At 43.4% G+C, this 72089-nt stretch overlaps 3 protein-coding genes across 3 annotated transcripts; 2 read left to right on the forward strand and 1 right to left on the reverse strand.

The window, feature by feature from the left end:
• The first annotated feature begins 4374 nt into the window (after window positions 1-4374).
• Window positions 4375-19194, forward strand: LOC115638036 (vomeronasal type-2 receptor 26-like). The gene is given in 6 exon segments (XM_030539633.1): window positions 4375-4518; window positions 9633-9956; window positions 16151-16378; window positions 16785-16911; window positions 18285-18839; window positions 18842-19194. Coding segments are annotated over 6 exon segments (1731 nt in total).
• Window positions 19195-25707: 6513 nt separating this feature from the next.
• Window positions 25708-26679, forward strand: LOC115638037 (olfactory receptor 11A1-like). Its single transcript, XM_030539634.1, has one exon. It carries the CDS (start codon window positions 25708-25710, stop codon window positions 26677-26679), a length of 972 nt encoding a protein of 323 aa, XP_030395494.1.
• Window positions 26680-43885: 17206 nt separating this feature from the next.
• LOC115638038 (olfactory receptor 5V1-like) lies at window positions 43886-44821 on the reverse strand. The gene has a single exon (XM_030539635.1). It carries the CDS (start codon window positions 44816-44818, stop codon window positions 43886-43888), a length of 933 nt encoding a protein of 310 aa, XP_030395495.1. The 5' UTR covers window positions 44819-44821.
• Between the last annotated feature and the right edge of the window lie 27268 nt (window positions 44822-72089).

Raw genomic sequence — 72089 nt, forward strand, 5'->3', positions numbered from 1 at the left:
CTGGATTGTTCAGCAGCTTGTAAGACCTGCCTGATTTTTATATCTCCAGAAGAACTGGACATGTGTACACAGAGCTACTTAGTATTGCTGTCTGCTTTAATGCATGCTACTCCTAGCCTGTTTCTAAGGATTGGGAATTTCAAAGAAGCCTAAGGCACTGGGCCCTAGATATCTATTGTTCTTCAATTTATAGGACCTGCACGACCTTCTAAAGTTGAAAATTGACCAGACATCTGTTACAGCTGTCATCTTGGCTCACTCCAGGGACTGAACCAAGGACCTCCATAATGTAAAACATAAGCTCCCATAGTTTGAGTGAAAGAGCCAGGGATTTCTAGCTGAGGCTCATAAACTCTGCAGATTGGGCACAAGTGAGTATTCATAAAACGCCAGGGTTTTAGGTGCCAAAATGCTTCTGAAAATCTCACAAGATGCCTAAATACCTTTAAAAATCTGGCCTAAAGTGGCTAACTTCCATTGAACTGGAAAGAGAGAAGCAGGGAAAGATAGATCAGTGGTTTGAGCATGGGCCTGCTAAACCTAGGATTGTGAGCTCAACCTTGAGGGAGCCATTTAGGAGACGGGGGGTTAAAAAACCAAAAATACAACAATGCTGTCTGGGAATTTGCCCTCCTTTGAGCAGGGGGTCTGACTAAATCCTCTCCTGAGGTCTCGTCCAACCCTGATATTCCATGAAATAACTGAAAGTTAGGCAATTCTGATAATCCCACAGTGCACCCACTGCATCTTTAGTCACTCAGATTCTTTAAAATCTGGTGCTAAGTGGCTAAGGGGTAAATTAGCAAAGTATTTAGACATCTAAGGATGAACAATAGGCACCTAGTGAGATTTTCAGCAGGCATTAATTGCCTCTGGGCCTGTTTGCCAACATATCTAAGTGCCTAATGTCCATTGAAATCAATGAGTTTTTGATGCTTCCGCAAATTGCACTAGTTGGACACCTTTAAAAATCTGGTCCTGAATCTGTTGCTTGGGAACTTTTGAAAATTCCCCGCAACCATTTTAGATCCTAACCTTTGATTAGCATTGCTGAGCAGAGGCAGTTGAAAGAATGTGGTGGGGAAAAAAAGTCATAATTTTTTCATGAAAAAATCTTGTTTAAATATTGAAAACCTGATTGCCTCCCCTTGTCATCTCCTACTTCCCCCTTACAAATATCATAACAGCCTCATTGATATTAAAAATAACTCATGAAGCAAGATATCAATGATAGCACAAATTCCTCAGTCATGTATTGCAAATCATACTATTGAAGTTTATGGGATTCTATATAGTATCTTATAATACACTCCTCACTCCAATGTACAAGCTCCTTCCAGGAGACCATGAGGCCACAAGAAGGCATGGAATGGGCATCCTGGGAGTGTACAGGAGAGCGATACAAATGATAAAGATATAGGAAAACCTGAGAAGAAAGGTTAACAAATGGGCATGTTTAGTCTTGAGGGAAAAAGACTAAGAAGATAAGAGTCTTCTAATATGTTATGGGCTGTTATAAAGAGGATGGGAACAATTGTTCTCCATGGCCACTGAAGGTAGAGCAACTAGTAATGGGCTTATCTGCAGCAAGGGAGATTTAGGGTAGATATTAGGATAAACTTTCTAACTGTCAGGGTAGTTAAGCGCTGGAATAGTCTTCCAGTGGAGGTTACGGAATCCATGCCATTGGAGGTTTTGGACAAATGCCAGCCAGGAATGATGTAGGTTTACTTGGTTCTACCTCAGGAACAGTCAGATCTTTTAGTTCTTTTTTGTTACTTTTCAAAAAGTTCCTCTGCCCTTCCCTATCCCAATTAGAGCAATCTCATCTGGGGACTATTTTTTATTTAATTAATGATGCTGCTTAATCATCTTTTAATGACAGTGGAATGATTGGAGCAGGCCCACTGGGATTCACAGGAAGCCCACTCAGCTGCTGCCGAATCCTGTTGTTGCCTAAATTTTTGCACCTAGCTGTTCCGTACATGCCAATGTTTCTGCCGGTGCACAGTCACACTGACTGCTGTCCCATTCTAGGCACCTGGAGGTCTAGAGCGATTCACAGACTGGTGGAAAACAGATGTCCCTATCTTCATGCTCAGAGGTCACCTCCCAGATCCGGATCCAAACACAAACTCATAAACAGAGCAGTTGGAGAGGGGCTCCTTCATAACTGTTATTCCAGTGGTTACCTGAGACGTGGCCCAGTCAAAGCATTCCCTTCATCTGACAGGGAGAAAGGATTTAAATAGGGACCTTCTACTTGTTATTTGAGTATCCTCACGACCAGCCTATGGCAATGGTTCTCAAACTTTTTTTTCTTTCTGAGGCCCCACCAACATGCTATAAAACTCCACGGCCCACCTGGTTTTCTGCATATAAATGCCAGGGCCAGCATTAGGGGTAGCAAGCAGGGCAATTGCCAGAGGCCCCATGCCACAGGGGCCTCCGCGAAGCTACACTGCTCAAGCTTAGGCTTCAGACCTGGGGGACAGGACTTAGAATCCTGGGCTTCAGCCCAGTATGGAGGGGCTTCGGCTTTCTTCCCTGGGCACCAGCGAGTCTGATGCTGACCATGCTTGGAGGAACTCCTGAAACCTGCTTACGACCCCTAGGGGGCCCCAGACTCCTGGTTGAGAACCACTGGCCTATGGGATAAACTGATCTGGAGATGGTGGTGGTGGGGTGTCCCTCAGTCTCTCCTGTTGAAACTGTTCCACTTTGGATGAGTCATTTAAAAAATCATTAGGGGTTGGGGGAAAAAGCATGAGAGGTTTTCTAGCCCGGTGGTTAGATCCCAAAGCTGGGTAAGTAACTGAGGTCCAGTTTCTCTGCTCCAATGGCTTTGAAAAAAGTCTTTACATCATTCATTTTATTGCAAAAAAGGGGAAAGGGAGGAGAAGAAATCAAAAAGAAAAATCAAAAAGACAATTTCAAGGAGACTTTTTTTTTTGCAAAAATATTTTGTCAAATATATTTTTGAACTCTGAGCAACAAATGCACAATTTTGAAGTTGTTCAAATTTGGCAAACTGTTGTTTTTGGTTTTGTTTTTTATTTTTGAACAGGTCTACTGGAAATCAGGGCTGGCCTTAGGGAAAATGGTGTCCTGGGTGAACTTTTGGTGTCCTTTCTTTGAGTTTGGATGAATGGTGGTTGGGGAGAGGGGGCAACTCCCGTCCCTCTGAGACTAGGGAGTGAGGAGGACAGGAAGCATGGGGGGAATGCAGAGCTTCCTGTGGTTGGAGGAAGTTCCCATCCTGCTCTGGAAATGGCAATGCAAGGGAAGAGAAAGTCCTTTCCCTCCCGAGCCCAGCCAGGACTAGCAGCTGGAGCCCAGCACACAGTAGGAGCCCCAGGCCAAGGAGCCACGAGCCCTGCACCAACTCAGCTCCAGCCCCATTTCTATTGAGGTTGCTTCAGGGAAAAAACAAACAAACAAAAAACGAAAACAAAACTAAATTTGGGACCCAGTTTTCCCTGAGGGTGTCTCTTTGAAAGCCTAATGTCTGGTATTGTAACAGACCAGCTAAATGTGTGTGTGTGTTCTGCTCGTGGGATCAGAGCTGCCTGTCCTTGTGCCACAGGCCCCACAAGCTGATGGAAACCCCATGTTAGCCCCAGTGGCCAGGCCTTGGCTATTGGAAAAGGGGGCTGTGGGCTCTCTCTCTTCCGGGAAGCTCTGATGTACAGCACAGTGATATGTGGGGAGCCCGAGGTGGCCAGAGCACTGATCCAATCTGACCTTTCTGAATAGACACAAAAGGCTCCTGTCAAGAGGAGTCAATTGGCCTTGAATCTCCTTTGAGTATTTCCTCACTATGGGTCAGCCTAGTTGCACCTCTCCCCCTCTGAGAACTGGAGAGCAGTGCCCCTGAGGTCTCCCCAGCATGTTTTCTCCAGCTGAGCTGCTGTGTGTTGAGACACAGACCTTTGGGGAGGTGATTATCCACCCTGTAATTAGCAAATTACTATGATCGATTCCCCTCCTTGCCCAGGCCTGGTGGAGTCCAGAGGCCACATGGAAAATCAATAACACAAACACCAGAGTCTAATGCAAGAGCTGGGAATGCTTTGCACCCATCACTGAAGACCACTACAAATATACCCCTGGGCCACTCAGTGTTCAAGTCTGAACTAGGGTCAGGCAGGGCTCTGTCACTGTTATAGCCTCATGCTGATGCTTTAATGTTTCCCCTTAGATTTAAAGCCAAGGCGAGAATCTGTGGGCCTGCAGATTTAGCTAAGTACAGTGCTTACAGTCTGTGTTTGTTTCTAATAAGGCTGATGCCGCAGCTAACACTTTAACAGAGGAGAGTTCAGAGAACTCAGCATTTTAGCTTTAACTTGGCCTGACATTTTTGTGAGTTTCACAATGATTTTTCCCGTCTTTCTGCTGCTGCTGCCTCGAGCCATCGGCAAGATCCGAATGCCCATGTGCTTAATGAAGAAACACTTTCCGACTCACTCGGACTATTATAGGCAGGGAGACCACATTATTGGTGCAATCTTTTCTCAGGTTATTTCTATGCTTGACCTGGAGTCCTTCGAGCAGCCTCTCCATCCTTAGTACATTAAGTACTTCATGTAAGTATTGCTTTATTTTTTATGAGGCTAAAGGGGTGAGATCTCATGCATTGAGTATTAGGGAGTAAGTGAGGTCATATTACAGATCTAAACTGGTATATTTGGGAGCGGATTGTCTTTTTATAGGGCAGAAACTAGGCAGGATTTTAAAGAGACTGCTAAAGTTAAATATTCTTAACTCTGCAGAACTATGTTACCTGTACCAAATAGTTTTAAAAGAATTGGTTAAGGAATTCTTGAGGGATTGATTTTTGGTTTGATTTTTTATTGAATCTGGTTACGGTGGGGAATGCCCAGAGAAATGGGGAAAATGAGACAAAATAAAACAAACAAAAAACCCAAATGTACAAGTAGTTAATGTACAAGTAGTTAATGTACCAAGGCATTATCCTGCCTTATGAAAGTGGCCAATGCCAGGTGCTTCAGAGGGAATGAACAGAACAGGGCAATTATTGAGTGAATGATCCATCCTCTCTCATCCACTCCCAGGTTCTGGCAAACAGAGGCTAGGGACACCCAAAGTATGGGATTGCATCCTTGACCCTCTTGGCTAATAGCCATTGTTGAACCTATCCTCCATGAACTTGTGTATTTCTTTTTTTAACCCTGTTGCAATCTTGGCCTTCACCACATCCCCTGGCAACGAGTTCCACAGGTGGGCTGTGCATTGAATTTAAAAGAGGTAAACCCAGTTTGTTAGCCTGATGCTGGCCAAAATGATGGAAAGGGTGACACGAGAGGATACCAATGAAAGATTAAATGATGGCCCATAAATGGTACCAGTCGGCATGGCTTTATGGAAACTAGGTTTTGCCAGACAAACTTAATATAAGTTTTTAAGAGCTTATACGTTTAGTTGACGATGGTAACTGTATTGAGATCATATAAGAGAGGCAAAGTGAGGGAGGCAATATATTTTATAGGCTTGTGTCATAAACAGATAGTTAAGGGTTAATAGAACAGGAGTACTTCATGTCTCTTTTGACAAAGGGTTAATAAGTTCAGTAAGCTGGCTGTCACCTGACCAGAGGACCAATCAGGGGACAGGATACTTTCAAATCTTGAGGGAGGGAAGTTTTTGTGTGTGCCGTTAGTGTTTGGTTGTTGTTCACTCTGGGGGCTCAGAGGGACCAGATGTGCAACCAGGTTTCTCTCCAATCTCTCTGATACAGTCTCTTATATGTCCAGAATAGTAAGTACTAGGTAGTTAAGGCGAGTTAGGCTTATGTTTGTTTTCTGTATTTGCAAATGTATATTGGCTGGAAGGAGTTCAAATTTGTATTTTGCTGAAAGGATTTTATTTTGTACTTGTATACTTAGGTTGGGAGGGTTTTCCCAGTGTCTATAGCTGGAGGATCCTGTAACATATTCCATCTTAAATTTACAAAGATAATTTTTACTGTTTTTTCTTTCCTTAATTAAAAGCTTTTCTTGTTTAAGAACCTGATTGTTTTTTTATTCTGGTGAGACCCCAGGGGACTGGGTCTGGATTCACCAGGGAATTTGTGGGGAGAAAGGAGGGAAGGGGGAGAGAAAGGTTAATTTTCTCTCTGTGTTAGGATTACTTTCTGTCTCAGGGAGAGACTGGGAGGGGGAGAGAGAAGGAGGGAGGGAAGTGGACTTTCCTCTCTGTTTTAAGATTCAAGGAGTTTGAATCACAGTGATCTTCCTGGGTAACCCAGGGAGGGGAAGCCTGGGAGAGGCAACGGTGAGGGAAAGGGTTTACTTTCCTTGTGTTAAGATCCAGAGGGTCTGGGTCTTGGGGGTCCCCGGGGAAGGTTTTGGGGGGACCAGAGTGTACCAGGCACTGGAATTCCTGGTTAGTGGTAGCACTACAGGTTCTAAGCTGGTAATTAAGCTTAGAGGAATTCATGCTGGTACCCCATCTTTTGGACGCTAAGGTTCAGAGTGGGGAATTATACCATGAGACCTTGACTTCTGGAGCCTTTCAACTCCACAGAGCTCTTCTTCAGGTCTGGGAAAGGTAATCAATGTCACAGCTAAATACAAGGTGGAACAAACACATGTTGCAAAAAAGCATTCAAAGTGCAGTGGGTAATTAACACCTCTGCAACCATAGAGCAAAGTATCATAGAATACTAGGGTTAGAAGGGACCTTTGGAGGTCATCTAGTCTAACCCCCTTGCTCAAAGCAAGACCAGTTCCTAGATTTTTACCCCAGTTCTCCAAATGGCCCTCTCAAGAATTGAACTCATAATGCTGGGTTGAAGCAGGCTAATGCTCAAACCACTGAGCTATCCCTCCTCCCAAGTTAACAGGTTATATATTGTTGTAATAAGTCTTAAAGCCAGAGTCTATTGGGTTTATGATTTCTACAGAGCTATGAATTTAAGAATTGTGATAATATACTCAGACTTATCTATATGCATTTGATGCAACATTTTGGTTTAAAAATGCATTTTACAAAATCAAGGTAGCCCATATAGAATGGAATTAAACCTGGCTAACTGACAGATCTCAAAAAAGAATTGTAAATAGAGAATCAGAATCAAATGGGTGAGGCCTCTGAAACTCCTCTCTTGCTCCAGCTCCACCCCTGCATGAAGCAAGGAAAGGTTCCTAACATACCTGCTGGCTCCTGATTGGTTAGTGTCTCTTTCCAGTCCTTCTAAGCCCCTGGAGGACTAAATCTTGTATGTGTAACCCTTCTGCCCCTCTGAGTTGGCAGCAACAAGGGCTGGGTTCAGTATCCAGGGGTTCCGTTTCAGTAACACAATGCATAACCGGCTCGAGCCCCGACCCAGTGACCTAGGACACTTCCATACCACACCCCCCTGGGCGCTTCTAGGAGGCAATACTTCCCGTCTCACAAGCACGGAGTCTGAGTGTAACAAAATCTCTTTAATAAAGGAAGGAACCAATGTGGCATCCCATTGGAGAAACACCACAAACGGGATTATAACACAAACCATAAACAAAACCCACCTCTAAGTACATTTGGCAATGTTCTTTTCCCCTTAGGGTCTTAAGTTCAATCATCCCAAAGTCCAACAACCCAAAAGTCTCTGGTCAGTGCCACCCCAGAATTCAAGAGTTCATCTGCAGAGTTTTACCCCTCCAACCGGGGTGGAAATGGGGGGAAGTCCACACAGGGTGTTAAGGGGCACCTTACGTGGGCCAGGGTCAACTGCTCTGCCTCTCCATGAAGTTCTGCTGCAGCCTTCACCACAACCAGCTCTACTTCACCAGCTGTGCCACTTCTCCAGCTGTCCCTACAAACTGCTTCACTCTGCTCACTGTTCCATGGGCTGCTCCAACACACTGCAGACTGCTCTGCCCTGCCCACCACTTAACAATCAGTCTTCAGGGTTCCCCACTAGTTAACATAGCACTCAGTGATTTCAGCTTTTAGTAGGGGAGGCCTGGTGCTGGTGCACTATTGGCCCAACGTGAATTCAGCTCAGCAGTCTCTAGATAGACTCCTAATGGCATCAAAATTAGCTCTACTCTTTAACAGCAGAGAGAAGAGAATGTGCAATTGGTGTTCCAGACCCTCAAAAGAGACCCATACCATCAGGTATACACACCAACCCCCAACCTCTCTTCATTCACGGGGGGTTGGGGTTGGAACCCATGCTCCTTATCTAGCAAGTGTCATTTAAGTTATATTGAGACATTTCTGTTATAAAGCAGTCTCGTAGTTCCTCATTCACATAATCAGCTGGCAACACTTTATTTATCCTGCCCCAATAATGAAGAAATTGAGGATCCCAGAGCTGTTAAAATAACCATACCAGGCTGCCTTGCTGGGTGTGCCCATGCAAATATTTGAGACTTCACCTTCCTGACATTCTTTCCACACTTCCCATAATTCACCACCAGATGTCAGGGTAGAGCTCATCCTGACTCTGCTTACATATGTACCACGGCCTGAGTGAGTTTTCCGTTGGCAGACAAGGTCAGGGTGCCAATGCCCCAGCAGGGTGTTGTGTATTTGGTTGTCATGGTTTTTGTTCCTATAGCAACTGAGTTAGATTATTAGGGGATAGCCCAGCCAGCTTTGGCCTGTTAGGTGAGCTCTGTGTGTGTAAATAACTGGTAGTTTTGTTAGCTGTCTGCTCTCTGGCCTCAAGTAATTTCTTCCTAAACCGGCTGCCCTCAAGGATATAACACAGGGGACAGACCCAAATCACTTGTAAGAAAAGATGCTCCCTTTAGAGGTCAGAGCAATGCTCCCAAGATCAGGCTGGATACGATATTGTATTGGTGAATTGTTGGTGCTGTGGCTGTATTCACCCATGCAACGCTCCCCTTAAGGGAATGGGAGAATTACTGCCAACCCCACACTTTCAAATATCATGAGTTAGGCCTCAAAAAAATCCTGAAATTTGCTGGAAAATCATTAGATTAAATTTTATTTGTCCTCTGGTTTCTGAGCTTTTTGTTTTCACTTGGGACAGGGTTTAATGCGCTTCTCTGCATCTATGAGGGCTACACACTTTGGGCCAAATTTTTAAAGGTGTTTAGGTATCTCATGGGATTTTGAAAAGCATCTAGGCCCCTGTCTCCACTGATGGAATTTGGTTACCTAGGTGCTTTTGAAAATCCCACTAGGCATCTAAATGCCTTTAAAAATCTAGCCTTTAATTCAAGAAAGAAAGAAAGAAAGAAAGAAAGAAAGAAAGAAAGAAAGAAAGAAAGAAAGAAAGAAACCTGTGCATGTCACCTGTGCATGTCACGTGATTTCTGCAGCTGGGACTTTTAAGGAAAATTCTCAGTATTGTACGGCTCACAATAACATCTCAAAAGTTGGCAACATTTGCCAGAAGCTGGGAATGGGTGACGGGGTGGATCACTTGATGATTACCTGTTCTGTCCATTCCCTCTGGCATTGGCCACTGTTGGCAGACAGGATACTGGGCTAGATGAACCATTTGTCTGACCCAGTCTGGCCGTTCTTATATGTTCTAACATTGTGGAAGTGTACTGGGCACAAGTATGACTCAGACTGGAGACTGGAAATAGCTGCCCTTGCTAAGAAACACCTGGAGTGTAAAGTTCTGTATCATTCCTCTCACCTAACAGGCATGTTCTGCACCATTTAAATCTCATTGCAGACTGGTGCCGAAGAACTACCAGCATGTCTTGGCCTTAGTGTTTGCTGTTAACAAGATCAACCAAGATCCTGAGCTGTTACCCAACATCACACTGGGCTTCCGCATCTATAAGAGCTTTTTCAGCCCCAGGAAGACCTACGAGAGCTCTTTTACCTTGCTCTCCACCAGGTACCTAATGATCCCGAATTACAACTGTGACACCCAGGACAAGTTGTCAGCTGTCATCGAGGGGCTCGAGTCTGAAACGTCCATCCAGATGGCAACCATCTTAGGCATCTACAAGATCCCACAGGTAAAGAGTGGGGGAGGTATAGAAGGGTTTCACAGCTCAGAGAGACAGGGGCAAAGTTCCCATTGGTGTAACTTTATTAACCTCAGAGGAATGGCATCAGAGACAGAGTTGAGGAACAGGAAGACACATCTGTCATGGATTTAGAGGGAGTTCAGTGCCCCAGATCTTACACAAGCCTAGGCATAGCTTTGTTTAAAGGTAAGCCCCCACAGTTCTACAACTCCAAGGCTGGACCTCCAGGCTCCAGGACCCTGTTTCTTTCTGTGGCTTTCCAGTGAGTCCAAATGAGTTCAGACTCCTCTCAGAGATATCTACTCCTTCAGGAAGCAATGCAAACAGTGCTATGTGCAGTGACCCAGGACAGCCTTTTTGTAAAAAGCCAGCATTTAGTAGTCCACTGGAACACAACCTTTGAGAGTCCTTAAATCAGCATGGAAAAACCAAGCTTGCTTGAATTTGTATTGACAGAAGCAATTGCCCCAACTTTCCATACTTTACTTGAGTCCATCTTAATATCTGGTTCTCTCTGATCCTGTGGCCTCCTGCCCTAGGCAGCAGCAAATCTTAACAACCAATCTCTTCACATTTGGTTCATTTGTCTCCAGATCCAGTCATTATGTGTCCCTATACTCAGACTCCCTTGGGACAGAAGGATAGTTCAGTAGTTTGAGCATTGGCCTACTAAACCCAGGGTTATGAGCTCAATCATTTAGGGGGCAGGGTTTTAAAAAAAAAACTGTCTGGGGATTTGGCCTCCTTTGAGCAGGGGGTTGGACTGGATGACCTCTTGAGGTCCCTTCCAATGCTGATATTCAATGTTTTAAAATTAATGTTTGATCATTTGGTCTTCTGTGTCTCTCAAGGGTACTCCATTCTTCTGTGCTGATTACAACCAAAAGGGCATATATCACATTCCCAAGTGCCTCTGTCAGTGGAGAAATTAACCCCAAATGGGCAGCAATATAGTGTGGGTGGGTAAACTGATTCATGCATATTGTTCATGAGAGTATTAAAAAAACTCACATTCTCCATAATGTCCCACTTGCTATTTAGCTTCTGTGAACTCCCCTTTCAAGGCAGCTCCAGAACTCACATCAGGTCCCATTGCTACAGCTTTCTTTATATGGCTGCATCTCTAACCAAGGATGAAACTGGCCCTGATGTTGACAAAAAATCATATGTGAATCTTGTGAGTCAGACTTACGGTTGTTATCAGAATGGGGGTAGTTACTCAGTATTGTTGCCTGGTTCACTGAGTAGTTACTGATGTCATTGATGATATTGTGGAAAAAACTGGAAAAAGTCCAGCAGAGGGCAACAAAAAAGATTAGGGGGCTGGAGCACATGACTTATGAAGAGAGGCTGAAAGACCTGAGATTGTTTAGTCCACAGAAGAGAAGAATGAAGGGGGATTTGATAGCTGCTTGGGGTCCAAAGGGGATGGATCTAGACTGTTCTTAGTGGTAGCATATGACCGAAGAAGAAGTAATGGTCTCATGTTGCAGTGGGGGAGGTTTAGGTTGGATATTAGAAAAAACTTTTTCACTAGCAGGGTGGTGAAGCACTGAAATGGGTTACCTAGGGAGGTGGTGGAATCTCCTTCCTTAGAGGTTTTTAAGGCCCTGGCTGGGATGAGTTAGTTGGTGATTGGTCCTGTTTTGAGCAAGGGGTTGGACTAGATGACCTCCTCAGGTCCCTTCCAACCCTGATATTCTCTGATTATTGAGAATTTCCAATTAGTTGCTGATTAAATTTCTGAGGTTTAATAGGTTCTAGGCCCAGAATCATTCACTACATAATTAAGTTCAGTGTCTGGCTGGGAACCCCTGCACAATGACAACACTCACACTGAAGGCAAAGCAAATCTTTAAGTACTTTTATTAGCATAATTAGTGAAAACCAAAATATTCCAAACCAAACGAGAAGGTAGCCATAATGGGGAATTAAGATGGTGTCCTGCACATTACCTTACACATACACACTCCTTTCTCATGGAGACCTGCTGGTGGAAGACAGCTGGTGTTCCTCCCGATTTCAACCCTGCCTCTGGGATAGCCCAGTGGTTTGAGCATTGGCCTGCTAAATCTAAGATTAGGAGTTCAATCCTTGAGGGGGTCAGTTAGGGATTGGGGCAAAAGTCAGTTCTTGGTCCTGCTAGTGAAAGCAGGGGGTTAGACTTAGTGACCTTTCAAGGTCCCTTCCAGCTCTAGGAGATATAATATCTCCATAAACAGATGGAGCACTTGCTGTCATCATGCCTTATGCTGGTTCTCTCAGGAATTAGCTCCTCATCCTCAGAGTGCCCCCTGATAGCTCGTGTCTCACCTGCTGCATGTTCCTTCTGGACCCCACTGCCTCTTTCCTTGGGGTGCTACCACTCAAGCAATCCTCCCATGCTCTGGGAATCCCCTCCTCCTGTGCCCAGTTTGCCTCAGTGGCTACTGCCAGTTGTCATCTAGATCCTTTCTCTGGGACAACTTACTTGTGCTAAAGCTCATAGGCTTCAGAAGCTGTGTTTTGACTACTTAAACTAATGTCTTACAGGATATAGGCCTGTAGGTTTCTTGCATTAATGCTACATAAAATACCTTTAAGTTAGCTCTATGGGCTATAGTATTAAAATTTGAGATACATTACTTGGTTTTGGACCCATACGTTCAGTGATTGCATGAGTGTTACTCTGAGAAACAAGTTTCTGGTGCAAACAATCACATTTACAGGTTAAAAAGTCATCTTTTCTGAATGTGCCCCAATATGTTGTTTTGGGGAACATTGCATCCAGTGATCTTCTCTCCTAGAATATTCATGGGAAGCCAATGCAGAAGAAGCTCAGGCAGACATGAAGCAAATTCAGATTTGTAATTTGAAATTTGAAATGTTCAGAAGAGCTAGCTGGAAATTTTCTGTTGAAATGGTTGTTTGCTTAGATTGGTGGTTTTGTACAGAAAACCGGGGTTGAGTTAAAAGAAAACTTTCAAAGAAAGTGACTACTTTCCTTGAAAATATTCAAGTTTTCATTAGGAACACAGAAATCGGGAAATCAAATATATGGGTTTTCTGGCTGAATTGTTTGTGTTTGGTTTTGGCTGAAATTTTCAGTTTTTGGTTACTAAAAAAGTTGAGTTTTAGATAGTTAAAAAAACCCTGTTATTTTCAGAGAACTTTTTTTCTATTGAGAGAAGAAAACATTTTCTAACAATTCTAGATTTTGCCCAAATCTACAAATCAACATATTTTCTCTTTTAGATCAGCTATGGCTCATTCCATGCCATGCTGAGTGATAAATTTCAGTTCCCTTCTTTCTACCGGATGATCCCAAATGAGATACCTCAGTTGCTGGGACTAGTTCGGTTAATGCAGCATTTCAAATGGACCTGGATTGGCCTCATCGCCTCACTGATGATTGTGGAGAAAAGTTTGTGCAGACTTTGAAGCCAGTGCTTACTAGGAACAGCATCTGTATTGCCTTCACCGAACGGGCCCCTCATGTGCCTTCCTCTTCGATGGACCACTCATTTAGGGAGCAACATTTTAAGCTATATTCCAGCATCACCCAGACAAAGGCTGAGGTGATTGTTGTACATGGTGATACAGACTCTCTATTAGGTTTTACATTGTTTTTACATGCAAGCTATCAAACAGCACTGATACCCATAGGGAAGGTTTGGATCACGACAGCTCAGTGGGATTTCACATTGAATATCGCTTTGAATAGGTGGACTTGTCCTTCGCAGTACATACAGAGGATGTGCCAAGATTCCGAGATTTCCTCCGGACCCTCAACCCTTACCAACCCAAAGGAGATATTTTTATTCAGCGGTTTTGGCACACTGTATTTAATTGTTCGGTTCTATATAGTAGCTTGACAATAAAGGGTGGGAGAAATTGCTCAGGGAAGGAGGAACTGGAAAGCTTGCCGGGTTCTGATTTTGAAATGAAAATGTCAGGCCAGAGCTACAGTATCTATAATGGTGTCTGTGCTGTGGCACATACTCTACATGCCATATACTCATCCAAATCCAAAAAGGAAGCCATGGGGAAAGGACATCTGCTAGAACTTCAGAACATCCAGCCATGGGAGGTAATGTCTCTACTCATGGAAGCACCAATAAGAGCTTCAGCATTAATGTTGCACCAAGATTCTCTATTTAATGTGTGTCAAAATTTTCAGTAGGACTTTTTCTCACATGTATAATAATAATGATAATTAATAGTTTTATCACAAACACTGGGGAGAAACTATTGAAAGTAGGAGTTGAATGCAGCTGAATAACTTATACTTTTTAAACAAATATTTATGATGATTTATTTGCTGAAGTGCTCACTGCTCACTGTGTGCCGGGAGCTTCCCAAACTCTTAAGAAATCATTCTGAATGTTCTCTGTGCATTGCTTCTCAATTCAGTTCATAGAGCTAGATTTTTCTATCTATTTAGGTGCCTACAGGATTTTTCAAAATTAAATGGATGCCTTTTACCAACACTGATGTGCCACTCCATGTAAGGCACCTAAAAGATTTTGAATATCCTACTATGCATCTAAATACTTTTAAAAATCTGGCCCTCTCTATATAATAATAGGGTAATCAAAATTTTTCAGTTGCAATTCTTTTCAGCCTAAAATTGTTGTTTTTGATCAAATAACTTTTTTTTGTGCAAAGTGCCAGATTTTGTCAAAAATTTCCCATATTTTGTTGGAAAATCAAAAATTCTGTAATTGAAAAATGTCCACTAAAACCCCAGGAAAAAATCAAATCAGTTTTTGGCAGTTTTGAATGGAATACATTCAGTTTTAGGTGAATTTTGGCCAAAAAATTTACAACTTGGAGATTTTTAACAAAGTATCTAAATTATCCATGGGGAAAAAAATGCATTTCCTGACTAGATCCACATAATATACTTGGTTTCAGAGTGGTAGCCGTGTTAGTCTGTATCAGCAAAGACAATGAGAAGTCCTTTTGGTACCTTAGAGACTAACACATGTATTTGGGCACAAGCTTTCATGGGCTAGAACCCACTTCATCAGATGCATGGAGTTTATGCATCTGATGAAGTGGGTTCTAGTCCATGAAAGTTTATGCTGACATAAATTTGTTAGTCTCTAAGGTGCCATAATATACTTGGACTCTTAAAAGCAAGGAGATTTTTAGTTCACCGGAGAACTCGAAAGGCACAGTGATCCTGTCATAAACATACAGCTAAGGGCAGCATAAAATCTCTCCTTTACTGGTAAGGGGTTAAGAAGCTCAAATAACCTGGTTGGCACCTGAATAAAAGGACCAATAAGGGAAGAAGATCCTTTCAAATCTGTAGGGGGGAGGTTTTTGTTTGTGCTCTCTTTGTTGTTCTCTCCCAGCCAGAGAGGGACTAGGGCAGGAAAAAAAAATCTCCTAAACCCCTACATGAAATGAGCATCTATGATTACAAAAATTGTAAGTAAGCAAGGAATTGCATTAGATTATCTCTTGTTTTAGCTTGTGAATTTTCCCTATGCTAAGAGAGAGGTTTATTCCGGTTTTTGTAACTTTAAAGTTTTGCCTAGAGGGGAATCATCTGTGTTTTAAATTTTATTACCCTGTAAAATTACCTTCCATCCTGATTTTACAGAGGTGCTTCCCCTCTTTTTTCTTTATAATAAAGTTCTGCTTTTAAGAACCTGACTGGTTTTTAGTGTCCTAAAAACCCTAGGGTCTAGTCTGTGCTCACCTTGTTTACCTATTTGGTTGGTATATTATTCTCAACCCTCCCCAGGAAAGTGGGTGAAGGGGCTTGGGGAGATATTTTGGGGAAACAGGAACTCCAAGTGGTCCTTTTCCTGAATCTTTGTCTAACTCACTTGGTGGTGGCAGCAATACTGTCCAAGGACAAGGAAGGATTTGTGCCTTGGGAAAGTTTTTAACCTAAGCTGGTAGAAATAAGATTGGGGGGTCTTTCATGCAGGTCCCCATATCTTTACCCCAGAGTTCAGCATCAGGATGGAACTCTGACAGATTACTTTTCAAAAATGTGGAATCTCTCAAGTTTCAGAGTATTTTAGCTCCAGAAATCACTTCATTTACTAAGTCACCCTCTCCCAGAGAACAGAAAACATAAGCTTCCAAAGGCAGGAGTTTGTAAGTTGTATTCTGATGGATTCAGGACATTGGCAGCCATTTCATGCATTTTATAACACCTGTCAATTTCTGTTTTAATCTAGCTCCATCCTTTTTTGAAAAATATCCGATTTAACAACAGTGCGAGGGACGAAGTGTTTTTCGATGAAAATGGTGAATCATCAGCTCGATACGACATTTTAAACTGGATCGTTTTCCCCAACGATTCCTTCATCAGAGTCAAAGTGGGTCACGTGGACTCACGGGCTCCTGTCGGCCAAGAGTTCACCATTAACGAAGCAGCCATCGTTTGGAACAGCAGGTTCAATCAGGTGGGGAATCATTGCAGCTTTCAGAGTGACAGGGGAGTGTTACAGTCCTGGCCCTTGGAGATCTCTCCTGCCAGACATGGGGGAGTCCCACTGCTTAACACTGAGTGCCTGTAACAGAGACACATGACCTGTGCAGGAAGAATTTAAAGCACCAAGAATATAAGGCAACCCTTGCCTCCATCTTCAATATAGGATCAGCATTCCCTGATCACACTCAAAATGGTTGGAAATATATTGAGAATTAAAGCTGGTAACAAAAAATACTGGAAAAACCATTTTTATGAGAAATTGGGTTTCTAATAAAATACATTTTCCCCTGGTTTTCACACTTCCTTCCAGAGAAGGGACAAAAGAAGACACAATAATGTCCTACCATTGTTAACTTACTCCTATTATTTTTGTTCAGATAGTGCCAAGGTCCATGTGCATTGACAGCTGCCATCCTGGATATGTTAGGACAGTTCGGGAGGGGGAGCTGCTTTGTTGCTATGACCGTGCTCCATGCCCAGAAGGGACAATTTCCAACCAGACACGTAGGTATCTCCAGAGGAATTTGCAGAGTATTGAGGACTATGTTGGAATTTCAAGCTATCATTTTAAGTTTGTGTGTGTTATAGGAGAGTCAGTCCTGGTCCTCCTCTTGCAGGCTAGGGGGCTCTGGGCACGGTAAGAAAGTGTGTGATCTGAGTCAGTCTTCTAGGAGCTGTTCTGCAGCAAGGGTAATGGGTTATTCCTCTCTGCTTTAAGGAGCAGCTTGCTCTGTCTCTCCCTACTTTTGGTTCTTGTGTTGTTAAAGTTCCAGAATTTAAGAAGTAAGGTTGTGTGACATTGCAACCTTCCTGAAAAAGTATTTTAGCTTGGTATCTAACTTCGCTGTGTGTATGATGTGAACATAACAGAATTATCCCCTCCGTAAAAGGGCAGAGCTGGGGGAATTGTGCACAGAATTAGCTATGACCAGAGCTGATTGAAACATTTTAATTTCTCTCCTGTGGAAAATTCCAGTATTGTGACATTTGTTTTCATCCAAAATTTGGACAATAAATTTGAAATATCAAAACAGAATGAAAATTTCATTAAAAATAAAGTCAAAATGACCTGAAATGAAAATGTTTCATTTTGCTTTGAATCTATATTACTCTCCATCCTCCTGGTGCCTCACAGGAGTTGTAGTTAAGTTGATTTATAGCCCCACTCTATTACAGGGGCCAGAAACCTTGGCTGGACTATATTTCCCATGATGCACTATAGTCATTCCCTCTGACTCAGTCACCATAGGAGTCACAAGGCCATGGTGCACCATGGGAGATGAAGTCTGGAACCAGAAAATTGATGTTAAAAATTTAGTTAAAATTACCATTTTCCTGTGGGATATTTCAATTTTTCAGAAGTCAGATTTTCTACTGAAAAAATGATTTTGATGGAAAATGTCTGACTAGCTTTACCTGTTAATAAATTTTGCTGTGACTCTATTCAGCCCACTTCAGTATCTGTTTCCCTAAAAATGAATTTACTGGCAGAAGTGTTTATAGAAACAACAAATGTTAAGCAAATATTTTAGAATCACCGCTAAAAGGGAATTTCAAATAGATAATCCTGAATATTTAAAATATAAACCTAATCCTAGGAGTTCTGCTCATCCCCTCAACAGACAGAAACAACATGGTGCAACCTGTGATATCTTGCAGTCGAAAGAGACTGGATTTCTGATATCATAGAATTGCACCCTGAATGTATGCATGTTGCAGTTTGAATGTATGTACGTAATATCAGACATAAATAATTTTCTTCAGTGCCTGTGTTTCATCTTTGCTGTAAGAGTTGACTGGGTGAAATGTATCCCTAATGTAATTGCACTGGTTTAAGTTGAGTTACATTTTGTTTTGTTTCATTTTGTTTCTTTCAGATGCGGATCATTGTGATAGGTGCCCAGAAGATCAGTACCCAAACAAGGACCAAGATAAATGCATCCCCAAGTTTATGAATTTCCTTTCCTATGAAGAACCTTTGGGATTTGTTTTGGCTTCTTTTGCTCTTTTATTTTCTCTTCTCACAGTGCTGGTGCTAGGAATGTTTATTAAGCACCGGGACACTCCCATAGTGAGGGCCAACAACCAGGAGCTCAGCTATGTTCTTCTCCTCTCCCTCCTGCTCTGCTTTCTCTGCAGCTTGGTATTCATTGGCCGACCTGGCCGGGTGACCTGCCTTCTCCGACAAACAGCTTTTGGTGTCATCTCCTCTGTTTCTGTTTCTTCCGTGCTGGCAAAAACCATCACTGTGGTTCTGGCCTTCAAGGCCACGAAGCCAGAATCCAGCATGAGGAAATGGCTGGGGAGCAGACTGTCCGGCTCCATCGTCTTTTCCTGTTCCCTTATCCAAGTTGGGATCTGCGCTGTCTGGCTGGGAACTGCTCCCCCATTCCCAGACCTGGACATGAAATCAGAGGCTGGACACATCTTAGTGCAAAGGGGTCAAACGCCGCCTTCTACTGTGTCCTGAGCTACATGGGCTTCCTGGCCATTGTCAGCTTCACGATTGCTTTCCTAGCCAGGAAGCTGCCTGATACTTTCAATGAAGCCAAGTTCACCTTCAGCATTCTGGTGCTTTGCAGCGTGTGGGTCTCCTTCATCCCCACTTACCTGAGCACCAAGGGGAAATACATGGTGGCTGTAGAGATCTTCTCTATCTTGGCCTCTAGCACTGGGCTACTGGGCTGCATCTTCATCCCCAAGTGCTACATCATTGTACTGAGGCCTGAACTGAACACTAGGGAGCAGCTAGTTAGGAAATCCAAATCTGGGACACTAGAATTATGAACTTCTTCCCATTTGATGAAAGTTCACCATTTAACTCACTAATTTTGTCGTGATATATGTGTGTGTGTGTGTGTGTGTGTGTGTGTGTGTGTGTGTGTGTGCACGTGCACGCGTGCGCATAGGTGGCAGGTTTGTATAATTTTTAGTGGTGCCCAAAATGGTGGTGTCACCTGCTCCCGCCCTGTAAGTCGATATAAAATGAAGCTACAACGCGTCGGCACCACAAGATTACAAGGGTCAATTAAAAGTGGAAAGTCAGAAGCAGCACTTTCCTGCTTCAATATATTTTATTATATTTTGTTGCACCTGTTGTGACAAAGTGGGAATGTTCTTAATGTTTTCTCTGAATACTTTATGGGTGCCTCAGTTTCACCTGCAAGGTGCCAACTGAAGGTGTTGGGGACAAAGAGCTCAGGTAGCCTCCTTGTCCAGAAGAAACACAAAGGCTAGAGGAGGGAGTGTCAGTCTGGAGCTGGCTGGGGAAATGGGGAGAGGCCCAGAACTTGGGTCTGGGCTCCCTACTCCCCAAGATGGACCTGACTGAGGGGTCCTGTTTTCTGTACCTATAAGCTCTGTTTTAGACTGTGTTCCTGTCGTCTAATAAACCTTCTGTTTTACCGGCTGGCTGGTTTCTGTTTTACCGGCTGGCTGACTGCAGAGTTGATGTGCAGGGACCTCTGGTTGCCACAGGACCTGCCTGACAGACTCGCTGCAGAAAGCGCACAGTATGGAAGGGGATGCTGAATGCTCTGAGGTCAGATCCAGGAAAGTTCTTGCCCTGGAGACAGTATGCTCCGAGAGAGGAAGCTCCCCCAGAGTCCTGACTGGCTTTGTATGGAGTAGTTCCAAAGTATCCTAGCATCCTCTTCCACACCATGCACTTCCCGGAAGTTCACACAGGCACTGACATTCCCTCCTCTGGCCTCTTTCTCTTTTCCAGGCATTAGGAGGCCACCTGACCTCTTTGTTCTCCAACACCTTCAGTGGGCACCTTGCACGAGAGCAGCCCAGGCCATCAGTTGCCCGGAGACAGGGTTTCAGCCATTCTCTGTGCAGTCACACATCCTTATCCCACCATCTAGAACCTTGAGAAATGCATAGGGGAAACTGAGGCACCCACACAGTATTCAGAGAAAACATTAAGTACATTCTCACTTCATAACACCTGTATACGAATAGTTATATATTTTAAAGGGTGTAAAATAATCAAGTATTGTGTTAAACACAATGATACTCCAAACTGTACTCCACCAAATTTAAGTTGCACGTTTTTCCCCTAAGGTTAGGGCTCTGGGGTGTGGCTGGGGACAGGGCCGGTGCTTGCATTTAGGCAGCTTAGGCAATCGCCTAGGGCACCAGCATTATTAGGGGGCGGCATTTTGCCAGAGGGGGCAGCAGGTGGCTCTGGTGGAGTTGCCACAGTGGTGCCTGCGGAGGGTCCGGTGGTCTGTGGCTCCGGTGGAGCTGCCTCAGTTGTGCCTGCAGACGGTCGGCTGCTCACGCAGCTGCGGTGGACCGCCTGCAGGCACGACTGCAGCAGCTCCACCAGAGCTGCGGACCACCGGACCCTCCACAGGCACCACTGTGGCAGCTCCAGCGGAGTCATGGGATCAGCCAACCATCCGCAGGCAGGACTGTGGAGCCGGGGGACCAGCGCGTGGGGCGGCGAAATGGCCGTGCGCCTAGGGCGCTCAAAACCCTAGTGCCGGTCCTGGCTGGGGATGAGGGGTTCACAGGCTCTGGGGTGGGGCAGAGCTCAGGATAAGGAACTTGGGGTGCAGACAGGCTGCCCCAGGGCTAGGGCCAGAGAGGACTCCACCCGCACACACATTCCCCCCTCCTCTTCTCTCCCCCCCCACAGCACATTCACTCTGCACCACAGTCACTGCACATGCTCCTAGGGGCTCTCTTAGGTCCAGAAAGCCCACTCGCCTCCCCTGTGGTGGGTACTGGGGGGGGGTGTGCCATCACATGTGGCCTCCCCTGCTGCTGCCCCTCACCATAGCCTCACTGGGGATGAGGCTGCCCCTTGCCCAGCATGGGGCAGGAGTAGGGACTGCAGGGTCGTGGCTGAGGGGAGGGGAGAGTGTCACAAAATTCACCCAAGCCCCAGCTGCTCAGATCTAAGAAGCCCCCGTCCCCTATCTCTCCTGTGGTGGGTGGGTGGGTGCTGGGGGGGATGGAACTGCCTTCGCGTGTGGCTTCCTTCCTCCCCTGCTGCCCCCTCACCCTAGCCTCACTGGGGATGGAGCTACCCCTTGCCCAGCGTGGGGCAGGAGTGGGGGCTGTGGGGGGCAGGGGATGGATCACAGGGTCAAACCTCACCGAAGCCCCAGCAGCTGCTCAGGTGAGTGAGGTCCACTCTAGATGTCCATCTCCTGGCTGGAACCCCCCTTGGTGTCTCCTCCAGGTGGGTGCCAGGGGATGGGAGAGAGGGCTCCCAAGCACATACGTATCCCCTCCTCTCTGCCTCTTCCCCCTCCCCCTCCGGAGGTGCTCCAACAGTCTGCCTGCCACTGCTCTCGACAGCCTTAGGCAGAAGCAGCTGCAGGCAGCCGGCAGCACAAGCAAGGGAGAGAGGCACCGGCTGGTTTTTTTCAGGCAGGGAAGCTCCGAGGCGGGGGGCGGGGGGGGCAGGGCCTACTCCAGGCAGGGCCAAGGGAGAAACCTAGCTCCAAATATTGGTGGAGCACAGCCCCCAGCCTTGAATATTCCTGGTTCTCGGGCACCACCAGCCCATATAACGTACCATCCCTGCCCTTAGCCTGAGACCCTGGGCTGCAGCCCCTAAAGCTTTTTTTTTTTAATACAAAATTGGGTTTTGGCTGAATAAAAATGTGTTCATGAAAAATGGCTGGTTTCCAAGGAAAATTTAGATTTAACATAAAAAATCTGAACACTTGGAAACACAACAAATAAAAAAAATTCCATTTTTTGGCCAAAAACTGAAATATTTTGATGCTGAAAGGCAACTGCAGTGCCTCATGGGAGTTGTAGTTCTGGAGCCTGATGTTCCCATACTCCTGTATGTGCCAGGTTCACGGGCTGGATGCCATTTCCCCTGATGAACTACCACCGTGCAACTGTCATGATGCACCTTCCGCCACCAGGAGGGGACCTGTGGTGCAACTCAAAATTTTTTGTGGAAACATATCTTTCCTCCAACAAGTTCAACAGTGAAGTCAATGGAAAGAGTTTAAAACCTGTCCCTATCTCCCTTCCTCCACTCCCACTGCCAGATATTAACACACTACTATAAACTTTCCCCCCTCTATCACCCTCTGCTAGTCCCTACTGGATTTTTTTTTTTTAAGAAAAAGCATTGAAATTCAGTGGTATTTTGGCACTTTGTGTCTCTTAAAATCCTAGACCAGACTATTGCAATGCTCTCCACATAAAGACACATCTTAAAGCCTGTTGGAAGCTGGAACTGATGCAGAAGGTGACTGCCAAGCCAAAAATCAATGTACCCTGTTGCATTGCACAACACCTGACTGCGTTGCAAGGTCTGCTTTTGACCTCTTCAGCACTGTGTGCCCTGAGATACGCTTATCGGAGAGACCACCTCTTTCCCAGTGACCTGCTGCAATAGATATGACCCACAGAAATTTGCATGCTGGATATCTTTGAGTATAGCAGGATGGAGGTCGGAGGAAGGGGTTCTCCACAAGAGCCTGGGGGCTGTGGAATGTCCTCCACTCCTCCAATGGTAAATAAACTTCTAGAGTTCACATTTGTTTAGTCTTCTCTTTGAGGAACATTGAGAGGAGTGGGCTGAGAAGATGTTTCTTCTATTGGGGTATCATTCGTCTCTTACCTTGAGAGATAATGCTTGATAGGAGGCCTTGAGGGAGCCTGAGATATGAAAATAGGATGACAATAATGTGGATTGGGAAGGAAGACCCTATCAGATCATCCATCCCCTCCCCTTGGCATGCAAGTAGAGTCCATAATTTGGATGCACCCAGTATCAGACATTAAAATGACATTGACACTGCTATGATGGGTACTATGAAGAGCGCTACTAGAGAAAGAGACAGGAATTACTTCTGTCCTCAGACAGCAGCAGTTTGATTGGCATGTAAACTGCAGCTATAGAAGAGTTTCGTATGCTCTGAGCAGAGGCAGAGGCAAGCAGGAGGAATAAATATGTGATTTGAGATCTAGCTCGTCCTAGCAGCTCCGCCAATTATTCTCTTAATAATAGATTGTAAATTCCAAGGCCAAAAGGGACAATTGTTATAATCTCCTCTGACCTTCTGTATAGCACAGGACATAAACATTTCTCAAAATAATTCCTAAAGAATTTGCAACTTTAAGGAGTCAACATCATCAGATAATAACAGCCTTTCTGCTTTCTGCCATTCCTACTGGTTATTATTTAACAATATAAAATGATTCCCCCTTCTCTCCCAAGTCCCCCAATCAAAACCACAACCCAAAAAGCAATGAATTAGATCTAAAAAGTCAAAAACAATATCCTTACACCAACATAGAAGGGTTTTTCTACCTCCAAAAGGGAGAAGAGTCAGAGATTCCATTAACTCTATAAGGGATTTTGCTATTCCTGTTGGTTTTATGTTGCAACTGCTCCGATACTACAGAGATTTACTATAAATCCCCATGATATCTACTGAAATCTTTTAAAGTTAATAGACAAAGTGTCTCAGACTGCGTGATCCAGCTGCCAGGGTGCTGTGTTTTGACTCAGAAAGCCTCGATGCCAATGCCTGTTTCATGACACTTTGGTAGTCACTTCCCTTCCCTGTACCTCAGTTTCCTCATCTGTAAAATGGGGATAATGACCCTTGCCATGCTGTGTCATGCGCTTTGAGATCTATGGCTGAAAACTGGCCTGGAGAGACGGATATCATTATTAAATGCATGGAAACTTACTGCCCATTCTCTTGGGCTTTTGACATACACACAACGCATGTGGAGAAGGGAGATTTTCTTTGAGATTCAAATGTCTGTGGCATCAGTTTTGGTGTGACATTGTTTTAACAAACATCACAGCATTAATTCCCTTGTGAAGGTAATTCTCAGTGCTCATTGGCAGCAGAACTCACGGGAGATCCCAGCAGCAGAATGGGCTGGGGGAGGCTGCTTTCCCTGATAAACCCTGCAAGAATCCAGAGCAGGAGGCAGATAAGGGTTTGTGTGATGCAGACAATCATGATGAGCTGCAGGAGACACTCATCCCAACAGCAGCTTGTAGGTGTCTCTGGAGGAACTGGGAGGACAAGACTGACTGTGAGGCCAGACCCTGGCACTGCCAATGGGCTGCTTCGAGATGAGGATTAAAGGTCAGTGTTAACAATCTCAGGGCAAACCCTCAATCTCTTTCTCAGATTCAGACCCTAATCTGAAAGACACTCCTTTTTAGCAGTGTCCTCCTTTATTTGACTAAATAAGGGCTCTATTACCTCATCACGATGTTCTGCCAGGGAAACTGGTGAAACATAAAGGAGATCTAACTATACATCACTCTACTTAGCTATTTCCTGCAGAACTATATATCTCTATATTGAGCATTTTAAACAATCCCGCTCTATATTCCTCTTGGTTTCTGTTCTCTGCTGTTCCACAGCCTTCCTGTATAGCCTTGAGCTAGTTATCCTGGGCCAGATGTTCTGAAGGTATTTAGGTGCCTGGTGGGATTTTAAAAAGCATCCAGCTGCCTAAAAACCATCTAAATCAATTAATTTTAATTACCCAGATGATTCTGAAAATCCCACTAGGAGCCTAAATATCTTTAAAAAACTGGCTCTGGATGCTTCGTTGGAAAATCTGTTTTAGCCCAATACAGTTAATTGAGCTTAGTGTAGGGGTAACTGGGGAACTTCTTTGGTGCGTGTTGCGGAATAGATCAGATAAGATAATCATAGAATCGTAGAACTGGAAGAGCCCTCGAGAGGTCATCTAACCTAGTCTCCTCCAATTGAGGCAGGACTAAGTATTATCTAGACCATCCCTGATAGGTGTATGTCTATCCTGCGCTTAAACATCTCCAATGAGGGAGATTCCAAAACCTCTCTAGGCAATTTATTCCAGTGCTCAACCACCCTCACAGTTAGGACGTTTTTCCAAATATTCAACCTAAACTATCATTGCTGCAATTTAAGCCCATTACTTCTTGTCCTAACCTCAAAGTTTAAGGGGAACAATTTCCCCGCTAACACCTTGTAACAACCTTTTGGTCACTTTTTCCCTTTAAATAGATGAATCTCCAATTGAAAAAAAAAATGGGAACAGGTGTGGCTACAACATAAATTAACTGTGTTGCAGCTTTTTGGGTGAGGTTGTAGGAAATCTCTTTCTCAATACACTATGCAATGTCTGCATGTGAAGCAGTTCCTCGCTGGAGAAAGGATACAAACTCTAATCAAAGTTTGCAATGTCAATTTTTAGGGAATCCAATGGATGGCAATCCACTCCCTTTAACTATATGATTATTCCTTTTTCTCAATCACCAGTTACATCACACAGGGAATTGTGAAGGTGGAAACCTACATGTACTCCATGGAGGAAGGAAAAGCAGAAAATCAAACATCTATCACAGAATTCATCCTGCTGGGATTTGGGAACCTCCCTGAATTGCAAATTATTTTCTTCCTCCTTTTTCTAGTTATCTACATTGTCACCATGACTGTAAACATGCTCATTGTAGCACTAGTTGTGGCTGATCCGCACCTGCACACCCCTATGTATTTCTTCCTGGGGAATTTGTCCTGCTTGGAGATTTGTTGCACCTCAGCCATTCTTCCCAAGATGCTGTCCAGCCTCTTGAGTGGGGACAGAACCATTTCTGTAACCGGCTGCATTGTGCAATTTTATTGGTTTGGTTTCCTAGTGACTGCTGAGTGCTCTCTGCTAGCTGTGATGTCGTACGATCGATACTTAGCAATATGTAAGCCCTTGCACTATGCAATCCATATGAGTGGCAGATTCTGTATGCAGCTAGTAGCTGGATCTTGGCTAAGTTCATTCATAATTCTTACCACATTAATATCTTTTATGTCACAATTAACCTTCTGTGGCCCTAATGAAATTGATCATTTTTTTTGTGATCTCACCCCAGTGATTAAACTCTCCTGCAGTCACACCAATCTGGTTACCCTGGTGACTCTCATATTCTCCTCCATAGACACTGTTCCCCCATTTCTGTTGACCCTGATATCTTATGTTTGTATCATCTCCACCATCCTGAGGATCCCTTCCACCACCGGGAAGCATAAGGCATTTTCCACCTGCTCCTCCCACCTTATTGTGGTTACACTTTTCTATGGGACACTAATAACTGTCTACATGTTACCAAGCACTGGTGCCGTGAAAGTCCCAAACAAAGTGTTTTCTGTCTTCTACACGGTCTTGACACCGCTAATTAATCCTCTCATCTACAGCCTGAGAAACAAAAAGGTCAAGGAGGCCCTGAAGAGAGTGCTACAGAAATGTAGGGTATTCCCAGGAAGTCAGAGAAATTGATAGAAATGGTAATAAATCAGTACACTAGTCAGAAAGGACCCATCTACATAGTCAAAGTTCTTATCAGTTAAAGCATCCTGTGGTATAGGAAGAAAATACTGAGGATATTTTTAGAGCTGTATCTCCCATTCAGTTGTATTTATTTAGATAAATAATGGTAGATCCTCAGCTAGTATACATTTCAGTAGATTCATTTATTTCAGTTCAGATTGGAACCAGACAATGATCTCCCCCAAATATGTTTTCAAAAATTCCATCCTGAACTCCTGTCATCTTGGCCAAAATGAAAAGCACAGCTAAGTGCAAGATGGGAAATGAAAACATTCTTTACTGTTCCCAGAATTATTTCAGTCTCTCTTACCTTGGCTGGTAGGAGTTCTTCTATACTAGGAGAAACAGGAAGAGTGGGGAAAATATACAACCCTAGTCTGAGTAGGAGAAATATTCAAAGATGGAGTAGAGAAACTAGGCCTTCAACCATCATTAAAAATCAGTGGGATTTGATTCCTACATTTCCTAAGTGTGCATGATTTTTTTTTCACCTATGGAAAATTTCAAAACTTTCTTTTTTTTTTAAATCAGGATATTTTCACAAAAACTAAACCACTCAGCCTGAAAAAAATATTAGTTTTAAATGGGTTCTGGTTCTGTCTATATATCCACAATGTGTAATCATTTCAGAAATGCACTTTTCCTGCAGAAAATCAAACCAGCTAACCAGTGACCAACCAGTCTTGTCAAAAGATGGTTATATATTAAATTAAAATATTTCAGATTTTTAAATATTTTGTTCTTTTATTTCTCATTTTTTATTTCTGGATATTATTTAACAGTGTAAAATGACTCCCCCTTCTATCTCAGAACTCCAACCCCACCCTGAAAAAATGAAATGAATAAAATCTAAAAAAAATAAAAAAAACCCAAATTCTACCCCAGAGCGGATTTTTTTTTAACCTCCAAAAGGGAGAAGAACCAGAGACTTCATTAAGTCTACAAGGGACTTTGCTATTCCCATGCTGATTTTATGTTGAAGCTTCCCAAATATAATAGTGATGGGCAGTAATCAGGTAGATACTGAAATCAGAGAATCAGAGAATTGTAGGACTGGAAAGGACCTTGAGAAGTCATCTAGTGCAATCCCCTGCATTCATGGCAGGATTAAGTATTACTTAGACCGTCCCTGACAGATATTTGTCTAACCTTTCAAATCTTTGAAAGGTAATAGACAAAGTCTCTCAGTTTGTGTGTTCCAGCAGCCATGGTAATACACTTTGACTGAGGATGCCTGGGAGCTATTCCCAGATATGTGAATGCTTACTTCATGACCATTTGGGATTCACTTTCCTTCTTTCTACCTCAGTTTCCTCATCAGTCAAATAGGGTGTCATAACTATGAAGGGAATGGAACAGCCCTCCTGTGTACAATACTATAAATTCCCTCATGGCCAGAGACACCAGAATCCTTTTACCTGTAAAGGGTTAAAAAGCTCAGGAAACCTGGCTGACACTTGACCCAAAGGACCAATAAGGGGACAAGATACTTTCAAATCTTGGGGAGGGGGAAGGCTTTTGTTTGTGCTCTTTGTTTTGGGGGTTGTTTGCTCTTGGGACTAAGAGGAACCAAACATCAATCCAGGCTCTCCAAATCTTTCTGAACCAGTCTCTCATATTTCAAACTTGTAAGTAATAGCCAGGCAAGGTGTGTTAGTTTTATTTTTGTTTTCTCAACTTGTAAATGTTCCTTTTTCCTGAGAGGATTTTACCTCTGTTTGCTGTAACTTTGAACCTAAGGCTAGAGGGGGTTCCTCTGGGCTATATGAATCTGATTACCCTGTAAAGTTATTTTCCATCCTAATTTTACAGAGATGATTTTTACCTTTCTTTCTTTAATTAAAAGCCTTCTTTTTAAGAACCTGAATGATTTTTCCTTGTTTTAAGATCCAATGGGATTGGATCTGGACTCACCAGGAATTGGTGGAGGAAAGAAAGGGGGATGGTTAAATTCTCCTTGCGTTAAGATCCAAGAGGTTGGATCATTGTTCACCAAGGACTTGGTGAGGAATCTCTCAAGACTATCCAAAAGGGAGCTAGTATTTGAGAGTGGTGGCAGCAAGACCAGATCTAAGCTGGTAATTAAGCTTGGAGGTGTTTATGCAGGTCCTCACATCTGTACCCTTAAGTTCAGAGTGGGGGAGGAACCTTGACACAGGGATAATGCTATCAGTCTCCTGTGTAATGTAATTTGAGATCAACACATGAAGAATGAGCTGGTAGAGCTAGATATCATTATTAAAGGCATGGAAACATATTTCCCATTCTCTTGGGCTCTTGGCACACATATAGCATATGGGGGGAAAGGGAGGTTTCCTTTGGAATTAGAATGCCAGTAGCATCATCTTTGGTGTGACACTGTTTTAGCAAATACCACCATGTTAATTCCCTTGGGAAGGTAACTCTGAGTGCTCAGTGACAGCAGAGCCCACGGGAGATCCCAGCAGCTTGAAGGGCCAGGGGGCGGCAGCTTTCCCTGATAAACCCTGCAAGGAGTCAGACAGGGTTTTGTGTGATGCAAACAATCATGACTAGCAGCAAAAGAGAGAGACCAATCCCAACAGCAATATATAGGTTTCTACAGAGTTACTGAAAGGACAAGACTGACTGTGAGGCCAGACCTGGTCACCGTCGAAGGAGAGGTTTCTGCTTCATGGTGAGGATTAAAGATTAGTGTTAACAGTCTCAGAGCAAAATCTTTGTCTCTTCCTCAGACACAGCCCTTAATGTGAAAGACACTCCTCTTGGACAGTGTTCTCACCCCCTGGAAGCTTTGCCTGAATAAGGACTTAAGAATCGGAATGTGATGCATCAGCAGGGAAACTGATGAAGCATAAATGAGATGTATCTATCTACACATATGTACTTTTCTATCTCTTTATAGAGCCCCTTATACAACCACTATCTATTTAGCCCCATCCACATCCTTCTTTTAGCTATTCCCAATAAACTCATCCCTCTATTCACCACCTTAAACAATCCTTCTATCTATCCCTTTCTCAAATCCCTCAGAATCTTTCTATCTACCCTGTTACACACCTACCTATCTATCCCATAAACACCCCTCTGTCTATCTATGCATCACCTTAAACATCTCTCTGCTTCTCACACTCCTTTGCTTGTCTCATCTCCTCTCTGGCATCTCATCACTTTCTCAGGGAATGTTTTCTCAGATGCCTCTCCAGATCTTCCTGTGGAACAGATTCTTGGAGACCTTCTTTGCCTAATCTCCTGAGATGCTCCAGGTCTACCATCAGGCATCTTGTCTCCATGATTTCTAGTGGGCTGAACAGAGACACTGGATTTATGGATTATTACAACAGTCTTTAACCCACTAACCCTTCTTTTTGTTTTATGACTGCAGAGATGTTAACAGGCCACTCAACCTTGAAGGGTTCCATACAATATGTGCAAGCTACTTATGTAAAACAATCTGTTCTTCCTTGCCTTTAGCTGTGAAGCTCCAAATACCTTTTCTAGACCTGAAGCTGAGCTCTGTGTAGCTCAAAAGGATGTCTCACTCACCAACAAGAGTTGTTCCAAGAAAAGATATGACCACCCTCATCTTGTCTCTTCAATAGCAAGAGCTGGCAATATAGATAGCATTTTCCTAAACATACACATTTTATTTAAAATTCTTGTCTAAACCAGTTAGGACCAAAACATGACCTGTGGTTATGCCCTAAACTATCTCTAGCTTGCCTCTGAATGGTCTCCCTTCACTTTTCTTATATTTTATCAAACCTCACTTGAGAATTATCAAGCATATTTTTAGGAAAGGGATGTTTTGGGCCTACTTATATTTCAACATATTTCTCTGGAACATAAGTAATTGTCATTTTTATGGGCTAGCGTGTACATTAGAAATGCATTGAGTAGACACTGGAAATCCTTACCAATTTGAAAATAGTGGCACTTGTGAGACAAATTTTGCCTAGCTATTTATTGCTCCATTTTAGTTTTGATGAGGAAGGATACTCCGATGTTTACGCCACTAGCCTATCATTAAGGAGATTTGGTTTCTATTCTCTGCTCTACCACAGCCTTTCTTTATAGCCTTGTGAGTCATTCTGAGCCAAATTGTCAAAAGTATATAGTTGCCTAGTTGGATTTTAAAATGATTTTGGTGCTTGACACTTATTTAAATCAATGAGTTTTAATTACCTTGAAAATTCAACCAGGTGCCTAAATACATTTTAAAAATCTGGCCATTAGACCTTTTCTTGAAATTACATTTTAGCCAAACACTATTTATTGAGTTCAGTGCTGTGGTAACTAAGGAAATTCTATGGCATGTGTTGTAGAGGAGGTCAGACCACAAGATCAAATAGTCCCTTCTGGCTGTTAAATCTATGAATTTATAAATGAATAAATATGGGGGCAGGGGTAGAAGAAAGATATATTAATGGTGTTGCTGCACTTGGCTAGGCTGGTAGGGAACCTCTATCCCAATACCCTCTGCAACACCTGGGAGTGAAGCAGTTCCTTAGCTGAGAAAAGAGCTTGCAATCTCAATTTTTATGGAATGAAATGGGTGGAAATCAACTGAGTTTAATAGTACAGCAAACTCCCCAAATGAGTATTGCTTTTTCTCAATCACCAGCTACATCACACACAGAACGGTGGAAATGGAAACCTTCTTGCAACTCATGGAGAATAGAGAAGGGGACAGCCAAATGTCTACCACGCAATTCATCCTGATGGGATTTGAGAAGCTCCCTGAATGGCAAATTCTTTTCTTCCTGCTGTTTCTAGTGCTCTACTTAGGAGTGGTCTATGCTACAGAGCTTTATTGGTATAACTATGTCGCTCAGGGCCACACCCCTTCTCTCATTAGAGCACTGTTTCCCTAATTTTTGGCTGAAAAATATTCTGATGAATATTCTGGTGAAAATGTGGCATTTTCCATGAAAAGCAGTTTTGATGGACAATCTTCAACCAGCCGTATTTAACACATTATCAGACCTAAAATAATGCACCCTAAAATACTTTATAAAAAAACTATATATTATAAAGTTGCACAAAGAAAGGGATTAATAAGTAATACATTTGGATGAATAATGCATCACTGTTACCAATTTCACTCAACTATCGCTAATACAACAGATCAATTGATACTAGACTTATCCGTTTAGAGAAGAAGTGATCAAGCTACAGGTGGGCCATCACCAACATGCAGAAACTGCTAAGCACATACTCCTCAGAACCTGTAAAATCAGCAAAGAGTCCTGTGGCACCTTATAAACTAACAGACATATAGGAGCATGAGCTTTCGTGGGTGAATACCCACTTCGTTGGATGCATGTAGTGGAAATTTCCAGGGGCAGGTATATATAATCAAGCAAGAAGCAGGATAGAGATAATGAGGTTAGTTCAGTCAGGGAGGATGAGGCCCTCTTCAAGCAGTTGAGGTGTGAAAACCAAGGGAGGAGAAACTGCTTTCGTAGTTGGCTAGCCATTCACAGTCTTTGTTTAATCCCAGGCACATCACACAATCCATTGTCTACAGCCAAGCACTGAGGTACAACCGCATCTGCTCCAACCCCTCAGACAGAGACCAACACCTACAAAATCTTATCTCTAGCCTGAAGGACAAGTGACACTTTATATGGGTTTAATCAGGCCACAACTTTATTACTAGATGTGTGGGACTACCTGGCAGATAAAAGCGCATAGTGCAAATAGGGTGATCAGATGTTCAGATTTTATAGGGCCAGTCCCGATATTTGGGGCTTCATCTTATATAGGTACCAATTACCCGCCCACCCCATACTTACTATCTGGTTTTTCATACTTACTATCTGGTCACCTCCTTTTCCAATGCAGTACCTGCACTGTATGTCCGCTGCACACTTACGTAATGAGTAGCGACATCCTGACTTCTGTTGCTACTCACCATAACAAAGTCCTCCCTGAACCTGCTGTGGGGAAGGAGAAAGATCCCCACTCCATTTAGGTTTATCTGGTGGCAGGGGAAAAATTCCTTCCCAGGCCCCCCAGAAAGGAGTGGCTAGTGCCATGCTCAAAGCAGGTTCTGACCAAAACCTGGTATTTTGCCACCTCAAGGGGAGGGAGGGTGTGTGCTGCTCCACCTGGTCTGGGGAAAAGGGACTTGTGCATGTGTTTATATAAATTTTGTTTCATTGTGCACTTATATTTTATATAAAACCAATAAACATGCCGTTAAAAAATCTCACTCATTCACATCAAGGCTACCCAGTTTCTCCACTTTTCCTAGTTCTCATTGCAATAGGAGAACCCCTGGCAGCCAGGGTTAGAGACAATGAAATAATATTGGGAATAAAAGTCAATTCAGCTGTAGCAATTTACACCAGCTCAAGCACTGCTTTTATTCATCTAAATAAATGCAACTCAAAGGAAGATGCAACACTAAAAAGTCCTCAGTATCTTTTTCCTATAACTCAGGATGTTTTGACTGACAAGAGCTTAGACTGCTCCTTTCTGACCAGCAAATTGATTTATTACCACATAAATCAATCTCTCCGAATGCCCGACATTTCTGCAGAGCTCTCCCCAGAGCTTCCTTGACCTCTTTTTTTCTCAGGCTCTTAATGAGGGGATTGATCAAGGCATCAAGACAGTGTAAAGGACAGAAACACTTTGTTTGAGACTGCACCTCGGTCGTACTTTAATGAAGACTCTCTAAGCCAATGAGAGAGAGTTCTTCTGTCAGCTTAGTTAACCCAAGTTCCAGAGAGGTGGTAGCTCTAGTGCAGGGGTTTTCAAACTTTTTTTCTGGGGACTCATTTGAAGAAAATTGTTGATGCCCACAACCCAAAGGTGCTGGGGATGAGGGTTCAAGATGTGGGAGAGGGGCTCTGGGCTGGAACAGGTGGTTGGGGTGCAGGAAGGGATCAGGGCTCTGGGCTGGAGATGCAGGCTCTGGGATGGGGTCAGGGATGAGGGAGAGGATTTGGGCACGGGGTTGGGGTGTGGAATTACCTTGAGCAGCTCCCAGTCAGTGGCACAGCCAGTGCACCGGGGACAGCGCTGCGACACAGAAGCAGTCAGCATCAGGTCTGACTCCTAGGTGGAGGCACACAAGTGGCTCCACGTGACTCTCACCTACAGGCACTGCCCCTCCAATTCCCATTGGCAGGTTCCTGCACAATGGGAGTGCACAGCCAGTACTTGGAGTGGGGGCAGCGCGCGAAGCCCCTTGCCCTCCCCTCCCTGCCTAGAAGCTGGACCTACTGCACAGATTCAGTACAGACATCCAGAAGTTCAAGTCAGTAGGATCCTGCATCTCTTTTGTATTCTGAACAGATGTTCCTGCTTTTTCTCTTCAGCACCCTTTGACTCCAGTGAGTGTTATTGTTCCAGTTACAAGGAAGGCCAGAGCGGCCTATGGCAGAGCTGTGAGGGAGCAGCATGCTAGAGTCACCAAGGATAAGATTTTCAAACTGCCTCAGATTCCTTTTGTAAAGCTTCTGATTCCACAAAGCCAAGTGCTTGGGAAACTTGGGTATTACCCTGAAAATTAAGGTAGGCTTCTAAACTAGGAGTTTTGAAGCACAGCATAGTTAAGAAGGTCGTAAATTGCATAGATCTGTGAATTTCAAGGCCAGAAGGGACAATTATTATCATCTAGTCTGATATCCTGTATAACTAGGCTTGACAGATTTCAATTTTTTAAATATATATTTTGATGGATAATATCAATGTTTATTTGTAAACATTTTTATCAATTTAAATTTTCAATTGATCATGAACAGTTTAAGCTTTATAACCCTTAAAACACAAATTTGTCAACATCACACATCAAAATATACAACAGCACTAGCTTTAAATCAAACTCTAATAAGTTCTCAAGCAGCATTTTTCTTACTATTAACAATATAAAAAAAATTCATTGGTTTGTGTGTTGTATGGTGAAATCGACATCTACTGAAAAAAAGCTGATTATGCAGCATTCATTACAACACTTTTTATACACATTAACGTGGGACTCTAATAAGTTTCCAAGCAGCATTTTCCTAACTTCTACTGTGTCTAAAAATCTATTGTCTATGGAAATATTTTTCCATCAGTTTGTGTATGTACATGGAAATAGCTGTTCACCAACATTTACTGACAAAAAAACGAATATCTTCCAAGCATATGTATAAGATATGCCAAAGAATCCCATCAAATGATTCCTGCATAAATTGTATGTGAGATATAGCATATAGCATTTCAGTTTAAGACAAGCTGTCAAATTAGGACTCAAGGGACCTGGATTTTACCCCAGCTCAGCCACTTAACTGTTGTTTTCTCTCTTTTCTTCCCCACACACCTGTTGTGTCTCCTGTTTTCTTAGGTTGGAGAGGCCTGGACTCGGGCAGGACTATTTCTCAACCTGTATCTATACAGTGTAAATGGGGCTGTAATCTCAGTTGGCACCACTAATTGCTACAGTATTACAAATCATAGCAGACGTGATGGGAAATACCCAACTGGATTGTTATTAGGTTTATTCATTGCAGCTTCCTGTAAATGTTCTAGGATTCCAAGCACATCTTCTTCTCCATGGTCACCATGCCCAAGATTTTGGCTGGCTTCCTCTCAGGGCACCAGGCTATCTCCTTCACCAGCTGCCTGGAACAGCTCCATTTATTCCACTTCCTGAGCAGCACTGGAGCTGTGCTTCTGGCCATCATGACCTATGACTGCTATGTGGCCATCTGCAACTCGCTGTGCTACATAGTGGTCATGAGCCCATGGATGTGCCTGCTCATGGCAGCGGCCCCTGGTCCAGTGGCTTCCTGAATGCTCTGATGCACACAGTCATGAACTCCCACCTGCACTTCTGCATCCACCACTTCTTCTGTGACATCAAGCCCCCGCTGAGCCTGGCCTGTGGCAGCATCCGCCTCAACCTGACCCTTTTCAACATCATCACCGGGGGCATCATAGTCATCCCCTTTATCCTCACGCTTCTCTCCTACCTCTACATTGTCTCCTTCCTCTTCCTGAAGGTACAGTAATGGGAGAGCAGGAGGAAGGCCTTCTCCGCCAACACCTCCTACCTCACGGTGGTGACTTTATTTTACATGCCTGGTATCTTTAACTTAGTATTTCCATCTCTGGAGGATACCCCAGAGCAGGACATGATAGCCATCCTCATGCACAGCATCATCACCTCAGTCCTGAACCCCCTGGTCTGCACCCTGAGGAACTGGGAGGTGAAATCTGCCCTGAAGAAAATATTAGAAAGGAAACTGTTCCCTGGAAGAACATGAATAAACTGAATAGTGATTTATAGTAAGGGATAGTTGCGTATTGGACAGAGGATATTTGATTGCAGGGAATAAGAAAAATGGGTGGAAATAAACTATCAGTGGAGAACTGATCAGGAATCCTTTTATTTGACCAAAAGAAAGAAAGAAAGAAAGAAAGAAAGAAAGAAACAAACAAACAAAAAATCAGTTGCCAACATTTGCATGAGATGTTGGTTTTTCATGGAAGATGTAGAAATTGCCAAAACTCAGAAATCTGCCATCTAGAACCAGGATTTTTTAGTTTCAGGGTTTTGGTTGCCAATGAACTTAAAAAAAAAGACAAAAATAGTTTTGTGTGAAAAAATTATGTTGAAATATCCATTTTTCATCAGAAAGTTTTGATGGAAAACTTCCATGCGTCCCTATTAAGAAGCCCAGCCATTCTTCATTTCTAACAATGGTCTGAATCTGAGATTTTCAAAGGCGTCAGATGGAGTTAGGCACTTAAATCCCATGGGACCTTGATAAGAATTGGGAACCCATAAGTCCATTTGAAAATTTCAGTCTCCATGCATAGCTAAATAATAAATCTACCACCCAACAGACTGCAGAACTCAACCCTATAAAGCATCTAGCTCCCACAAACATCTAATCTATATCAATCCCTTGCGGTCCCCCACCCATGACACTCTACTTCAGTCCATGCAAATAGATGTTCCTTGGAATGTGCCATGAGGGTCAACCAAACAGGGCTATTTTGGATCTAAAGGAAGAGAGATGGGGGAGCTCATTCTGCAACTGAGGACTTCTCACTCAGAAGGCTTTGGGCTAGATAAATAAAGGCATGGAGACATTCCAACCATGATATTGGATAAAGTTCATAGGAGAGCAACAACACTGATTAAAAGGTCTAAAAAAACCATGATCTACAAGTAAAGATTGAAAAAAATAGGTTAGTTTAATCTAGACAAGAGAAGACTGAGGGGCAACATGTTAACAATTTTCAAATATGTAAAAGGTTATTATAAAGTGGAAGGTGATGAATGATTCTCTGTAACCACTGAGTACAGGAAAAGAAGCAAGGGGCTTAAATTGCTGCAAGGGTAGTTTACTCTAGACATTAAGAAAAACTGGAATAAATTGCCTAGGGAGGTTGTAGAATCTCTTTCTTTGGAGGTTTTTAAGAGCAGGTTATAGAAACACCTGTCAGGGATGGTCTAGATAATTCTTAATCATAGACTCAGAGATCAGAAGGGACCATTATGGTCATCTAGTCTGATCTCCTGCACAATGCAGGCCACAGAATCTCACTCACCCACTCCTGCAACATACCTCTAACCTATGTCTAAGTTACTGAAGTCCTCAAATCATGGTTTAAAGACCTCAAGGTATAGAGAATCCTCCAGCAAGTGACCCATGCCTCACGCTACAGAGGAAGGCGAAAAACCTCCAGGGCCTCTGCCAATCATCCCGGGAGGAAAATTCCTTCTGGACCCCAAATGTGGCCATCAGTTAAACCCCAAGCATGTGGGCAAGACTCACCAACCAGCACCCAGGAAAGAATTCTCTGTAATAGCTCAGATCCCACCTCATCTAACATCCCATCACAGGCCACTGGGCATATTTACTTGCTAATAATCAAAAATCAATTAATTGCCAAAATTAGGCTATCCCATCATACCATCCCTTCCATTAATATATCAAGCTTAGTCTTGAAGCCAGATATGTCTTTTGCCCCCACTACTCCTCTTGGAAGGCTGTTCCAGAACTTCACCCCTCTAATGGTTAGAAACCTTTGTCTAATTTTTAGTCTAAACTTCCTAGTGTCCAGTTTATATCCATTTGTTCTTGTGTCCACATTTGTACTAAGCTTAAATAATTCCTCTCCCTCGCTGGTATTTATTCCTCTTATATATTTATAGTGAGCAATCATATCTCCCCTCAGCCTTCTTTTGGTTAGGCTAAACAAGCCAAGCTCTTTGAGTCTCCTTTCCTAAGACAGGTTTTCCATTCCTCGGATCATCCCAGTAGCCCTGCTCTGTACTTGTTCCAGTTTGAATTCATCCTTCTTAAACATGGGAGACCGGAACTGCACGCAGTATTCCAAATGGGGTCTCACCAGTGCCTTGTATAGTCCTGCCATGAGTGCAGGGGACTGGACTAGATGACCTCTCAAGGTGCCTTCCAGTCCTATGATTCTAAGATTCTATGAGTTAGCTCTAACCTCTTGGTATCGGGAAACCTGAAAGCCAACTTCAGAGTAAGATGATCAGTTGGGTCAAGCAGTGCTGGAAGGGGTCCCTAGAGACCTCGAACAAGACCTATATCAGGAACACTGTACTGGGGAAAGCATGGACATCTTCCTGAGTGCCTGTAACATGTGATAGTGGGAATTTGGCATTGGTCCATGGAAGGAGGAGGTACTGAGTCAGAGGCAGATAGCGCCATGGTCAAGCAACCAGGTGCAGATGATCTAAGGGGCTGCACTGGAGCTGGGTGAGGGTCTTCATGCTCAAGCAAAAGTGAGAGCAGTACTGTTGACCTGCAGTGATCAGGAGAGACTTCTCTGTGACCATCAAAGAAGCAGTCAGATTTGAGAGTCCCTGAGCAGACACTAGAGTCAACGGTGCAGGGTTGGGGGTGAATTTAACTCCCAAGAATAAAGAACAAAGGTGCCAATCTCTTCAATTAGCTCCCAAAAGAGGGAGACAGATAGACCATAGTTCTCCTAAAGCAACATCTCAGCATCACCAGCCTCCAGTGCCAGGATTCAGCTCTCATGGATGCAAAAAGTATTGTGCTTTTTGTCCTTCAGTATGGGATCAAGAAATGTCCTTTTTCCTCCTTATAGTCCAGTCAACCATTGACACCTATTCTTGTTGTTTGCTCTCTAAAGTGCTGCTGCTATTTTGCTTTTCTCATCCTCTTCTTAATTTGCTTTTCCTGTTGACTTCAGATGCAGATGACTGCCCATTCCATCTGATTTATCCTACTCTCGCTGCATCCTGAGCCTAGGCAGACAGGTAACCCAACATTTCTTTGTCTGGGCAAACCTTGTTCATCAACCCTGCCTAGTTACATAGTTTGAACATGTTTTTGATACACATTCTTCTTGAATTACACTCTGTAGCCTTATTGATGATTGATGACAGATGATTGATTAATTAATTAATTAATATTGATTATAGATTAATTTCTTAGAGCACAGCGGTCAAGAAAGTTTCAGTCTCCTGAGGGCTACAGTATCAGGAATGTTGTTATCAGTATAATTAGAATGAGAGACTTTAAGTACACACAAGAAAAAACTGCAGTTTGCCAGAAGTCGCTTTATTAGCAAATCCATTAAGCAGATAAACAATCCCACAAACACAAACACCAAACATACAACAGAAGATAGATGGATAGTCCAAAGTAGTTAGCCCCAGGACCAGAATCACTCACTTCTCACCTCTCCTTCTGGGAGACCCTGGAGTGTCAGTCATTATTTTCCCCATCATCATCTTCATTGTAATCACCATCACTGTGATTGTTATGCTGGTGTCTTTCATTTCTCCCCAGTACATGGGCTGGGCAATCCCTTTTGATCCTGTGTTATGCTTACTCCTGCTAAGGCTCACACAATGTATAAGGGATCCAACCTCTTTTTCCTTGTCCTTCCTTATACTTTCATACCTCGTTAATTTAAAGGTTCCCCAGTTCTCAATGACTATTCCACTTCATTCCTCTTCTTCTCACTAACATCTTTGTCAATGAGTTCCCATAGCAACTTGAGGTTATTACAGAATCCCACAAAATGTAACTGATGGGCATCTTGTGGTATTAACTGGCACATTGCAGCATATTTTTCAGTCAATATCTGCATAGTTTCCAGAACATCAGCATATCTAATGAGGTTCAACAAGGACAAGTGCAGAGTCCCGAACTTAGGAAGGAAGAATCCCACGCACAGGCTGGGGACTGACTGGCTAAGCAGCAGTTCTGCAGAAAAGGACCTGGGGATTACAGTGGATAAGAAGCTGGATATGAGTCAGCAGTGTACCCTTGTTGTCAAGAAGGCCAATGACATATTGGGCTGTATTAGTAGGAGCATTGCCAGCAGATCAAGGGATGTGATTATTCTCATCTATTCAGCATTGGTGAGAAGACCACACGTGGAATACTGTGTCCAGTTTTGGTCCCTCCACTTCAGAAGGGATGTGGACAAATTGGAGAGAGTCCACTGGAGGGCAATAAAAATGATGAGGGGGCTGGAGCACATGATTTACGAGGAGTGGCTGAGGGAACTGGGGTTATTTAATCTGCAGAAGAGAAGAGTGAGTGAGGATTTGGTAGCAGTCTTCAACTACCTGAAGGGAGGTTCCAGAAAGGATGAAGCTAGGCTGGAATTGGTTACCTAGGGAGGTGGTGGAATCTCCCTCCTTAGAGGTTTTTAGGGTCAGGCTTGACAAATCCCTGGCTGGGATGATTTAGTTGGTATTGGTCCTGCTTTGAGCAGGTGGTTGGACTAGAAGACCTCCTGAGGTCTCTTCCAACCCTAATCTTCTGTGAATCTATGATTTAACATCTTTCACTGTAATCTTACAGTTCATAATTACAGGGTTATCTTTTGGACCACAGATCATGGCAAACTGTTTCAGGCCTAAGAGCTTGTGTGACTAAGCTGAATATCTTATATATCCCACCCATCATCCTGGTGTCATAGAACCTGAGCTCTTAGCAAACCAAGCCAGGCTCAGATTTTTCACTGATGCCTAGATCTTCTGAAAACAAGTCTCATTAATTTAATTGTTATTGCACTAGACAGCTTATAAAAATCTCACCCTAAGAGTCAGAGCTAGGATGAGATTGCAAGCTTCATGGTTCTTCAACTGCTCATCACAAAATAGGTCAGACCTAGTCTCAGCACTTTGATCAATAGCAAAATATCTGATTCCCCAAATCTGAGTGAACCAAACACGGGGGTTATTCTCCCACAGTCTGGGGCTGTCAAAGGAAAGGCAATTAAGTCCCCACATTTTATTGAAATTCAATGTGAGCTAGATGTCTGGTTCAGACCAGCAAGCGATGCATGCTACAGTGGAAGGCAAAAAATTCCCAGGGTTTCTGGTAATCTGACCTGGTGAAAATTGCTTCCAGACCCCAGACATGGTGATCAGTTAAACCCCATTACTGAAGCATCTGTGTTCCTCATAATCCTTGAATATATGTATTTATTCTTGAGAAACACTGGTCAGGAGGGACAGAAATGCAGGCCTGTGCCTCTAAGAGGGGACAGCTGAGGAGCTGGGAGCTCTTGTAGAATCTTGGCAGGGAAAAAGAGGTATATTTTGTGCTAAGACATAGATGGTATAAGAAGTGGGATCTGAGCCTACATCGGAGGCCTTTGATCTTTAAATTCATGGAACATGTAAGAACTAGACAATGGTCCTTTCCTCAGGTCATAGCTCCAGGAGGTTGGTGTTGGCATAACTGGGTTGAGGTTGAGGAAATTCACTTCACCCATATTGTCCCAAAGGACTATGCTTTCCTGTCACATCATTCAATAAAGTCCTTAGATCACACAGGATCACAATAATACATCACCTTTACATTTAATAGAATGGACTCCAGAGATACTTAAATTAATTCAAGATGTTTTCAAAGATATTGCAGAAACTTGTCATCTCTTTCCCAATCAATTATTAAACAACATTATAAATTGAAAGAAAAAAAAAGAAAAAAATAATATTAGCTAGACAAAAATACTGGCAACCCGTTAAGTATTATTAATGGTATTACTATTAAATCTATATTAATATAATATCATGCAAAGTCATTAATATCATTAGGTTTGTGCCATTATGATTTATTTACTGATTGCATTTTCTTATTTCCTTAGCACTGAATACATGTTCCCTCTTCCCTGAAACACAGACGTGGAGTTTAATCCTACTGAGCTCAATGACAAAGACTTACTGATTTCATGGGTGAGAAATCAGAGCCATGAAGTCAGCCCCTGCCCCACAAGAGCTCCTAATTGATAACACAAACCCAGAAAAGACAAGATGTCTTATTTGAGGAAGTCTCAATGTAGTATCACTGTTGGGTTTGTCAGCACAATGCAATTGTGAACACTTATTTATATTAATGATGATAAAGGCTCTGTGTCTGTCATGGAGGTCACGAATTCTGTGACTTCTGTGACGTCCATGACTTCTGCAGTGGCCTGTGTGGTTGACCCTGGAGTTCTCTGAGCAGCTCGGGCAGCCCCTGGGCCAGTCACATCAGCTGCTGCTGAGGCAATCTTTGGCCCTCCCATCCCTGAGCAGCAGGAGTTTGGGTAGGGGAGAGGCTCAGGGCTGGGGGGTGGTGTGTGGGGGGTGTGGCAGTATCTGGGGGGAGGCTCCCTGGAAGGGCAACAGGAACTCAGCTCTTAGCTCCACGTGCTGTGTCTGCCTGTGTTTCCCAGTCAATGGGAGCTGCAGACTTGGGGCTTGGGATGAAGCAAAGGCAGCATGTGAACCTAGGAGCTGGAGGTCACCACTTCCCAGGAGCCAAGTAGGGAGGTCGCTGCTTCCCAGGAGCACCCCCATTATCCTCTCTCCAATACCTCTCGAGGTCCCTTCCAGTCCTAGAGTCTATGAGTCTATGAGTCTATACCCCCAACCCCTGGACCAAGTTTTATTTAGGGGTATATAGTAAAAGTCATGGACAGGACGGGCCATGAATTTTTGTTTACTGCCCGTGACCTATCCATTACTCTTACTAAAAATACCCATGACTAAAACATAGCCTTAATTATGATTGATTTTTGTGCTCCTGCATTGTGATGGGGTATCCACCCTAGACAAGACCTGAGCAGGCTAACAATGTCCAGTTGAGCTTATAGGCTGTACCTGGAGGAGAGTCATGGCCAGATAAAATTTAATTGATGATGAAGCCCAGCAGGTTAGGGCCAGGCTGGACATGTACAAATCCATGAAGTTGAGAGCAAGAGAAGGCTGTGGGAGGAGCTCTGCAGCCATTCCCCATAGAGAAAGGAAGTTGTCTAGGGACAAGGAGGAGTTCTAGGGGGAGAGTGATCCCCCAGGATCCTGTCCTGGACTATGTAGTTTGGTGAGAAGCTGAGAGGGGTGAAGTAGCCACTGTGAGTGGAGGAAGCTCAGACTGGTGAACCCAGAGGTGGGCCAGGAGATAGAGAGATGAAGTAGGATCAATCCCAGGCTAACAGCAACAGGATCTGAGATTGAGCAGACTGTGGTTGCAGGTCATAGGGTCCCTGGGCTGTGTCCCAGAGTAGTGGTGGGCCCAGGTTTCCCTACCATCAACTAGGAAAGTGGTTCCAGACATAGACGTGGACTGGAAGACTTCCTGACATGGAATACAGATAGCTTGTCCAGTGCGTCTTTGACATCCTGGAAGGGGAAAACTAAACAGTGACCTGACTATCATGACAGAGGTCCATGTTATGAAGAGGGAACTCCCAGAGAGAGAAAGAGAGAAAGGCCAAGGTGTAAGCATCCACCGAGAAGAAATGCCTGTCCAGGTGAGAGCTAATCCCCAGACCCAGCCACAAGTAGGTGGCCTAGTGGTGAGTGTACTCTGTTATTTACATATTTTGAATTTGATCACTTATATCTATGTAAGTGACTCTTGGGAGGACGTGCCTGTGGTGGTCATATTCATGGAATTAATATTATCTTTTAAAATCTGGTCCCTAAATCCCTTTGGAATCAAATCACTTCTGAAAATCCCATTAGGTGCTTAAATGTCTTTGGAAACATCATCCTGATTGACTCACTCAATGTCACACATGAAGGCTGTGGTGGTGTCAAGAACTGCAATGAGCTAGCCAGTACCCCACCCAATAGGCCATGCTTTCCCTGCCCTCTATTACTGTTTCTAAAGGAGAAGGGACATGCCTGGAAATGCTGCCCTTTAAGAAGTGGAAAATCTCAGCCTCTGTTTCCACCCATAAGTTTTTTAAAGGCCTCTTTCACCTCCTTGTTCCGCAAGCTGTAGATGAGGGGATTGACAAGAGGAGTGACCATAGTGTACAGAGCAGCCACAGCTTTGTCTCTGTCCAGGTAAGCAGAGGGAGGCCGGACGTAAGTGTAGATCACGGTGCTATAAAAAAGCGTCACCACTATCACATGAGAGGAGCAGGTAGAGAAGGCCTTGCGCTTCCCTGCAGCAGACCGGATTTTCAGGACAGAAGAGACGATGTAGATATAGGAGAGGAGGGTGAGGAGGAAGCAGCCTATGCCCAGGAACACATCCGTCACCAGGGCCAAGGTTTGGTTGTAGCTTGTGTTGCTGCAAGACAGCTGAAGCAGTGGTGGTAGCTCGCAGAAGAAGTGGTTGATAATGTTGGGCCCACAGAAGGACAAGCTGAGCAAGGAGAGAGTATGTGGCAGAGAGATTAGGAAGCCTGATGCCCATACACCTACTGCCAGGTGGCAGCAGGTCCTCCAGCTCATGACAAGGGAGTAGCGCAAGGGGTGGCAAATGGCCACATAGCGGTCGAAAGCCATGCCAGTCAGCAGCAACAGCTCCGTTGCTAGAAAGGCGGTGAAGAAGTACATCTGTGCTAGACAGCCTTGGAAGGAGATGGCCTTCTTTTGGGCCAGCAAGTTCTTCAGCATTTGTGGCACGGTTGAGGTCACGCAGCCAATGTCCAGCAGGGAGAGGTTGACTAGGAAGAAGTACATGGGAGTGTGGAGTCCAGGCTGTGAACAGATGACTGTGATGATGGAGAAATTCCCAAGCAGGGCCACGGCATATGCAGATGCAAAGGCAACAAATAGTATCAGCTGCACCTGAGGGTGCTCAGAAAAACCCAGCAGAATAAACTCGGACACGCCTGTTTGGTTCCTTGCATCTGTCATCCTGATAATTGAGATCCTACAAGGTTGGCCAATCGGCTTGAGTGAGTGATTGATTTCTGCCAATGGAAGTCCTTTTTTGGAAATTCCAAGGGTGTAATTTCCATCCGGATATTGCCAATAAACACAGTTGGATCCACATAAGCATACCTTAGTTCACTGCATGGTTCCTATTTCTGTAGAACTAAAATCAGAATCCTTAGTATTAAATAATTTGTTGTCCCTCATTGGAGTGTAGAATTTCTACAAAACACATCTCTGAGCTGGCTGTAAAATTCAATGCACTGACATTTCTCTCTACTGTTATACAATATTATAGGATTTTATAAGTGAATAGCAAGATTCTATAATATAATTTCGCATTCTGATGCCTGTTTCTATGCAATAATATTGACAGGTGTCCTGGGCTGGACATACATGTCCTTTTGTCTAAAAAGACTCATCTCTTCAAAAGAATCTAAGGAAGTGAGATGTGTAAGTACTACTTTATTTCAATGTGAGTTCAGAGCTTTAAGATCCCTGTAAAAGGAAGATGGGGATGGTTGAGTAGCCATTGTAACAAACTACTGAAGGAAGTAGTGGAGTCTCCATCTCTGGATGACTTCAGATCCAGACTGGATGCCTTTCTGGAAGATATCCTTTAGCCACACAGCTCAATGCAGGGGCATAACTGGGTGGGATGTAAGGGCCTGTGATACACAGAAAGTCAAATTACATAATCTATTGATGCCTTCTAGCCTTTACCTAGACAGAGAGGGAGAGAGAGAGAAAGAAGGGTTATTTTCCCCTTCACACAACACAGGAGCTTGGGTCACCCAACGAAATTAGTAGGCAGCGGGTTTAAAAAAATCTTAAGAAAGTATTTAATAACACAACTCACAAGTCAGCCTGTGGAACTCATTGCCAGGGGATGTTATGAAGGCCAAAAGTATAACTGGGTTAAAAAAAGAATTAGGTAAATTCATGGAGGATAGGTCCCTCAATGGATATTAGTCAGGAATGCACCCGTATGCTCTGGGTGTCCCTAAACTGCCAACTTCCAGAAGAGGGAACAGGACCACAGGATCACATTAAATTGCCATGTTCTGTTCATTCCCTCTCAAACATAGGGCACCAGTGACTGTTGGAAGAGAAGATACAGGGCTAGATGGACCATTGTTGTGACTCAATGTGGTTGTTCTTATGTTCTTATAGATAGATTATCTATTTCCCTGGCACTGCACCATTATATGAAAGGGCATTCCCTGGTACATCTACACTGTGAGTGGTAGCATGTCTCAGCTCCCAGTTGACAGACTTGGTCTCGCGGGGCTTGTGCTAGCGTGCTAAAATTAGCCATGTGCATGCTGCAGCTCAGACAGGAGCTTGGGGTCTGAAACCTGGTGAGGGAGGGAGGCGATTTGGCTCTGAGATTTGCCCCAGGGGCTGCCGCTCACTATGCAAAGCTGCAGGAGATGAGTCTGTTAGCGATTGTTATGACATAGTTTTTGGCAGCACTTAGCAATAGTATCAAGAGGGGAATAATCTTGGGTGCAGTTTGCAAAAGCCCTTAGCGGATGTAGTTGCACAAATCCCACTGACTTTCAATGGGATTTTGCTCCTAAGTCTGAAACTCTTTTGAGAAGCTGATCCCTTGTCCTTCAATAAGGCAAGAAGTCAGGATCCTTGGGTTCTATTCTTGGTTCTCCCACTGCCCTGCTGTGTGACCGTGGACAAGTCATTTCCCCTATCTGTGCCTAAGTTTCCCTGTAGAAGAATTAAGGTAATAGTGCTGTCCCATCTAGCTAAAGTGCTTTATAATATGTGAATGCAGCTGTGCTGATTCCCTTCCCAGCCAAGATGTTCTTGCGTTAAGCAACGGGGTCAGGCTGCTCCATGCTGAGTGAAGCTAGTTCAAAATGGTTGATTATATTTTACTGGAAATGTTGACAATTTTCATTTTTGTTGACATTTGCTGTTAAATAATTATTTTCTTCTCCCTTGTTTTAAAAAAAAATAAAAACCTGAAAAAATTCTTTCCAAAAACTACCTTTGTTGAAAATACATTGATTGTAGAAACCTGTTTTAAGTGAAAAATTTCAGCTTTCTGTTGAAAAGACGTGTTTCAGAAACAGAATGTTACCTAAACCAGAAAAGCTTTGACTGACAAGTTTTTGCAGAAAATAAAATGTTCCTGAAAGGAAAAAAAAAGACGTTTCTGGTCCAAATTGTGTTAGATGGAAAATCGTGACCAGCTCTAGTGCTGAGGTGGAAACAGAGCCTGGCGGGAGCCAAAGAACCTAAGGGATTTAGGCATCACAATAACAAAGAATAGAAATGAGAATAGGGCACTTGACCTCCTTTGCTGTTTTTCAGAAGTCCAGCCAGCACAGAAAGGAAATCAGCCCTCCAAAAATTAGACTTACATAGCTCAATATCATTAACAGTAGTTATTAAGAATATCATTTACATACTAGTGATTAGCAATTGATAATCAATAACATAATCTGTTCAGCTTATATAACACTTTACATTTCTCTGCCCCCTTTAGCACACTGCAGATGAGAATCAGCATCACAATCAAAGAAATCCCTGAAGTTCTTACTACAAACTGCTACAACCCTTATTCATGCAGATTATCCTCTAGGTCTTGATTTTGGATGTGAATCATGAAAAAAAAAGTCTGTGACAGTTTTGACAAAAATGAACATTTTTCTTTTCTGCTGGAATTTGTCACTGGACACTTTTTGGTTTGCCCAAAACAAAACAAAACAAAAGCATAGTTTTATTTTTTTTCAACATTACAACAAAAACAATTTTTTCTGCAACAAAAAATTCCATTTAATTGAAAAGCCATTTTCCATTGAAAAATACTTGGTAATGGGGAAAAAATCAGTCATGCCCAGTTGTACTATGTAGGGATTATAATTCTTTCTTGTGTGGACACAGCTATACCAAAACAAAGATGCAATATATCATTGCAGCTATGAACTGTTATAAAGAGGACAGTGAAAAAGAACAAGAACATAAGAACGGCCGTATCGGGTCAGACCAAAGGTCCATCTAGTCCAGTATCCTGTCTACCGACAGTGGCCAATGCCAGGTGCCCCACAGGGAGTGAACCTAACAGGCAATGATCAAGTGATCTCTCTCCTGCCATCCATCTCCATCCTCTGACAAACAGGGACACCATTCCTTACCCATCCTGGCTAAAAGTCATTTATGGACTTAAACACCATGAATTTATCCAGTTCTCTTTTATACGCTGTTATAGTCGTAGCCTTCACAACCTCCTCAGGTGAGGAGTTCCACAAGTTGACTGTGCGCTGTGTGAAGAAGAACTTCCTTTTATTTGTTTTAAACCTTCTGCCTATTCATTTCATTTGGTGACCCCTAGTTCTTGTATTATGGGAATAAGTAAAAAACTTTTCCTTATCCACTTTCTCCACATCACTCATGATTTTATATACCTCTATCATATCCCCCGTTAGTCTCCTCTTTCCCAAGTTGAAAAGTCCTAGCCTCTTTAATCTTTCCTTATATGGGACCCTCTCCAAATCCCTAATCATTTTAATTGCCATTTTTGGAACCTTTTCTAGTGCCAGTATATCTTTTTTGAGATGAGGAGACCACATTTGTATGCAGTATTCAAGATGTGGGCGTACCATTGATTTATATAAGGGCAATAATCTATTCTCAGTCTTATTCTAACATCCTATTTGCTTTTTTGACTTCCTCTGCACTCCACGTGGACATCTTCAGAGAACTGTCCATGATGACTCCAAGATCTTTTTCCTGACCTCTTGTAGCTAAATTAGCCCCCATCATATTGTATGTTTAGTTGGGGTTATTTTTCCCAATATGCATTACTTTACATTTATCCACATTAAATTTCATTTGCCATTTTGTTGCCCAATCACTTAGTTTTGTGAGATCTCTTTGAAGTTCTTCACAGTCTGCTTTGGTCTTAACTATCTTGAGCAATTTAGTATCATCTGCAAACTTTGCCATCTCACCGTTTACCCCTTCCTCCAGATCATTTATGAATAAGTTGAATAAGATTGGTCCGAGGACTGACCCTTGGGGCACACCACTAGTTACACCTCTCCATTCTAAGAATTTACCATTAATTCCTACCCTTTGTTCCCTGTCTTTTAACCAGTTCTCAATCCATGAAAGGACCTTCCCTTTTATCCCATGACAGCTTAATTTACATAAGAGCCTTTGGTGAGGGACCTTGTCAAAGGCTTTCTGGAAATCTAAGTACTCTATGTCCACTGGATCCCCCTTGTCCACATGTTTTTGACCTCTTCAAAGAACTCTAATAGATTAGTAAGATATTATTTCCCTTTACAGAAACCATGTTGACTATTGCGCAACAGTTTATGGTTTTCTATGTGTCTGCCAATTTTATTCTTAACTATTGTTTCAACTAATTTGCCCAGTACCGATGTTAGACTTACCGGTCTGTAATTGCTGGGATCACCTCTATATCCCTTTTTAAATACTGGGGTTACATTAGCTAACTTCCAGTCATTGGGTACAGAAGCCGATTTAAAGGACAGGTTACAAACCTTAGTTAATAGTTCGGCAACTTCACATTTGAGTTTTTTCAGAACTCTTGGGTGAATGCCATCTGGTCCTGGTGACTTGTTAATGTTGAGTTTATCAATTAATTCCAAAACCTCCTCTAGCGACACTTCAGTCTGTGACAGTTCCTCAGATTTGTCACCTACAAAAGCTGACTCAGGTTTGGGAATCTCCCTAACATCCTCAGCCATGAAGACTGAAGCAAAGAATACATTTAGTTTCTCTGCAATGTCTTTATCATCTTTAAGTGCTCTTTTTGTATCTCGATCATCAAAGGGCCCCACTGCTTGTTTAGCAGGCTTCCCGCTTCTGATATACTTAAAAATATTTTGTTATTACCTTTGGAGTTTTTGGCTAGCCGTTCTTCAAACTCCTCTTTGGCTTTTCTTATTACACTCTTGCACTTAATTTGGCAGTGTTTATGCTCCTTTCTATTTGCCTCACTAGGATTTGACTTCCACTTTTTAAAGGAAGTCTTTTTATCTCTCACTGCTTCTTTTACATGGTTGTTAAGCCACATTGGCTCTTTTTTAGTTCTTTTACTGTGTTTCTTAATTTGGGGTATACATTGAAGCTTGGCCTGTATTATGGTGTCTTTAAAAAGTGCCCATGCAGCTTGCAGGAATTTCACTTTAGTCACTGTACCTTTTAATTTCTGTTTAACTAACCCCCTCATTTTTGCATAGTTCCCCCTTTTGAAATTAAATGCCACAGTGTTGGGCTGTTGAATGCTATTGTGTTATGGTCACTATTTCCAAGCGGTCCTGTTATAGTTACCTCTTGGACCAGCTCCTGCGCTCCACCCAGGACTAAATCGAGAGTTGCCTCTCCCCTTGTGGGTTCCTGTACCAGCTGCTCCATGAAGCAGTCATTTAAAGTATTGAGAAATTTTATCTCTGCATTTCGTCCTGAAGTGAAATGTTCCCAATCAATATGGGGATAATTGAAATCCTCCGCTATTATTGAATTCTTAATTTTGATAGCCTCTCTAATTTCCCTTAGCATTTCATCATCACTATCACTGTCCTGGTCAGGTGGTCGATAATAGACAATAGATCATAGATCCTGATATATTCTTATTAGAGCATGAAATTTCTATCCATAGAGATTCTATGGAACATGTGGTTTCACTTAAGATTTTTACTTCATTTGATTCTACATTTTCTTTCACATATAGTGCCACTCCCCCACCAGCATGATCTGTTCTGTCCTTCTGATATATTTTGTACCCTGGAATGATTGTGTCCCATTGATTGTCCTCAGTCCACCAGGTTTCTGTGATGCCTATTACATCAATATCCCCCTTTATCACAAGGCACTCTAGTTCACCCATCTTATTATTTAGACTTCTAGCATTTGTGTACAAACACTTTAAAAACTTGTCCCTGTATTTGTCTGCCCTTTTCTGATGTGCCAGATTCTTTTTTTAATGTGACTGTTTATCATCTGATCTGGCCCTTACATTATCCTCTTCCATCCTCTGCTCCTGACTATTACCTGGAGATTCTCTATCATTAGACTCTCCCCTAAGAGAAGTCTTTGTTCTATCCACATGCTCCTCTGCAACAGTCAGCTTTCTCCCATCTCCTGGTGATCAGTTGTTCACATCCACTAAAGCTAGGACAAGAAGGAATCATTTTATGCTGCAGAATGAAGATGTAGGTTACATATTAGGAAATATTTTCTAACTCTAAGAGTAGTTAAGTTCTGTAATAAGTTATCTAAGGAGGTTGTGGAATCCCCATCATTGGAGGTTTTAAGAACAGATTAGACAAACACCCGTCAGGAATGGTCTAAGTATATTTACTCCTGCCTCATTTCTATAATACTATGAAAACAAAACCTTCGGAACATTTTAATGAAAACAGAACTGTGTTGAGGGAGTGGTGGGTATCACCTGGTGGTTAGTAAGCAGTCTGGGTTGGGAGAAACCCAGCTTTGAGTTCCTATTCTGCATGAATCACAGCACAATTTTTTTTCCGGCCAGGGATTCCAATTCAGACAGAGGACAGACTGAATATCATTTTTCCAAATCCCCAGCTCCTACCCTAAGCACACAGCTACTGAATCTCTCTTTCTTTGTACGCTACACCCAAAAAACTTCCAGATGAATGTTTCATGGAGACTGATATGTCTTGGCAAAACAGAGTATTGTTTCAAACCAATTCTGGGAATACGTTATAACTATGCCTACACAAGGAGTTGGTACGGTATACCTATATTGATAAAAAAAACACGGTCATAACTAAAATTGTTATACTGGTAGAAAGTCTGTGATAAACCAGCTCTTAATGCCACAAGAAATATGGGATTCTCTTCAATGTAGCTATGCACATAAGCAAGAAGTGCAGGGCCAATTATCACAAATATTTAGGCAAAACTCGTTCTGATGCCAGTGAGATTTTTGCCTGAGAAAAGACTGCAGAAGTTGGGCCATTATCTCAGACCCTGGAAAGCAAGATTTTGATCTCAGTGACCCTGGTTTGAATCTGAAGGGTCTCTTCAGAGCTACCGAAATCAGAACATGGAGCCAACTTTTCAAAGCTATTTACCTATCGTAGGTACTTACCTGAGCCCCATAACCCTAGCACTTGAAAACCTCACAATCTAAAATGTATTGATCCTTGTGAGGCCTGGAAGAATTCCATATTTACATCTGGAGAAACAAAGGCCAATTTTCGAAAGGTATTTAGGCACCTAAAAATTCAGCTAGACAAGTAGTAGGATTTTCAAGGGCATGGAAGCAGATGCCTAAATCCTTTTTGATTTCAGTGTAAATTAAACCATTATGTACCTGGCTTAGCCACAATCACAAAGGAAATCTGCAGCAGAACAGAGAATTGAAGACAGGTCACTCATAACCCCAACCATGCCATAAGCACTGGGTCAATCTCCCTTCTTGAAAACAATTGCTTTTGAAATGCCCATTGGGTAAGTAGCTGCATCTTTAGGTGCTGAAATACCTTTGGAAACTCTGGACGCTGGCCCTTTAAGACCCTATCTAACTCTCTGCTCTGCTGTAATAAGATAACATCTTCAATACTCATAGAGAAGCATTTACCTTGGTCATAAGTACTGTTTCCACTTGCTTCTCATCCCCATATTGCTTTTAAGAAGTGACACAGGGTGTGCTCTACACATCTGCTAAAGGATGGAAAAACCCAACCCCCAAACACACAGCAAGCCCATCTTTGCTCAAAGCAGAGTTTGGATGAAGTGACCTATCAGCAGATCTATAATATAGAATACCTAGACACCCTACTCCCAAGGTCTCATTCCCAACGGGCTGCAGCACAGAGATGATTAAAAATCAGGATCAGAGAATTTCAGTGGCATTTGGGCACTCATCTCCCTTGGGCTCCACTGAAAATCCCAGACATAGACAATTATTCTCAGCTTGTTAGTTTTCAGAATAGATGCAAATATCTTTCAAGAAACCAATGAAGAAGTTTTGTGTTTTAAGAGGGCTAAATGGAAAGGTATATATCTCAGAGCAAATAATGCTTACAGAATGGGGGATGCAATCCTGGGAAGCCGTGACTCTGCAAAAGGCCATAGAACTTTCCCTTAGAATCATGCCAAACCACTGGGCTCAGTACAGACGTTAAGGGAAGGTACATCTAATGAGCCCCCACCTTGCAACGCAGTGCCCCCTACTTCTGTGCTGGAGCATCGGAGCCAGCACTAAGGCCAAAGGGATCTCTCTCTCTCTCTCTCTCTCTCCCTCTCTCACACACACACACACACAACCTGAGCTACCTAGCCTGCTCTCTGAAGTATTCTTGATGGCTTCCCATCCAAAAAACCAGGCAGACAAACCCTATTTAACTTGTAAGATCTCAGAGACTCAAATGAAGGATGTGGTTCAGATTTTCAACACAGTTTACGGCATTTCGGTGCCCAGTTCACAAGAAAATTAAAGAGATTTGGCTGCCCATATCCCCTTCTTTTCTTTAAAATCTGAGTCTCGACATATGGTTCCGGGTGCCATCATTTAAAATCCTTGATAAAGTCAAGTGATTCATTTCTCACTGATGTAACTGGTGCTGGCTGATATTTTTGTCTCTACAAGTTTGTATGTGTCTGTGTGATGGAAAATAGCTTTTTAGCCAAAACAAAAATGTGGTGGAGGTGGTGGAATCTCCATCCATAGAGGTTTTTAAGGCCCAGTCAGACAAAGCCATAGATGGGATGATTTAGATGGGCTTGGTCATGCTTTGAGCAGGGGGTTCAACTAGAAAACCTCCTGAGGTCTCTTCCAACCCTAATCTTCTATGATTCTATGCTTTTATAAAGATCGTCTGAATTTATGTTGAACAAATGATAATCCATTTTTTGTAACTTTTTTTGGTCTTCAGTTAAAAAAAAACTTCAGTTTTTGTTTTACTTTCCAGTATGAATTGTTGATTTTCATATAACTGATTCTTATTTGTTGCCCAAAATGATATCTGTATACCGAAAAACTCAGGGGAGGAGGAAACTGCTTTCACTTTTCTTTCTCCATTGAAAAATGCCAAAGATTTGGCCCAGGAAATTTGGATAACATTTTATTTCTTTCAAAATTCCTCACAGAAGACTTTGGTTTAGGGAAAAATTGAACTATGATTTGGGGAAATTTAAAAAATATATATTTCAAAACATATTTTAAAAAAATCCTGTAAAATAATTGGTATCTTCCAACCAGTTATGATTGTAATGTCCCTAGTGGAAGAGATGATCGAGGGTTTAACTGTGATGACTAAAAAGAGGATATTTCATTCATATAAAACCAGACACTGTGTTTTGTAGCCTGTGGGAAAGGAATAGGGTCATAGCTAGAGCTGGTGGAAAGCTTTCAGTTTTAAAATAATTTCCTGAAAATTGGAACATTTAAACAAAAACATGGATTTTTTTTTTAAAATACATTTAGTTTTTTTCCCCTACTAGCTCCAGTCACAATCTTAACTCCCCTCACAACATAAAATGCCACCAACAACAAATGGCACAAATTGTCTCCCTTGCTGGAATACTCAGCAGAGCAGCAATGGATTGAATGAGGTATGGACAGTGAGCTTTTCTTTCCCTTCTCTAGGTCATCCTTATTGGTCACAGCCAGCATATATTGGTAGAGTAGCATAAAGAATTTTACATTGCCCCTGCTCATGGTGTATATGTTCTGTGGTGAAGAAAGAGATTCATTCTCCAAGGCTATCAATCTAGCTCCTTTCACAGACAATAAATTCAGACAGACCCAGCTAAACTGTATAATGGGCACTAGGGGGCAGCAGAGGGTAGGGGTGGGGAAGGGGCAGCTATACTGTGTAATGGACACTAGGGACAGCAGATGGTGAGGTGTGGGAAGGGGTGGCAATACTGTATAATGGATACTAGGAGGCAGCAGAGGTTGAGGGGGAGTGTTAAATGTTAGGATGTTAAGGGACTTAAAATTAATTACCATTCAATAAGAAATTTTGGCATTTCCAAATTTTTGTTCATTATGAATTAGAACAAAATGTGGCCAAAATCAGCTGCTTCAGAGAAAGCAGAGACAATTATAGGCTAAACTAAGAGGAAAATTTCATCTAGTTCAGGAAGTCAGTGGGTGTCTCGTGTCCTAAAGAATGACAGTCTCTATACATGATAGAGATATTATAGAGTTTTGTAAGTCTCTATGACTAAATAATCTCCCAAGCTACTGATATGAACAGGTATGATTACAGTGCCAGCTAGAGAGAGAGTGGTGATAGTAATAGGTAGAGAAAGAGAGAGATGGACAGACAAATTACCTATTCGACTAGATGTCCAACCAGATATCTCAAAAACTCCTAGTTTTATAGCTGGATAAAAAAAATAAAAAATAAAAAAAAAGAAATATCTTGTTGTTTTTGTTGTTGTTCCTGTTGTTGGTGCAAATTAAGAACAACCCTGACACATTATGTTCTGGCTCTATGTTGAAATGTGTAAGGCTCATTTTTTCAAGAATTTGTGGCTCATAGTCCTTCTCAAGGCTTCTTTTACATCCTTGTTCCTAAGGCTGTAGATGACGGGATTCAACATGGGGGTGACAAAGGTGTAAAACAAGGACATCACTTTCCTTGGGTACAGAGAAGACAGCCTACTGGCTTGGGTGTACATCAAAGCAGTGGACCCATAAAATAAAGTCATAACCATCATGTGGGAGGTGCAGATGGAGAAGGCTCTGCACCTGCCAGTGGAAGAATGAATCCTGAGGATGGCGGAGATGACACAGACATAGGAGATGAGCACAATCAGGGCAGTGGTCACTATGATGAGGCCGCAGAAGGTAAACAACACAAGAAAATTGCCGCACTTGTCACTGCAGGAGAGACTAATTAGTGGAGGCCTGTTCACGAAGATAAGATCCATCTCATTAGAGCCACAAAAGTTCAGTGTAAAAGTGAAGCCTGTTTGCATGATGGCATGCATGCAGCCGCTGATATATGACCCCACCTCCAGCTGAAGGTAAAGCTAGAAAGTTAAAGATATATGGGCTGGATGAAGGAACTATGAGGTGGATAGAAAGCTGGCTAGATTGTCAGGCTCAACAGGTAGCTATCAACGGCTAAATGTCTAGTTGGCAGCCGGTATCAAGTTGTGTGCCACGGGGTATGTCCTGGGGCTGGTTTTTCTCAACATCTTTATTAATGATCTGGATGATGGGATGAATTGCACCGTCAGCAAGTTCAAGGATGACACTAAGCTGGGGGGAGAGGTAGATGTGCTGGAGGGTAGAGATAGGGTCCAGAGTGACCTAGACAAATTGGAGGATTGAGCAAAAAGAAATCTGATGAGGTTCAACAAGTGCAGAATCCTGCCCTTAGGACAGAAGAATCTGATGCACTGCTACAGGCTGGGGACAGGCTGTCTAAACAGCAGTTCTGCAGAAAAGGACCTGGGAATTACAGTGGATGAGAAGCTAGATATGATTCAACAGTGTGCCATTATTGCAAAGAAGGCTAACGGCTTATTGGGCTGCATTAGGAGCATTGCCAGCAGACAGATGTGATCATTTCCTTCTATTCGGCACTGATGAGGGCACATCTGGATTATTGTGTCCACTTTTGGGCCCCCCACTACAGAAAGGATGTGGACAAATTGGAGAGAGTCCACTGGAGGGCAACAAAAATTATCAGGGGGCTGGGGCACATGACTTACGAGGACATGCTGAGGGAGACCAGCTTGTTTATTCTGCAAAAGAGAAGAGTGAGGGGGGATTTGGTATCAGCCTTCAACTACCTGAAGGGGGGTTCCAAAGAGGATAGAGCTTGGCTGTTCTCAGTGGTAGCAGATGACAGAACAAGGAGTAGTGGTCTCAAGTTGCAGTGGGGGAGGTTTAGGTTGGATATTAGGAAACACTATTTCACTAGGAGGGTGGTGAAGAACTGGAATGCGTTACATAGGGAGGTGGTGAAATCCCCATCCCTAGAGGTTTTTAAGGCCCAACTTGACAAAACCCTGGCTGGGGTGATTTAATTGCTGTTGGTCCTGCTTTGAGCAGGGGGTTGGACTAGATGACCTCCTGAGGTCTCTTCCAACCCTAATAGTCTATGATTCTTTGATTATATGATTTCATCAGGCCCTGTTGACTTGAATACATTTATCTTATCTAAGTATCAGAGGGTAGCCGTGTTAGTCTGGATCAGTAAAAGCAGCAAAGAATCCTGTGGCACCTTATAGACTAACAGACGTTTTGGAGCATGAGCTTTCGTGGGTGAATACCCACTTCCTCAGATGCATGTAATGGAAATATCCAGGGGCAGGTATATATATGTGTGCTAGCAAGCAAGCTAGAGATAACGAGGTCAGTTCAATCAGGGAGGATGAGGCCCTGTTCTAGCAGTTGAGGTGTGAAAACCAAGAGAGGAGAAACTGGTTCTGTAATTGGCAAGCCATTCACAGTCTTTGTTCAATCCTGAGCTGATGGTGTCAAATTTGCAGATGAACTGAAGCTCAGCAGTTTCTCTTTGAAGTCTGGTCCTGAAGTTTTTTTGCTGCAGGATGGCCACCTTAAGGTCTGCTATAGTGTGGCCAGGGAGGTTGAAGTGCTCTCCTACAGGTTTTTGTATATTGCCATTCCTAATGTCTGATTTGTGTCCATTTATCCTTTTCCGTAGAGACTGTCCAGTTTGGCCGATGTACATAGCAGAAGAGCATTGCTGGCATATGATGGCGTATATTACATTGGTGGATGTGCAGGTGAATGAACCAGTGATAGTGTGGCTGATCTGGTTAGGTCCTGTGATGGTGTCGTTGGTGTAGATATGTGGGCAGAGTTGGCATCGAGGTTTGTTGCATGGATTGGTTCCTGAGCTAGAGTTATTATGCTGTGGTGTGCAGTTACCGGTGAGAATATGTTTCAGGTTGGCAGGTTGTCTGTGGGCAAGGATTGGCCTGCCACCCAAGGCTATCTCCGCGACACCACTGATTTCCTGAGGAAACTACAATGCATTGGTGACCTCCCAGAAAACACCATCCTAGCCACCATGGATGTAGAGGCTCTCTACACAAACATCCCACACACAGATGGAATACAAGCTGTCAGGAACACTATCCCTGATGATGCCACAGCACAACTGGCTGCTGAGCTCTGTGCCTTTATACTTACACACAACTATTTCAAATTTGATGACAATATATATCTCCAGATCAATGGCACTGCTATGGGCACCCGCATGGCCCCACAATATGCCAATATCTTCATGGCCGACCTGGAACAACGCTTCCTCAGCTCTCGTCCACTCACACCCCTTCTCTATCTACGCTACATTGATGACATCTTCATCATCTGGACCCATGGGAAGGAGATTCTGGAAAAATTCCACCATGATTTCAACAGCTTCCACCCCACCATCAACCTCAGCCTGGACCAATCTACACGGGAGGTCCACTTTCTTGACACCACGGTGCAAATAAGTGATGGTCACATTAACACCACCCTATATCGAAAACCCACCGACCGCTATGCCTACCTTCATGCCTCCAGCTTCCATCCTGGGCACATCACACGATCCATTGTCTACAGCCAAGCACTGAGGTACAACCGCATCTGCTCTAACCCCTCAGACAGAGACCAACACCTACAAAATCTCCACCAAGCATTCTCAAAACTACAATACCAGCATGAGGAAATAAGGAAACAGATCAACAGAGCCAGAAGTGTACCCAGAAGCCTCCTACTGCAAGACAAACCCAAGAGAGAAACCAACAGGACTCCACTGGCCATCACATACAGCCCCCAGCTAAAACCCCTCCAACGCATCATCAAGGATCTACAACCCATCCTGGACAATGATCCCACACTTTCACAGGCCTCGGGTGGCAGGCCAATCCTTGCCCACAGACAACCTGCCAACCTGAAACATATTCTCACCAGTAACTGCACACCACAGCATAATAACTCTAGCTCAGGAACCAATCCATGCAACAAACCTCGATGCCAACTCTGCCCACATATCTACACCAGCGACACCATCACAGGACCTAACCAGATCAGCCACACCATCACTGGTTCATTCACCTGCACATCCACCAATGTAATATACGCCATCATATGCCAGCAATGCCCTTCTGCTATGTACATCGGCCAAACTGGACAGTCTCTACGGAAAAGGATAAATGGACACAAATCAGACATTAGGAATGGCAATATACAAAAACCTGTAGGAGAGCATTTCAACCTCCCTGGCCACACTATAGCAGACCTTAAGGTGGCCATCCTGCAGCAAAAAAACTTCAGGACCAGACTTCAAAGAGAAACTGCTGAGCTTCAGTTCATCTGCAAATTTGACACCATCAGCTCAGGATTGAACAAAGACTGTGAATGGCTTGCCAATTACAGAACCAGTTTCTCCTCTCTTGGTTTTCACACCTCAACTGCTAGAACAGGGCCTCATCCTCCCTGATTGAACTGACCTCGTTATCTCTAGCTTGCTTGCTAGCACACATATATATACCTGCCCCTGGATATTTCCACCACATGCATCTGAGGAAGTGGGTATTCACCCACGAAAGCTCATGCTCCAAAACGTCTGTTATTCTATAAGGTGCCGCAGGATTCTTTGCTGCTTTTATCTTATCTAAGTATTCTTTGACCTGTTCTTTCCCTATTTTGGCTTGTTTTCCTTCTCCCTTGCTTTTAGTATTAACCATCTGGTCACCATTAAGCTTTTTAGGGAAAACTGAAGAAAAACAGTTGCTAAATACCTCAAAGTTCTCTATTGTATCAGTCATTGTCTCTCCTTTCCTGGTAAGCATAGGACCTACACTTTCCTTTCTCCTTCTCTTACTCCTCATGTACTATTAGAGAACCTCTTCATAGAGCCTTCTATGTCCCTTGTAATGTGTGATTCATTTTGTACTTTAGACTTTCTGATTTTGTCCTTCATGCTTGTGCTATGCTTTCGTACTCATCCTTAGCAATCTGTCTATATTTTTTGGACTCTTTTTTTCATTTTCATAACATTAAAATGCTCCCGAAGGAGCCATATCAGACTCTTACTATTCTTCCTGTCTTTCCTTCAAATCAGGATAATTTGCTCTTGCACCTTTAATAATGTATCTTCGAGAAACTGCCAGCTCTCATCAACTCCTTTTTCCCTTAGATTTTCTTCTCATGGGACTTTACCGATCAGTGTTCTGAGTTTGTTACTCTGCAATTTTGAGGTGCATTGCCCTTATTCTGCTGCTCTCACTCCTTCCTTTCCTTAAAGTTATTAACTTTATCATTTCTTGATCACTTTCATTCCAGTTACCTTTAGTCTTCAAATTCTCAACCACTTCCTTCCTGTTCATCTGAATCAAGTCTGAAACGGATCCCCCATGATTACTTCTTCCATTTTTTAAACAAAAGTTGTCCTCCAAACATTCCAAGAACTGTACTGAATATTTTGTGTTTTGCCATATTCCTTTTCTAACAGATGTCTTGGTAGTTGATGTCCCCCATTATTATCAGGTGTGGGTTTTGTTTTTGTTTTGATATTTGTTTATTTGTGCTAGAAACGCCTCATCTACTGACTTTTCCTAATTTGGGCGTCTATAGCAGACCCCTACAATGGCATTGCTCCTTTTTTTCACCCTTTTATGTTCACCCAGAGACTTTCAACTGGTCTTCTCTCACCTACTTCTGGACCTCAGAACAAATATATATATTCTTGATGTATACTCCAACACCTCCTCCCCTTTTTCCTTTCCTGTCCTTCCAGATCCAGCTATAGTCCTCTGTACCAATAGTCCATTCCTGAGATTTATCCCACCAAGTCTCTGCAATGCCATGGTAGTATCATGGTGTATAAGGAGACAAATACAGAGTAATAAGAGATCTTTACTCTATCAGAGAAAGGCATACCAAGAACCAATGGCTGCACATCAAAAGTAAGCAAACTGAAATTATAAATCAGGCATAGATTTTTAACAGTGAGGGAGATTAACCACTGGAGTAAATTAACAAATTAAGTGTTGGATTCTCTGTCTCCCAATGTTGTCAAATCAAGATTGGATTTCCTTCTGGAAGATACACCATAGTCAAACACAAATTATTGGGATCAGTAGAGGGGTAACTGCATGAAATTCTATGGCTGGTATTACAGAAGGTCAGGCTGGATTATCTAATAGTAATATAATCTATGAATCAACAAATCCAGTGATTTTCTACCTTTTTTTTATTTGGAAACAATTTTGAATGGCGGTGCAGACCTCTTTGGAAATCTTTGATATAGTTTGCCAGCCTCCAGGTGTCTGCAAACCACAGACTGAAAACCATAGTCTGTGGTAAGAGCAAACTTTGGCAGACTCCTTACAGTAGTTTTCAACCTTTTGTGGACTGGGTGGGGCTGGGGATGAAGGGTTGGGGTGCAGGAGGATGTTCTGAGCTGGGACCAAGGGGTTTGGAGGGCAGGAGGGGGATCAGAGCTGGAACAGGAGGTTGGGGGGTGGAAGGGTGTGGGGAATTATCGTGTATTTTAGACAAAGATTGTGCAGTCAGTCTGGAAAAATACTGAGACTCTTGTAATGGTCACATGACTGACTGAACTTTCGTTAACCTTGAGTAGTGAAGTAAACAAGGCCATCAATGGTGCCCTATTGTTTGCTGCTTTGTGCATGCTATGCGCGTGATATTTTTTCTAGTCCAATCAAATGGCTAGTATGTATGATGTTAGCACACGTGATTAATGCTTATGTAACCAGACTTAACTATATGAGGGAGATTGGAAAAAATAAAGGAAGCTCTGTTCTGATCAAATCTGACTCGTTTTGCAGCTGTGTTGACTGTAGAAGTTTTCTGTGCTCCGCATGAGATACCACAATTGGTGACCCCGACGTGATCCGATCCGGCAGGACCTGGTCGGTGCACTCGAGACAAGAAGGCGGAGGTAGTGGCCGCGGCAGGAGGTACCGAAGGGACATCGGCTCCTGGTCGTCCGAGAGTGACGTTCGTGAGCTCACAAGTGAGCGGCCACACATTATAAAAGAAATATGGGTTCTGCGTTGACAGCAGAAGAGAAAACAGTGCACGAATTTCTGTTACGCATAGCAGAAAAGCAGGGAGAAAAGATTTCTCCTGAACTGCTGTCATGCTTGCTTAAATGGGGACAACGACATGGGTTTTTTGTGACCCCGAACACTGTCTTTGATAAGACTGTTTGGGAACGACTCGGATCCAATCTGTGGGAATCAGTCGCCCAAGGCAGTAAGGAAGCTGTCTCCCTTAGTCAGATATGGTACAAAACAAAGAAGGTGGTAGAAACGCTTGCTGCCGAGGCGGGGGTTCAGGCCGCCGTGGATGCTATTTTCCGACCAAAGAAGGCTGAAGAGTCGCCTATGGTGCTGCCCGAGCCTCCTGTCGTGTTGCCAGTCGGAGCTAAAGAATTCTTTGGACGGGAGGAGGTAATTATCCCTACCGCACCTGGTTTTGACCCAGATGGGCCCAATGTTGATCCTCACATGGTTCCCCTTCCTCAAGATTCGGAGGGATCGTTTGAAAAGATGGACACCGATCGCACCCCTTTTACTGAATCCACAGAATTTCGGAAGGAAATGAAACGACAAGGACACCAGCTGCAGGAAATGCTGGATAAACTGTCTCGTATGGCAGGGGAAACTTCCTCTCCTCAATCTCATCTTTTAAAGACTTTGCAGGGCTATGAAAACTATAAAGCTAAACCACCGGATAAGCCCTTACAATCCAGCAATAATACGGTTTCGTGTCCCCGTTGTGGGCTTTGGGGGTGCAGTGTAGGATGTACGGGAACCCAACCGCAAGCTCCCTCGAGTGAAACCCAACCACAAACTCCCTCGAGTCGTAAACTGCCGGGACGGCCTTTGGCAGGTCAGCAGCAGAAGCCTGGCAATCCTTTTCTTACTAAGCCGCCGGCGTATTTCCCGGATACTGTAGGGCCTGGATCCCCGGATCCAGTACGGCGATGGCATGGACTTATAAAAGAAGCCCACATAGAGGGGGAGTTCTTACCTAATGCCTTCCCAGTCATTACACCGGACCCAAATAACCCTGCTCGGTGACAGTGGGCGCCATTAGACTGGAAGCTCGTCCGTGAAGCACAGAAGGCAATAATGTCTTATGGCATGAACAAAACCATATGTACAATCCCTCATGGAGCAGGTGTTTGTCGGACAAGCTATGTGCCCATATGATTCGTCAAAATTTGCTGATATGCTTCTGACACCCACTCAGAAGCTATTGTGGAAGGATAATTGATCAAAACGTGTGGAAATGGCTATCTTACATAATATTGAGTTGGATGAGAACAATCCGCTGCGTTATGCCACTCAGGATATGCTTATGGGAACTGGCGTTTATGCAGACCTGCAGCGACAAGCCTTGATCCGCCTTGATCCTCGGATTTTACAACAGTCACAGGGATTGGCTTTAGCTGCCTTTAAGGATGTACCTCTGTCATAAACAGATAGCTAAGGGTTAATGTCTCTTTCACCTGAAACACCTGACCAGAGAACCAATCAGGAAACCGGATTTTTTCAACTTTGGGTGGAGGGAATTGTGTGTCTGGGGTCTTTGTTTTCTGGCTGCCTGCTTTCTCTGAGCTTTGGAGAAGTAGTTCTGTTTTCTAATCTTTTGTTTCTAAGTGTAAGGACCAAGAGATCAGATAGTAAGTTATATGGTTTCTTTTCTTTGGTATTTGCATGAATATAAGTGCTGGAGTGCTTTGATTTGTATTCTTTTTGAATAAAGCTGTTTATTCAATATTCTTTTAAGCAATTAGCCCTGTATTGTATCACCTTAATACAGAGAGACCATTTGTATTTTTTTTTCTTTTTTTATATAAAGCTTTCTTTTAAGACCTGTTGGAGTTTTTCTTTACTTCAGGACCTCAAATGGGTAAACTAATCCCACCGTACACAAAAATTGTCCAGGAGCCCTCAGAGCCTTATTCAACATTTCTCGATCGACTTAGAGAGGCGATAGACCGCTCCCCTAATTTGACGGCCGAAGCAAAGACAGCTGTTGGGCTCAATCTTGCTACACAGAATGCTAATGCCGTTTGTCATCGTATCTTGGCTACCTTGCCAAAGACTGCTTCCCTAACCGAAATGGTGGAAGCCTGTAACAGAGCATCGGTATACGAGGAAACTGATAAAGCGGAAATACATGCGAAGGCTCATGCATCAGCATTGGCAGTGGCCCTTCGACCTTTGGTAAGGCCCAGTAAGCCTCCCCGCCTGTCGTGGGTTTGTTTCGCGTGCGGAAAGCCGGGGCATAAGAAAAAGGACTGCCCAAATAAAAATACATGGGCGGGGACCGAAAATGCAACGAAGGCTTTTGCAGGAACTTGTAACCGCTGTGACAAGTTTGGACACCGTGCATCTGAATGTCGATCTCGTTTTAAAAAGGATGGCACACCGCTTCAGGGAAACGGGATGTGGAGCGCCCGCCAGGGGGGCGCGAAGACACAAGAGTCCCCCAACCCCAAGCCGGTTGTTTGGAATACCTTACAGGAGCCACCCGAGGAAGTGCTGGAGTGGACTTGGCCACAGCAGCAGATGTAACGTTAGACAACGATAAGGTACAAATTGTTCCTTCCGTAGTAAATGGCCCCCTGGGCTATGGACTTAGTGCTCTCCTAATTGGCCGCTCTTCCATGTCTAAACAAGGACTTTTTGTGCTACCTGGTCTTATCGACACGGATTATACCGGAAATATCGGGATAATGGTCTGTGCCCTTTTCCCTCTGGTTAATATTGCAGCCGGCACTCGTATTGCTCAACTAATTCCATTCCAAGGCTCCGTACCAAAAACTAAACTGACGGAACGTGGGTCCCATGGTTTCGGCTCTACAGATTCTCCACAGTAGCCTTTGCCATGACAGTAACCCAACATAAACCCTCGCGGATGGTGTGCCTACAGGGCCCGGATGGCCGCCAGATCCGACATGAAGCCCTTCTAGACACTGGGGCCGATGTGACTATTGTTCCGATTCAATTTTGGCCTGATTCCTGGCCCTTGCAAAACGCTATGACCTCGGTTAGAGGTATTGGAGGGACCCAACCCACTCACATTAGTACCTACTATATTACAATCTGTGATGACGAGGACCCTGCTACAACAGCGAAGGTGCGTCCTTACATTCTCTCTTCTCCCGTCTGGCTGTTAGGTCGTGACTGTCTAAGTCAGTGGGGGGTTGTTTTACAAAACTCCCCTTTTGCTTAGCGGCCATTGAGGGGCGGCCGATCCTACAATTGGAATGGTTAACCTCTACTCCGGTGTGGGTCACTCAATGGCTGTTGTCAGCTCACAAGCTCGCCCGTGTACAAGAATTGGTCCAAGAACAGCTCGACAAGGGCCACCTTGAACTTTCTCTGAGCCCCTGGAACACTCCAATATTTACCATTCCTAAAAAATCAGGAAAGTGGCGGCTGTTACATGATTTACGAGCAATAAATGCGGTTATAAAAGACATGGGAGCCCTTCAACCAGGTTTGCCTACCCCCACAATGCTCCCACGTGATTGGCCTCTTCTTGTAATCGATTTAAAGGATTGTTTCTTTACAATTCCTCTTCATCCCGATGATAAGGATAAGTTTGCTTTCTCGGTTCCTTCTGTGAACAAGGCCGAACCCGCTCAACGATATCAATGGACAGTGCTTCCCCAAGGCATGAAAATTTCACCCACCATTTGCCAGCTTTATATGGCCTGGGCGTTGCAGCCACTCCGTCATGCACATCCCGAATGGCTTATCTACCATTATATGGACGACATTCTTTTTGCTGCAGCAACTCTTAATCCTGAAACGGCCATCTCGGAAATTGCTTCTGTGCTACAATCTGCTGGTCTCACCATAGCCCTGGACAAAATTCAACAACAGGCACCTTATTTTTATTTGGGCATGCGCATTACTAACTCTATCGTACGACCGCAAAAACTGACTATTAATCTCACTATTCGCAACCTGCATGACGTCCAACACCTGGTTGGAGACTTACAGTGGGTCCGTGGGCTTTGTGGCATTTCTAACGAGGACCTTGCTCCCCTTCTTCAACTTCTCAAAGGAGGCCGTGATCCAGCTGAACCTCGCTCCTTGCAACCACAACATGAAGTTGCCCTCCGCACTATTGCCAATAAGATCATGCTTCGGTATTCTGACCGTATTTTCCCGGGTTCACCTGTGTCCCTGGCGATTCTTACCAGAGACACCTCCCTGGAAGCGCTACTTTTTCAATGGCTTCCGGATCTACCTGATCCTCTTATCGGGCTCGAATGGATTTTCCCATCTTCTCAATTTTCCAAGACAGTTACCACTCGATTGGAAGCCATTGCATCACTTATTGTGACAGCCCGTTCCCATACTGTTGCAATTACGGGCGCTGATCCTGATGTTATTTATGTGCCTTTTAATGCTCCTTTACTTTCCCATATTCTTGCCAATGATGTTTCTTTTGCTGTTGCTTTGTTATGTTATACTGGTCGTTTTACTAATCACTATCCCTCTCACCGCCTTTTATCAGTGACAATTCCTTTAGAAAAGGTGGTCATGCGACAATCTTCCCCTGGGGGCTTACTGTGTTTACTGATGCCAGTGGCAAAATGGCCCGCGCCGGCCTTTTGTGGTACACTGCCAGTGCCTGGCATCATGAGCTGGTAGTGGCTGAGGGATCTCTCCAAGTTTTGGAATTTCAAGCCATTATTCGTGCCTTTATTAAGTGGCCCACCACCCCTCTTAATATTGTTAGTGATTCTCTTTATGCTGTGGGTGTAACGTGTCGATTGGAACGTTCTCTTCTGAGACAAGTGCCTAATCCTGTGCTGTGGCAAGCCCTTTTGCGACTTTGGCATTTGCTTGATGCCCGCTCCTGTCCCTATTTTATTACTCATATTCACAGTCATTCTGGTATTGTTGATGGTTTGGCCCAGGGCAACGCCATCGTTGACCAATTGGTTGGTTCAGTTCATGTCCCTGACTCCTGTGCTCAGGCTCGCTTTTCGCATGATTTTTTTCACCAATCTGCCCGTGCCTTAGCCCGGCAGTTTAAGCTGCCTTTGGCTGCTACTGGTGCCCTTGTGGCCTCCTGTCCTAGTTGTCAACAGCATGTTATGCCCCCTTCCCTTGCCTCTGGCGTTAACCCTCGCGGTTTGTCCTCCTTACAAATTTGGCAAACTGATGTTACCCTTTTTCCTGAATTTGGCTCCCTTAAATATATTCATGTTACGGTAGACACCATTTCAGGATTTTTATGGGCTTCGGCATTAGCCAGTACCGGTTCCCGGGATGTTATTAAACATTGGCAGGTTTGCTTTGCTGTTATGGGCATCCCTGCGTCCATAAAAACAGATAATGGCGCTGGCTATATTTCTCGTCGTACGGCTCGTTTTCTTTCCTTATAGGGTATTTCTCATGTTACCGGTGTCCCCGGCAATTCCACCGGCCAAGCTATTGTGGAACGCTCTCATGCCTCGTTAAAGCTTCTTTTATTAAAACAAAAAGGAGGAGTTGCCCCCGATGCTGATCCATTGTCCCGTACACCTCATGCTCGCCTCTCAAAGGCTCTATATGTGCTTAATTGGTTACAGGTAGGAACCCATAATGTTCCGCCAGTTACGCGACATATTGCTGGTGCTACGGGCCAAGATTGCCAATTGCCCCGTCCACAGGTTCGATGGTTTAACTATATAGATCAAAAATGGCAAGGTCCTGTGGATTTATTAACATGGGGAAGGGTTTATGCTTGTGTTTCTACTACTACAGGTCCCAAATGGCTGCCTGCGAAGTGGGTTCGACCATGGTTAGTCTGCAGTAACCCGGAGCAATCACCGAGCGGCTCGGGCGACTCAAAACAATCGCAGGGTGCTATCGAAGACGAAAACATTCCGGATCTTAGTTTTCTTTTTATTGAAGATCAAAATGTATTGTAAACTTGTTGTATGCCTGTATGTATTGCTGCCCTGTGCTGCGGTCCCACGGATAGACCCTCGCCAAAATGTCTGGGTCACCTGGGCAAATCAGACAGGACAAAATGTTTTTTGTGTTTCTATGGCCACACCCTCGGATCCCTTTCGTACATGTTTAATCGGGTACCCGTACTTGTTTCCGCCCGATTTTGTTTTGTATGTTAGTAACTATACCCTGCTTAAAGGCAATGATTCTGATGCGCAAGGTCAAAATCGAACTTGTTACCTGTTATCCCGCTACTATAATCATGACAAGCAGTGCCCAGGCGCGCTTAGGAGTTTACTTCAGGGCCACATTATTAACAATCTTAATGTCTCCCTTGCTTCTCCCCCTCAGGAATTAGGGTTGCTGGGTTCTCTCCCAGGCCGGTTTAGCAAAGTAGCTAATTTGTCCTCCGGCTGCTTTGCCCTTTGGGGGACTGAATCCTGTTCTTTCGACTACTTTTAATATTGAGTTTGGTCCTCACGCCTTTTTAGGCACCTATAATGTTACTCCCTCGGCCCCCTTTGTTCAGGGTAATTATTGTGATGGTCAAAGCCCCAGCCTAGGCCTCAAGTTATGAGAAGAAGGAATTTGGAATAATGGCAAGCCCAAAATGCTTCCCCCGGGGTACTTTTTAATCTGTGGGGATAGGGCATGGCAAGGCATACCAAGTAATCCAATTGGAGAGCCATGTTAACTTGGACGATTAACATTATTTGCACCCTCTCTATGTCAGTTGCATAGTATTAATGCTAGGCATGCTCCTCGCAATAAGCGTTCTATTCATTCCTTCGCTCCCGATTGTAAGGACACCATTGAATTTTTGGACCCTGTGTCTCGTATATTTGCAGCATTTTTGGCTCCTGGTGTGGTTTCTGCTCTTGCTTTAAATAATTTGGAAAAGTTGGCATGTTGGAGTATTAAACAGTTTAATTTAACCGCTGAAATTATAACTGCTTTATTGCAAGATGTAGACAGTATACGACATGCTGTTTTGCAAAATCGTGCTGCTATTGATTTTTTGTTACTGGCACAAGGACATGGATGTGATGAATTTGAAGGCATGTGCTGTATGAATTTGTCCGATCATTCTCATTCTATTCATGCCTTGCTTCAATAATTGCAAGCTAATGTTAATAAGTTAAAGCAAGTCGACAACCCTCTATGGGATTGGCTCGCAGGTTTTGGTTGGCCCACCTGGCTTGTTTCATTGGCTCATACAATTATTATTATTTTGCTGGGCATATTATTTTTAATTCTTTTTATTCCTTGCATAATTCAATGTGTTCAACGCAGCTTGCAGCGCCTTGTAAACTCTGCATTTAATAAAAAGGGGGGAGTTGTGGGGAATTATCGTGTATTTTAGACAAAGATTGTGCAGTCAGTCTGGAAAAATACTGAGATTCTTGTAATGGTCACATGACTGACTGAACTTTCGTTAACCTTGAGTAGTGAAGTAAACAAGGCCATCAATGGTGCCCTATTGTTTGCTGCTTTGTGCATGCTATGCGCATGATATTTTTTCTAGTCCAATCAAATGGCTAGTATGTATGATGTTAGCACACGTGATTAATGCTTATGTAACCAGACTTAACTATATGAGGGAGATTGGAAAAAATAAAGGAAGCTCTGTTCTGATCAAATCTGACTCGTTTTGCAGCTGTGTTGACTGTAGAAGTTTTCTGTGCTCCGCATGAGATACCACAGAAGGGGACATGGAGGCAGGGGCAGGTGGCTCTGCATGCTGCCCCATCTGCAGACGCCACCCATGGTTCCCAGACAATGGGAGCTGCAGGGGCTGTGGTTGGGCCAGGAACAACATGCAGAGCCTCCTGACTACCCCTACATGTAGGAACCGGAGGCGGGATATGCTGCTGCTTCCAGAAGCCATGTCACATGTGGAGTGGGGGAACCTCCTGACTCCACTCCCTGGCTGGACCACCGGAGCAGGGCAAACCCCATACCCTACTCTCCAGTAGGATCTCAGGGGCTGTATATAAATGTCTGAAGGGACAGATGTGGGCCCTGGACCATAGTTTTCCCACCCCTGCTCTGGACCCTATCCCTACCCTCCATTGTATCTACCTCTTCCCCTAGCTTAGTGTCATCTGTGAACTGGCTGAGACTGCAATCCCTCCCATCATCCCATCAACCAGACATTAATGAAGATGTTGAACAAAACCAGCCCCAGGACTGACCCCTGGAGCACTCTGCTTGATACCTGCTGCCAACTAGACATTGAGCTATTCATGACCAATCTTCGGATTTACACTGTAGTCAGAATCTGCTTCACTGACTCCAGTGGAGTTAATCCTAGTTTATACCAGGATGAATGCAAGGACAATCAGACTGTCAATCTGTAGCTTCCCTTGCAATAAGAAGATAAGAATGGTTGTACTGGGTCAGACCAAAGGTCCATTGAGTCCAGTATCCTGTCTTCCAACAGTGACCAACGCCAGGTGCCTCAGAGAGAATGAACAGAACAGGTAATCATCAAGTGATCCTTCCCCTCTCACCCATTCCCAGCTTCTGGCAAACAGAGGTTAGGGACACATCCCTGCCCATCCTGGCTAATAGCCACTGATGGACTTATCCTCCATGAATTTATCTAGTACTTTTTTGAACCTTTTTATAGTCTTGACCTTCACAACATCCTCTGGTAAAGAGTTCCACAGGTTGATTGTGCATTGTGCGAAGAAATACTTCATTTACTTTGTTTTAAACCTGCTGCCAATTAATGTCATTTGGTGAACCCTAGTCCTTGCGTTATGAGGAGTAAATAATGCTTCCTGATTTACTTCCTCCACGCCAGTTGTGATTTTGTAGACCTTAATCATATCCCCCCTTAATCATCTCTTTTCCAAGCTGAAAAGCCCCAGGCTTATTAATCTCTCCTCATATGGAAGCTGTTCCATTCCCCTAATCATTTTTGTTGCCCTTTCCTGAAACTTTTCCAATTCCGATATATCTTTTTTTTTAGATGGGGTGACCACATCTGCACACAGTATTCAAAATATGGATATACTTTGGATTTATATAGAGGAAAATTATATTTTCTCGTGATCTATCCCTTTCTCAGTGATTCCCAACAGTGCTTTATCTTAAGATCTCTTTGTTGAGTGGTAGCAGCTAAAATAGACCCCATCATTTTATAGGAATAGCTTGGAGTTTGTTTTCCAATATGCATTACTTTGCATTTATCAACACTGGATTTCATCTGCCATTTTCTTGCCCAGTCATCCAGTTTTGTGACATCCCTTTATAACTCATCACAGTCTGCTTTGGCCTTTACTATCTTGAGTAGTTTTGTATCATCTGCAAATTTTCCCTCCTCACTGTTTACCCATTTTTCCAGATCTTTTCTGAATATTTTGAATAATACTAGTCCCAAGACAGACCCCTGAGGGACACCACTAATTATCTCTCTCCATTCTGAAAACTGACCATTTATTCCTACCTTTTGTTTCCTGTCTTTTAACCACAAGACGACCTTGCCTCTTATCTCATAATGATGCTTGAGAACTTACTAGGGTTTATTTTAAAGATATTTACTTTGTATATTTTGACATGGGAGGTTGAGCCCCCTGTGATGGGGTGCAACCTGGAACTGGGGTACCACTCTGCCCCCTTAACTGTCCAACTGGGGCTGTCTCTTACAATGCTTTGTGATGACATGCAGCAAACCCCTCTGGGACATCTTATCACTCAGCACAACAGGAAATTGAGCCCCACACCCAGATAGACTGCATGAAGACACCCAAAGCCTCCCATGAATCACACAGAGAAAAACATCAGACAATTCCCCCAGCTCCCCAGCCTCATATCCCAAAGCTGCACCATCTTGCCCTTGTCAGAAATCTGAGCAGTGTAAATATATTATGCAGTCCACTCCTCCCTCAGTGTGGAGAGGACATACACTGGCTTTTGTCACCTGAGCTGATGTTTTCCAAGCACTTCAAGGAAAACACACTGTTTTAGGTAAAGTATCAAAAGCGGGTGGCTGCTGGCAGGACTCTGTGGTCTCTGGTGGTGGGGGATGCAGCTCTGCGTGCTACCCCTATCCCCAGCATCATCACCGCAGCTCCCATTGGCTAGTTCCCGGGCAATGGGAGCTGTGGAGGGAAATGCTTGTGGGTGCTGGCAAACCTCCTAACAGCTCATTAGTATTATGGTAGCACCTATAGGTCCGAACTTCCTGTACTGCTTGGAATTTTTTATCCAACTTTTTTTTTGTTTGGAAAATGACTTTTCAGAAATTTTTACACAAAAAAAATCACTTTTCATTTAAATTCTTTGGCCTAAAAAC

The sequence above is a fragment of the Gopherus evgoodei genome, chromosome 21, assembly GCF_007399415.2.
Source record: "Gopherus evgoodei ecotype Sinaloan lineage chromosome 21, rGopEvg1_v1.p, whole genome shotgun sequence".
In the NCBI taxonomy this organism is placed as follows: domain Eukaryota; kingdom Metazoa; phylum Chordata; order Testudines; family Testudinidae; genus Gopherus; species Gopherus evgoodei.

What these genes read in the sequence shown, in the direction of transcription:
- LOC115638037 (XM_030539634.1), top strand. Translation starts at nt 25,708, where the DNA reads ATGTACTCCATGGAGGAAGGAAAAGCAGAAAATCAAACATCTATCACA.
- LOC115638038 (XM_030539635.1), bottom strand. Translation starts at nt 44,818, where the DNA reads ATGACAGATGCAAGGAACCAAACAGGCGTGTCCGAGTTTATTCTGCTG.